General features: G+C 46.2%; 2 protein-coding genes across 2 annotated transcripts; both read right to left on the reverse strand.

The window, feature by feature from the left end:
* Positions 1-14,190: 14,190 nt before the first annotated feature.
* LOC136499370 (uncharacterized) lies at positions 14,191-15,092 on the reverse strand. Its single transcript, XM_066495054.1, has 2 exons — positions 14,922-15,092; positions 14,191-14,574 (listed from the first exon to the last, which is right to left on the reverse strand). The coding sequence occupies exons 1-2, from the start codon at positions 15,090-15,092 to the stop codon at positions 14,191-14,193; spliced, it is 555 nt and encodes a 184-aa protein (XP_066351151.1).
* Positions 15,093-21,356: 6,264 nt separating this feature from the next.
* Positions 21,357-23,507, reverse strand: LOC136499371 (uncharacterized). Its single transcript, XM_066495055.1, has 2 exons — positions 22,300-23,507; positions 21,357-21,652 (listed from the first exon to the last, which is right to left on the reverse strand). The coding sequence occupies exons 1-2, from the start codon at positions 23,498-23,500 to the stop codon at positions 21,357-21,359; spliced, it is 1,497 nt and encodes a 498-aa protein (XP_066351152.1). The 5' UTR covers positions 23,501-23,507.
* Positions 23,508-51,665: the final 28,158 nt, after the last annotated feature.

Raw genomic sequence — 51,665 nt, forward strand, 5'->3', positions numbered from 1 at the left:
CCTGGTCCAGGCCGGCCCAAGCCTAGCCGTAAGGGTATAGGGGTTAATACCCCCACAGCCTCCACCTGCTGTCCCGTCGTCTCATGAACCGAGCTCCCAGTCTGTGCCTCAGGACAGCGCGGCGCCGAATTCGCCTTCAATTGCCTCGCCTATCTTATGCTCGCATGTCTTGTAGGTCCTCCCTCATGACATCCCTGACCTCACAGCACCTCAGGGGGAGACACGGTAGCACTTCAGTTTGACCCCTAAGCGTCGTTTCCGCCAAGGCCATGTCTACCGCAGGCAGCCACATGATGGTCCTATTCCCCACCCTGAAGCACAGCCGCGAGGGGGAGGACAGATCATGCGCTTCCATCTAGGTCTCATCTACTCCAAACGCAGATCCTGGGGCCCAAGCACCTCCAGCTCGCGTCGGGACTGCGCCACTCCAAGCCATCCGTCGCCAGGCACAACACAGACCACCACTGAGGTAGATGTTACTACGTCTACTTCAAGGCTAGCGGCGACGGAATTCGTCACGGGGATCTCTCACCCTCAGCCCCAACCTCTTTTGCAGGTTACACAGCACCGTCCAAGACCACCACAGAGATGCAGAAAGGTAGCGACTACAGTGCATAGGAGCATGCACATCGCTGCCAGGACCTGGCCCAGGGGAGACACACAAGCTAAAGCCCGCTAGGTTCTCATGAAGAGGCTTGGCATCCTCGACGATGAGGGACTCAGCCCCGCCGTTCAGCTGCTGCACTACTTTAGCCTATAACAAGGACCGCTCACTGAAGACGTCGTCAAGGCCTTGACAGCCTTATCTGGCATCGACATGGTACCAGCAACAGCTGCTGCTCAAGCCTAGAGTCCCACTTCTGCCATGGGCCACAATATTGTATCAATGTTAGAAAGTCTCCAGTGTCGTAGGAGCTCTACAGCTCTCAGTTGTAGTACATTTTGGCTAGATGGGGCGACAGCCAGGGGCCTTCAGTTGCTTCCCCATCCGGTTCAGGTTCGCAAAGTGGTTCACCGTAGCAGCCCTATTGTACGAAGGCACCTTTTGTTTTGCAGCATGCAGCCGTCAGCCATTGGCCTTCAGTTTGGCGGGCACTATCAGTATGCTACTACTTCATGTAGTGACAAGACATGCCCTGCTTTGAATCAAAGTCTCTGTTGCTCACTACTTTGTGTCCATCCTTGTGTTTCAGCAAATTAGGGACCTCTTCTTTGTCCTTATGGCTCACTAGAACTGTCAAATTCTTAACTAGAATGTTAGGGGCCTCAACGACGGTGCACGACAAGATACTGTGTGTGAACTGGTCAAAAGCACAGGTGCCACTATTGTGTGTTTACAGGAAACTAAGATGCAACTCCTTGATCAAAATGTGGTGATCCGCACAATGGGAGCAAAATTTGTAAACTCCTTTGTTGTGCTTCCGGCTGAACAGACCCGGGGAGGCATACTTCTAGCTATAAATGAAGACTTTTTTGACCTCTCCAACATCGAGCTTACAACAAATATGATAACTGCGACGATCACCATGAGGGTGGATGGGATACAATGGAAAATCACAGTTGTCTACGGTCCGCAAAGGGATGCAGCCAAGCTTCAGTTCCTTCAGGACCTAAAAAGCATTCCACCCCCGATGCACAATAGATGGCTCATCCTAGGGGACTTCAATCTCATTTACCAGGAGCAAGATAAAAATAACTCAAATCTTAACCGGCGTCTTATGGGCGCTCTTAAGGCAGCGATTGATCATCTGCGTCTCAAAGAGATCAAGCTAAATGGATGCCGTTTCACATGGAGCAATCAGCAGGACAGTCCTACACTCACTAGAATTGATAGGCTCCTATGCACCCCTGAATGGGAATTGATCTTTCCTGCCTGTTTCTTGCATTCGTTGCCATCACTTATGTCCGATCACACCCCTTTGCTTCTGCAAGGAGAGCTTGATTACCATCACAACACGTCCTTCTGGTTTGAAAACTTCTGGACGGAGATGGAAGGCTTTCAGGACCTAGTCCAAACCATTTGGAATAGGCCAGTCACCTCGGTTCTCCCCATGAAGCGGTTGCACATCAAGTTGGCGTGGGTTGCAAAAGGAATCAAGCGTTGGAAAAAGAAAAAAATTGGTGACACAAAACTGCAACTAGCTATAGTAAAGGAAATCTTGCTACAATTAGAGGCAGCGCAAGAGCAAAGGATGCTCACTACTATGGAGCTTGATCTACACCACCGACTCAAAGCTCGCAGCATGGGGCTTGCGGTCGTTGAAAAAACTAGAATCCGACAAAGATCAAGGCTCACCTACATCCGATGCGGAGATGCCAACACAAAGTTTTTCCACATTAGAGCTAGTGCACGGCGGAGAAAGAATTACATACATGGTCTGCATACAGACGAGGTGATTGCGATTGGTCATGAAGAAAAAGAAAATGTTATAGGGGATTATTTCAAAAACCACATTGGCTCCGCAACTCCGAGATCGACGACCATCAATTGGCAATCCCTAGGCTATATCCCACATGACCTCTTGGACCTTCAAGCACCTTTCTCCCACGAAGAGGTTCATAATACAATAAATGCCATGCCCTTTGACAAAGCGCCAGGTCTGAACGGTTTCACAGGTGCCTTCTTTAAAGCATGCTGGGGAATTATTAAAGATGATGTTATGGCTGCCATAAACAGCCTATTCACAATGAATGCCTAAAGATTTGAGTGGCTCAACACGGCGTGCATCGTACTGCTGCCCAAAAAAGCGGACGCAATGTGGGTCACCGATTTTAGGGCAATTAGCCTCATCCACAGCATTGCGAAGATCTTCTCTAAATTGCTAGCTAACAGGCTGGCCCCTAGGCTGAACTCCCAGTCTCCAATTGCCAGAGCGCATTCATAAAAAAAGAAGCATCCATGACAATTTCCTTTATATTCAAGGAGCAGTGCGAAAGCTACACAGGCAGAAGATACCGGCATTATTCATGAAATTGGACATCCACAAAGCTTTCGACACAGTGAATTGGGGGTACTTGCTAGAGGTCCTGCAGGCGCTGGGCTTTGGGCCACACTGGCGTGAATGGGTTTCTATCCTATTTCGCACGTCCTCCTCGTCTGCGCTGCTCAATGGGCGACATGGTCCCAGCTTCAGCCTTCCAGAGGAGTCCGGCAGGGAGACCCACTTTCACCCATGCTCTTCATTCTGGCCATGGACCCGCTACAACGCTTACTTGATCAGGCAACCCGACACGGGATACTCACCCCCTTACCCCTTACGGCGGCAAAATGGAGGACCACCATGTATGTAGATGATGCGGCTATTTTCATCAACCCAAAATTAGAGGATGTAGAAGCTCTCAAAATTATCCTCCAAGCCTTCGGCAGCTTCTCAGGACTACACATCAATTTAGAAAAAAGCTCCGCGCATCCAATTCGGTGTGAAAATATAGTCCTTGACCATGTCCTGTCACCCTTTACCGGTACTAGGGGCGCCTTCCCCTGCAAGTATCTGGGGCTGTAACTCCACACCAGATCACTTAAGAAAGTCCATGTCCAACCTCTCATTGAGTGAATTCAGCAAAGGTTGCCCAAATGGAAAGGGCGATGGTTGAACAAAGCGGGACGCCTTACACTAGTCACTTCGGTCCTCTCCTCCATGCCAACCTACCACCTCATGGTGTTTCCCTTGGCAGCATGGGCTAGAAGGAAGATTGATAAAATTAGGAGATCGTTCCTTTGGAAGGGGGAAGACAACGCAAATGGTGGACACTGCTTGGTCAACTGGCCAACAGTTACCAGACCCAAAGACCTAGGAGGTCTGGGGGTGCCTGACCTGGACAGATTTGGAAGAGGTCTCCGGTTACGCTGGCTGTGGCAAGAATGGGTGGAGGATTCCAAGCCATGGCTAGGCTCTGAACTCCCATGTAGTGATGTGGATCGCCTCCTTTTCAACGCTTCGATCAAAATTACTTTGGGTGATGGCGCAAAGACTAGCTTCTGGCACCACAATTGGTTAGGGGGGAAGCTCCAAGGTACCTAGCTCCAAACCTATTTCGGCTTGTTTCAAGAAAGAACCGATCGGTGCAACATGAACTCTGGAAACCTCGGCTGTCCACATTGAAGAATTTGCGTCCCTTTGGATACGAATTCAGGACGCCCATATGCAGCATGGCGTTCGGGACTCCATCACCTGGCGATGGACCCCGGATGGGGTTTACTCCACCTGTTCAGCTTACCGAATCCAATTCCAAGGTTCATTCCAATTTTTCCGTGCTAACATAATCTGGAAAGCACAAGTAGAGAACAAATGCGAGATCTTTGCCTGGATTCTAGTGTAGGACAAAATTCTCACGGCACAAAACCTACCAAAGAGAGGGTGGCCACATCAAGATCACTGCGTGCTTTGCAACGGGCCCTTAGAAACCACCCTACACCTTTGTTTGTGCTGCCCATTTGCAAAGGAGGTCTGGGACCAAATCCTCTCTTGGGAGAACTTCAGTGTGCTGCAGTCACAAACTCAGGGGGACCCCGTCGAGATCAGAGCATGGTGGGAAGAAGCAGCAAAAAAAGAGCCAACCACCGAACGCAGACGGCTCAATGGGGTAGTGATCTACACATTTTGGAATATTTGGAAAGTGAGAAACAGGAGAATTTTTAACAATACCACAGAGACGGTGCCACAAGTGGCCACAAGAGGAGGACATAGAGCAAAGGAAGAGGGCTTTCGCTTACACTTAGCAATCTCCCTTCTCTAACCGCAAGGAATGTGTTTTCGTGGTGTTTTCATGCGCACCTGGGATCCTTAATACCCTTTTCGAAGTGTCTTCCTCCTTGTACATAAACCCTCTTTCCCTATCTCAATTAAAAGGCAGAGCTCCTGCCATTGCGTTCAAAAAAAAGAAACTATGAGCCCTGCTTCAACAATTGGAAGTAGCTGATTTAGCAATGGCTGGAGGGTTAGCTCACCACGTGAACTGCAACGGCGAACACTGCCACAAACTGATATGCTAGGGCTATTTGACGGCGGATGGACAGCACGCACAGAGGCACGTCAACGCACGGCTCTCCTGGGATGCATCGGCACAAGGACAAAGACACAACACTACACCACAAAGGAAACAGCAAAACGGCACAACAGGAAGGCACTGAGAAGAGAGAACAAACGACCAATCCACTGACTGAAACCATGTGGATTATAGCATGGATGCCGAAACTACGATAGATCAAACAATCACTACAATGTATACAGGATGCACATGATGTTATAGGATAGGATAATATCAGGCTATAAGATAGGATAATATGAGATGGAAAAAAGAACAAAGGCAGGTTAGCCAAAAGACCAGAACAAAGCAACCGAGTGAGGCTACAGGCAACAATGGAGTGACCGCAGGGGACCAAGTCAGTTGTACGAAGTAGGAACAGGAAACTGCAAAATAAAGACCTGCAGATTGGCCGTTATCTATTATTTATTAGAGTCTGGTATCACACTTGGTAATCCATCGAAGGCACGTTTGTGGTCATGAGGCAAAATGTAGCAATCGGCAGCAAACAGGTAGGCTAACAAAAAGGGAACATCGATCAAAACAGCAGAGCTAATCCAGGAGGTCGTAGCCAATCCATATTCATTCAGTAGGGTTCAGCAACAGTAGGTTATTGACAACAGTTGCACAGCATGAATGACATGGCACCAAACAATGGACCAAACAAAATTAACATCAAAAGGAGCCAAAGAGGGAAGATGCACTATACTAACCTGGCACGGGATCGGGAAAGGTCGCGAACCGCGGAGCCGCAGCCACAGGCTGGTGTGATACCTGGCACAACTCGATGAGGACACCTAAATTCCAGTATAAAGCAAACACGTTCAAATTTAATGGCGACGTAAGGAACTGTAATTCACTATGGATACATAAGCTATATGGCCTTAGCATCGCACCTGAGGTGATAGCAGAGTGGCTGGTGTTGTTGCTGTCGATGACGTATCCGCCTTCTGAGAAAACAATTCGGTAAGAGAGAGGGGTATATTTGTTTGTTTGAAGAATATGCCTTGTTGATAGAATTGTGTACTGACCACCTAAAAAAAACTTACATTGAGCTGAGGCTTAAACATGGGGATCCATTTCAACGGGATCTGATCTTCCATGGCAGTTCCCTGGGAAGGCGGTCAACAATCATGCACTTAGATACACATAGACATGATAATTTATGTTATAACTAAGAAGACAGGGATCGGCTCATCTAGCAACACCAAATCCATCCGCAACAGAAACCGTGGGGTTTTGTTGCTCAGATAGTCACAGGACCTGACTGTTCTCACTTTGACAGCTGCCTGGACAGATTCAGGAGCAACATCCTTCAGCAATATGTACTCCATTGTTTGTGCAGGATAAAAAAGAATTGAAGTATATATCACAGGGAAGCAAATTTGATCTGATGCACATAACAAAAAGAAATGTAAATGTAGGTACATTCCTTGAACACCGTGCATGATTGAATACTGGTAATTGCTCATGTCTGAAGTAACACTAATACACTATATATATATGGCTGAAGAGTAAGCGCAGGTGAGATAACTTAATTAAAATGACAAAAGGACTTCACTTCTATATTTATGCCCAGGAGAACACATTGGAAGAGAATATCGAGCAGAAGAAAGCATGCACTAAACAAACAAAAAGCAAGTGACATCCTTTTCTGAATCTGTGAAACCAACAAATGCGATATTCCTGGACATAGTATACTATATGAGTAAGAAATGATAGGTCATAGAATATCACCTATGCCCAAATAAGCAGGACATATGCCTCCCAATCTAAAAAGGCACATGCTACAAACAGCAAAAAAAATCATGTTCCTCTGGAACCCACCTGGAACCTGTGGCACACCAGGATGCAGGTACAGAAACCACGACCGAGCAGGCACCGGAGGAAACCAAGCTGAACCAGAAGCCCCAGTGAACCTGCAGCATAATTCCAAAACCACAGTAAGAAACAGGAAATTCTTCCAAGATCAGTTGGTATAAATGGTATAAAAAAGGTCAAAGTTAACATGGAATTGTGCCCAGGCGGCACAGCAATCCATTGCTCTGTAAATATTTCAGCAGGATTGAGTTGAAGCTGTCATACCTGAGTTAATCACAGTGGCAGCATAGAGAATAAACCATCGAACAATACACACTCCAGGTAACTCAATGTGGGACTGTACTATGGACAACAGCATCATCTGTAAATTATCCAAAGACCATGAAACTGTTAAAAGAGTGAAGAATAGCATCTGTGCTAATAAGCTAACCAAAGTGTATTGCTGATATAGAATAAATGTGCGTCAGGAAAAAAAAAGAGCTTCATGCAATATTGCCAATTGGCAGAAACATTGTGAAGTCAACATATAGAAATGGATGAGCAAAGTGACTGATTCTTTTCTATATCCGTAATGTCCAGAACCATAAAATAAATGTCAAAGTCGTAAATATATCTGGAAAAATATTCAGCCAATATGCTAAAAGAAAATGGCACAGGTCAAGCAAATATGTTATCTAGTAAATGGAAAGAGCACAAAGAGAACTGACATGAGCTATTTATAGGAAGTTGTTAGCTAGCGAAGGCATTAGGCATATAAAAAATCAGCCCATGACCTGAACAGGGCATAAGTATTTGAAAATGTTTTCCAAAAATAGCTCAAAAGCATGAAAAGTGGTCTGAAAAGGCAATGGGATCATTTGGGCAAGGGATAGTAAGTGGCAGGAAGACATTAAAATACAATTTCCTATATAATTTGGTGATTCCAAAGTGACACTGTGGGAGAGAAATATCTTTTTCATGATCAGTTTGCATAAAGTAGAATAGCATATAATCTAAGATTAATTGTGCTATGAAATGCCAGGAAGGCATGAGCCATGGGAATTAGGTAAAGCATATACCATTATAATGATCCACCTGATGTGTGACATTGTTCTCCAAAGTCATACATGGGAATTTAGAAGGGTATTCAGACTCAGGAAATAATTATCGCTGCTATTGTTGGCATAGGCTATCTTGATTTGATCCAATGTGGATCTACAATGCCTTGTTGATTTGTTCCAATGTGGATCTACAATGCCTTGTTGGAATAAAGCTGTAACAACAGGGGAGACCGACCTACTGATGCCTGATTGATGCTGAACATCGCGCGATAGCCCTATCCTGGTACATAGAAGAAACATTAATAGAGATAAAACCAAAAGAACCACTTAACTACATGTGCTGGATGTTAGCTAATCTACTGATACCTTGTGTGAACACAGCAAGGCAAGGCGGCGCCGAACTGGCCCCTGTTGTGATAATGTAGCCGCTGCAGGTGCAGGCGCCACACGGCTCACCTGCAGGACTATAGGAACATGCAGTGGCCGGCGCAGAGTCAGCCCTGTCAGGTTATCTAGTTGTTGTTGCAGCATGTGCGCTGTACTAGGACTAGATAGATAGAGTTGTATAAATAGACATACACGGCAACTCAGTAAAGAGAGTTCAGATTTGCCATCTCACAGACAGGGCTTCGTCTTGTATTGTGCGTGCTTGCTCTGTTCTCCCTTCTTCTTCTAGCTCCAGCCATAGTGTGTGGGTACGGACAACGCCTGCTCGTGGTCGGCACGGCTAGTGGGTGCTCGGCAACACTAGCGGGTGCTCGGCAAGATCGGCGGAGTGGTTCACTCGCCTGAGCCGGTGATCCTGTGGGCCAACAAGTGGTATCAGAGCCATACAAGCGCCGTCGCCAGACTAACCGCTGGCGATGATGGGCTGCCCAGCCACGAGCTAGAGGAGGTGGTTGTTCGCACGGTGCGGCAGGTCAGCGGCACCACTTGGCCGACGCTGACTCGCACTAACTATGGAGAGTGGTCGGTGACCATGAAGGTCAAGCTCAGAGCCCGACGGCTCTGGAATGCTGTTGACAAGGGCACCGACGTGGAAGAAGACGACATGTCAGCGCTGGAGGCTATCCTCGCTGCTGTACCGGCAGAGTACAGGGAGCCGTTGGGGGTGAAGAGCTCGGCTAAGGAGGCGTGGGAGGCTATTGTGGCGATGCGCGTCGGTTCTGATCGCGCAAAGAAGGCGACGGCCCAGCTTCTAAAGCAGGAGTACGCCAACCTCAAGTTCAAGGATGGTGAAACGGTGGAGGACTTCTCCCTCTGCCTGTAGACGCTCATCAGCAAGCTGAAGAGCCACGGCGTCACCATCGACGAAGAGGAGGCGGTCTCCAAGTACCTCCACTCCGTGCCGGCAAAGTACATCTTGATCGCTCTCTCCATAGAGACGATGCTGGACTTGTCCACCCTCACCATTGAGGATGTGATAGGCCATCTGTGGGCGGTGGACGATCGCCTGGAGCAGGCGGCAGCAACGAAGGACAGCGGGAAACTCCTACTGACGGAAGAGGAGTGGGCTACTCGGAGGAACTCCGGGAAGGCAGCCTCCTCTAGTCGCGGTGGCGAGGGCAAGCGCCGCAGTAAGGCTTCTTCGGAGAAGAAGCAGGTCGACCCCAACGCCTGCCGACGTTGCGGGAAGATGGGTCATTGGGCACGGGAGTGCCCAAATCGCAAGCAGGAAAAGAAGGCTCAGGCTCACCTGGCGCAAGCCGATGATGAAGATGAGGCCACTATCCTGATGGCGACATTCTGTGCACTACACGATGTCGAGGCCGAGGAGAGGGAAGAGGCGACGATAGTGGAAGGACCTAGGAAGGCCCTGAAGACCATCAACCTCGATGAACCATGCGCCCAAGTTCACCTCGGGCGTGTGGGGGCCGACCAGGAGCAGCGGTGGTACCTGGACTCTAGTGCAAGCAACCACATGATGGGCTCCAAGGCATCCTTCTCCGAGCGTGACGGTGATGTTACTGGTATGGTGAAGTTTGGTGATGGCTCAAGGGTGGCTATCCAAGGGCGCGGCACCATCATCTTCATATGCTAGAATGGGGAGCACCGCGCGCTAACGGATGTATATTACATCCCGTAGCTGTGTTCCAGCATCATCAGCATTGGTTAGCTGGATGAGCGCGGTAGCGAGGTTCTGATCAAGGATGGAGTCCTTAGGATCAGAGATCAGGAGCAGCGACTTCTTGCTAAGGTGAAGAGGTCCCTGAACCGGTTGTACCTGCTCGACCTAAAAGTAGAGCAGCCAGTGTGCCTGGCGATAAGGCACTCTGAGGAACCGTGGATGTGGCATGCCCGGTTTGGACATCTCAGCTTTGACGCGCTTGGTCGGCTAGAGCAGATGGTCCGAGGGCTACCCCCACATAAAGCACGGCGGTGAGCTGTGCGACATCTGTCTAGCCGGGAAGCAGAGGAGGCTACCTATCCCAAAGGCGGCCAAGTATCGCACGAAGGAAGCTCTCGAGCTAGTTCACGGCGACCTCTGTGGGCCGATCACGCCTGCTACATGCGGTGGTCGATGGTACTTCCTCCTGCTCGTGGACGATTGTAGTCGCTACATGTGGCTGCAACTCCTGACAAGCAAGGATGAAGCGGCGGCGGCGATCAAGAAGTTCAAGATGCGCGCGGAGGCTGAGAGTGGCAAGAAGCTCCGTGTGCTGAGGACTGATCGCGGCGGTGAATTCACTTCAGTGGAGTTCGCTGCGTACTGCGCGGATCAGGGTGTGGGGCAACACCACACCGCACCGTACTCGCCACAACAGAAAGGCGTGGTGGAGCGACAGAACCAGACGGTGGTCGGCATGGCCCGATCCATGATGAAGGCCAAAGGGATGCCGGCAAGGTTCTGGGGGGAGGCGGTGATCACGGCGGTGTTCATCCTCAACCGCGCTCCGACCAAGGCCCTAATGGGCAAGACGTCATTCGAAGCTTGGTATGGGAGCAAGCCGAACGTGTCCTTCCTCCGGACATTCGGTTGCATCGGCCACATCAAGAAGACAAAGCCAAACCTCACCAAGCTGGAGGACAGGAGCACACCCATGGTGTTCCTGGGCTACACGGAGGGTATACCGACTCTATGACCCACGCGGAGACAAAGTGCTTTTCTCGGGCGACATCATGTTCGACGAGAAGGCGGCTTGGGACTGGAGCAGTCCGAGCACAAGGGAAGCTGGCAGCTTCACCAACACCTTCGTCGTCGAGCACTTGGTCATCCACGGCGGTGGAGACGCTGCGGAACAGGTGCCAAGCACTCCGAGAGGAGCACCGAGCACTCCGGCGGTAGAGTCGAGCACTCCTGGGGCAGTGCCGAGCACTTCGGGAGGGATGCCGAGCACTCCGGGAGGAGTGTCGTGCACTCCTCGAGGCATGCCGAGCAAGCCAGGAGTGGAGCCGGGAGGTTCGTCAGTGGTGGCGACCACTTCAGGACAGGTGCCAAGCACTCCCGTGGCGGAGCCAAGACGTCTTGCTGTGGTGCCAACCACTCCAAGACTAAGGCTGGGCACTCCTACAGTGTGGCCGAACACTGCAGGAGTTATGACGAGCTGTCCAGAAGCAGTGCCAAGCACTTTAGGTGCTATGCCGGGCACTCCGGCGGAACAGGGAACTCCATCGACGGCGATCGAGTTCGCCTCACCTCCAAGTGACATCACTGAGTTCGTGGATGCCTACCACGAAGGTGAGGAGGTGCGGTTCCGCAGGCTGGACGACATCGGCGGCGGCACAGGTCCCTCAGGTCTGGCGGGTAGGCTGCTCAACAACGCAGAGCTACAACTCATCAGTGCGGAGGAACCACCCACATTCGCGCTAGTCGAGCGCGATGGAAACTGGCGACGGGCGATGCTGGAGGAGATGAAGGCGATCGAGGAAAACGAGAATTGGCAGCTCGTCGATCCACCTCCAGGATGCCGCCCGATCAGCCTAAAGTGGGTGTACAAGGTCAAAAGGGACAAGCTCGGCACCATTGTCAAGTACAAGGCATGCCTCGTCGCTCGAGGCTTTGTTTAGCATGAGGGCATTGACTTCGAGGAGGTCTTTGCGCCAGTAGCGCGCATGGAGTCGGTTTGTTTGCTACTAGCCTTGGTAGCAGCAAAGGACTGGCGCGTCCATCACTTGGACGTTAAATCGGCCTTCCTCAATGGCGAACTGGTAGAAATGGTCTTTGTCAGGCAACCTCCAGGGTTCGCCGTCAAAGGAGAGGAACACAGGGTGCTCCAACTGCGCAAGGCGCTCTACGGGCTGCGGCAAGCCCCTCGAGCATGGAACGCCAAGCTTGACGCCATGCTGGGCGAGCTTGGATTTCAAAGGTGCGCAACCGAGCACGCGCTCTACACGTGATGATGGGGGAAGGAGGAGCTCAAGGTCGGCGTGTATGTGGATGGCTTAATCGTCACCGGCGCGCGCACGGAGGACATCAACAGCTTCAAGCACGAGATGGCGGCTCATTTTCGAATGAGCGATCTCGGTGCACTCTCCTACTACCTCGGCATAGAGGTGAGACAGGGGAAGGAGGAACTCACGCTTGGGCAGAGCGCGTATGCCTCCAAGCTGTTGGAGAGGAGCGGCATGGTGGAGTGCAAGCCATGCGTGACTCCAATGGAGGAGCGGCTGAAGCTGACGAAGGCCAGCACCGCGGCGAAGGTGGATGCAACACTCTACTGGAGCATAGTCGGCGGTCTGCGCTACCTAGTCCACACGAGGCCGGACATTGCGTTCGCCGTGGGCTACGTCAGTCGCTTCATGGAGGATCCCAGAGAGGATCACTGGGCTGCAGTAAAGCGGCTACTGCGCTACGTCAAGGGGGCGGTGAATCATGGGATCATCTTCCCAAAGACCGATGGGAGTAGGCTGTAGCTCACTGTCTTCAGCGATGCAGACATGGCGGGGGACATCGACGGACGACGGAGCACCTCGGGCGTACTCGTCTTCCTCGGATCGGCCCCGATTTCATGGCTGTCGCTGAAACAGAAGGTGGTGGCCCTATGTACGTGCGAGGCAGAGTACGTAGCAACGGCCACAGCGGCATGCCAAGTTGTGTGGCTACACCGGCTGCTGGGCGAGTTGACCGGTGTGGAAGCTCACCCACCAGCACTGATGGTGGACATCCAGCCCGTCATCGCCCTCGCGAAGAATCTGGTTCTGCACGACAGGAGTAAACACATCGATGTGAAGTTCCACTTCCTCAGGGACTGTGTCGATGGAGGGCAGATTGTCATCGAGTTCGTCGAAACTGGTCGGCAACTCGTGGACGTCCTCACCAAGCCGCTCGGATGACATTGACTCATGGAGGTGAAGGAGATGATCGGCATGGAGGGGGTACAAGGGTTAGCAGTAGAATTAGGGGAAGATTGGTAGCTAATCTACTGCTACCTTGTGTGAACACAGCAAGGGAAGGCGGCGCCGAACTGGCCCCCTACTGTGATACTATAGCCGCTGCAGGTGCAGGAGCCGCATGGCTCACCTGCAGCACTGTAGGAACATGCAGTGGCCGGCGCAGAGTCAGCCCTATCAGGTTATCTAGTTGATGTTGCAGCATGTGCGCTGTACTAGGACTAGATAGATAGAGTTGTATAAATAGACATACACGACAACTCAGTAAAGAGAGTTCAGATTTGCCATCTCACAGACAAGGCTTCATCTTGTATTGTGCGTGCCTGCTCTGTTCTCCCTTCTTCTTCTAGCTCCAGCCATAGTGTGTGGGTACGGACAACGCCTGCTTGTGGTCGGCACGGCTAGTGGGTGCTCGGCAACACTAGCGGGTGCTCAGCAAGATCGGCGGAGTGGTTCACTCGCCTGAGCCGGTGATCCTGTGGGTCAACACTGGACCAGTATTTAGACTGACTCGAAGATAAAAACGATATTCCGTGGACAATTGAGGGCTAAAGGTGTGAAGAAATAGTAATATTTCTTTGTCGCCCACCGGATCGGCGTCGGACTGTCGGAGACGGATGATTCTGCGGCTGTCGAGGTAGCTGCAGCGGTGATGTTCACATGCTCGCGTGATCCATTGCTGCTGCCAGCGGGCAGCTTCGTTGCAAAAAAATTGGTTATTTGCCATTGCAAACAATAGGCTTCGCAAAATTACCATCCGAAAGATTGACTTCACAAAATTGCCACCATAAACATGTGTACCTTGATTTTATTGCCATAATCCCTATTTAGTTCATTTGTTAATATTTTTTGGGAATCCCTTTCACGCGAAAATACATTGTTGCCCTTCTGCTTAATTGATGTGAAGGGATGAGATCGAGACTATTCGCATCTACGAAACTGCTCGCAAACGAAGAACTGCCGCTCGCATGCCCTAGACGTACGCGATGCAGGGCGGCCGCGACGTGGCACCGCCGGCGGGCGCGCTCACTGCCACCACACAACCACCCGTGCTCAGCGTCGCCACGCCGTCACCCGCGCTTGCCGGGACCACGGTGGCCGTCGGCACGACCATGGAGGAACTCGTATCAACCTCGGCGGCCATCGGCACGACCACGGAGGAACTCGAAGTGAGCTCGCCACCCCTCGTCGCGGCCCCGACAGCAGACTCGCTCAGCTTGCTGCTGGCGGCCGACGCGCTCAGCAAGCTAGATGCAGCCCCAACATCTCGAGTCCCGCCGGGTCCGAGTCTGTCCCTGGTGGTGGACGCGCCCCTGCTGCCCAGCGTCGACGTGGCTACGCCGGCACCAGCGCCAACCTGGAAGCCACACCAGCAGCCAACCCGCGACTTACCGAGATCTAGATAGAAGAGCAGTAATGTCCTTTCGCTTGGAAGAGGTTCCCAATAAATATTAACAAAGGAACTAAATAGGTATTATGGCAACAAAATCAGGGTACACATGTTTAGGCTGGCAATTTTGCGAAGTTAATCTTTCGGATGACAATTTTACGAAGCCCATTGTTTGCAATGGCAAATAGCCAATTTCTCGCTTCGTCGCGGCCTCGTGGCCCAATCTGCCGGAAGATTTGTGTCATGGAGTTGGAGACAATCGATCTATCCAAAACGAAAGCAAAGATAGAGAAAGTGAGGAGACGATGGTGCACCATCCAGCCTCTCGTCATGGAGGAAGGCAAAGGGAGGAGGCCGAGGTCACCTTGCGTGAGGCCCGCCAGCACGCCGGTGAAGGAAGAGAGGACGGCGGCGGCGCATGTCACCACGCCCCCACCGTCCACGTCGTGGAAGAGGTGGCGGCCGGGCGCCAGCCGTGAGTGCATGGATCCGGCGTGCTAGCCACAGCATTTCGGACGGAAGGGGCAGAACCGATGCCGGCAGCCCACTGGTGCGGCCGAGTGGCAGGGTTTTGAGGACAGGACACATAACAAGGAGAGGAGAAGCAGAGGACGCTAGAGTGATTCGACAAAAGGCATAGCAGATACTGTGCCATGGGGCCTCTAGAGATTAGGCACATCCGCACATCAAGGTACCATCATGTCATAATTTACAAGCCAAATTCCTTCTCTCTCGATATCTGCTGGGAAATGTATATGTCATCCTAATAAAATGGAATTTTCAGATACTTGCACTTGAAATTCTTGTGATTATCATTAAAATGTACAAGGTTATTACATTAACAAATCATATGTTGTAATCTTGAGAAAGTTGTATAACATGCTCTATGCTGGTTCTACACCGATGATTGGTCACAGACTCATTTGGAAGACATGGGCACCGCTAAGAATCAAGATATTCCTTTTGCTTGCTTTCAAGCGTAGACACTGGACCAGGGATAGCAAGGCATGGTTTAGAAGCAAGGGAGCTTTGCTGTCTCTGTGATCAAGGGCAAGAGACAATCGACCATATCCTAGCGGCTTGCCCATTCTCTAGGTTCTATATCCTGCATGTTCTTGGGCGACAAATCCCCCAAACCGTGGCAATAACAGTGCGCTGGTGGCGGAGACTACGCTCCTTCTTTGACGGTGAGCGACGATCTGGCCTGGATTCCTTATTTGTGCTGGTCTCATGGCAAATTTGGAAAGAGCGCAATGCGAGGTGCTTCAGAGGATCAGCAGCGAAAGTCAATGACCTGCTGCAACTCATCAAGGGCGAAGCCGATCGATGGATCGAGGCAGGCGTGGGCGGCCTGGGAGCGCTGGCGCGGACATAGCATGGCAAGGATTCAGTAAGAATCTAGGATTAATGGCTTCCAAAATGTAGCGCAAAGAGAAAACTTTGTAATATAAACTCTTTTATCTTCTAATACAATGATATGCACACTCGTGCGTGTTTGAGGAAAAAAAATAAGTTGTAATCTTGCCATCTAAATCTAACAGGGCGGAGTCGACAAATTCTAGGCCCTGTGCCAAACTATAAAACAGAGTTTTTTTTTCCTTCAAAGATAGGACTATAATAATACGTGTGCACTCTCATGTTTGACTGTTCAGGCAGTAAAGAAATTGATACGAAGCCAATGCATGGCACAGGACATCTCAACTTACTTATTTGATGTGGTAAATTCTTCCCATATATTCACAACTGGAGATGCATCTACCATGGAACCCCGGTGAGTCATAACACTTACATTCACCATGAGTTCAGGACTCATGGTTATGTCCTAGCTCCATTATTTATTTTTATTTTATTTTGGTACGCCAGGCATGGCATGGCCCAAAGCGGCTGGTGGACGATACCAAAATCAGCTCGAACGAGGAGACCTCTACAACTTTCTCAAGGTGAGCACGGAGCAGTGGGCAGCCCCAGTCCTCGTCTCCAAACGCATTGCACAAGACTTGCTTGCCTGCAACCGCAAGGTGTCGTGGAATGGGGAGGTCCTCCGAACGGCACATTTTGGTGCTGCTATGACACTGGTATTCTCTTCTTTAAAAACTTACAACTTGTGATTGTGAAAGTTATTCTGTTTGTTGTCGCCCGAATCTTCCGGTTTGCGTTGACACTTGACAGGGATACAATCATTCTGAAAGCTAGGGGATTCCATATATTTCATGGAGGCTTGAGGAGGGCGAAACGCTAGGGCTCTATTACATCGTCCCCTCTCCAGTATGCCGAGCACCTTTGATTGGAAAGCCACAAGCGTCACTGAGAATCAGCAGGCCACACCTCTCTTATCAACGGAACCCTTTTTCACCATTTCTGCAAATAGCACCGTCAGCCGGCCATGATCTGCATGATGGATTCTTAGGATCATCTAGGTGTTGATTAGTGAGTGGATTCATCTCTATTTGATTCAAATCGAATTAGAAACATGACTCGAGGGAGGGAGACACAGACTTGGGAGAGGGCCATACCTTCTGTCTTGGCAGAGGAGGAAGAAATCGCCATGGCAGTGGCGATGTGGTGAGGGGCGACGGTGGCGCGGTGTCGTAGTCGAACGTCGTGTAGTGGAGGCACGGTCCAGTGGCGACGGCGAAGGCATTGGCGCTTCCCGTCGCTCACAGCGCTCCCTTGATCGGTTAGGGTTAGGTGGAGAGTGGCGGCTGTAAACCACGTCGCTAGCGCCCTGGCCCCCACCTCTCTCTTATAGCGTTGTGCGACAGGGGCCCGCCGACCAGTGGTCGGTTAAGCGTCCCTGATCAGGACGCGGTCAAGGGGTCCGATTGGCCGTTGGACCAATTGATAGAGATCAAACTAACATTCTTCCCCTTGATCTCACCTTATGACTTAAACTTAACTTACTTAGTTTATCTTGTTCCCATTCCATCACAGATAAGTGCATAGAGCGTGTCTCATCGTCACGGTCAGTTGCCATTAGATTTAACAACTGCAATGCACCTCTCTGTTTTGAAACAGATACTCAACTAGGCTCTTAGTATCCAAAAATCATAGGCTTTCCCGTAAACCCATGTTGACTATGTGTTCTCTGAACACACTGGGTAGTTAGCCTTTGGTAAGCGGATCCGCAAGTACTTACTCGGTACTTATGTGTTAAATGCTTTCAAAATGATTCTGGATTTTCTCCTTTACAACATATAACTTAGTGTCAATGTGTTTGGCAGCACACTTGAACTATTGTCTTAGGAGTTAACACTTTAAATGGTTATTGCTATTGTCTACCATTGTTAAATCCGGGTACAAATTCCTTTAACCTCCTTTTGCCTGTTCCTTAAGCCTCATGTCAAGCTATACTATGGTATGCATAACTGATGACACCGCAACTATTTCTTTGGAGCTTTTCTATAATAATACTCCAACTGCGAGTGTTAGCTTTTATGCCCTCAACTATTTGAGAGTACTTATTCTTTTTTACTCAGCATGAGGCCTATGATACTTTACAAAATTGCAAGACATTCTAAACTCCATTCCAGTGATCTATATCTGGACTGGACTTCTGCCAAAATATCCCGGATACATAAACTACGTCAGGGTCAGTTCTTACTTGTACTTGTACTTGTACACTCATCAAGCTTCCAACAGCTGAAGCATATGAAACCATGTTCATTTGATCGATCGCATATCGGTTCCTGGAACACTTAAAGTTCCCAAATCTATTACCCTTGACTATAGGAGCAGGTGTAGGTTTGCTCGCATGCATACTTTATTTCTCTAGAATCTTTTCTAAGTATGCCTTTGCAATAATCCAAATACCCCATTTTCTTCTATCTCGATGAATTTCGATTCCTAGAACCAATGACGCTTCACCAAGATCATTCATATTGAAACTTGAGGACAAAACTTTTTCTTCTCCAATGACAGATTAACATCACTACTAGTGAGTAGAATGTCATTTATTCACAGGATGTGGAAAATGAATTTTCCATTCTTGATCTTCGCATAACGCTATTGTCCTTCTCATTTTCTTTAAAATCCAAACTTTCTTATCGTTTCATCAACTTCAAATACTACTGTCTAGAGACTTACTTTTAATCCATAAATGTATTTTTATAGGCAGCATCCCATATGTTCTTTTCTTCCACGACAAAACATTTTGGGTTGTGCAATGTAAATGTTTTTATACAAATCCCCGTTGAGGAATGCCGTCTTTACATCCATCTGATATAATTCTAAATCGTAATGTGCCATGAACACCATTATGATTCTAAAAGAATCCTTGCATGAGACTAGAGAGAAAACTCTCATTGTAATCTATTCATTCTCTTTGCGTAAAGCCTTTTCTTACAAGTTGTGCTTTATATCTTTCTACATTCTCTTTGGAGTCACGTTTTGTGTTGTAGACCCTTTTACAGCCTACTATTTTGGCTCCATTATGAATTACTTCTAAGTCCCAAACATCGTTGGTATTTATTAAATTCATTTCAACTTTCATAGCTTCTTGCCATTTAAACGAGTAAACGCTTCTTATGGCTTCTTCAAATGAGGTGGGATCACCCTTCATTTGAATTTCTTTACTAACGTAGACTTCATAGTCATCTTCTAGGGCCTCAGCTACTGGCACTTTCATATGGGGTTGTTGCTGCTCTTCATTGTCAAGATACAATTGATTCTACAGGCTTCAGTATCACAAGATCCTTGTTTACATTATTCATCTTCTTCGAAGAGCCAACAACAATAGGTGTTGTATAAGTCATGCAATGTCAACAGGTATTGAGAAATTCGTTGTTTTAAATCACTAAAGTGGGCACACAGTCCCGCTTCTCTTCAAATCTTAGGTCTCTACATACCTCTACATACCATGCTCTCTATATCTTTCCATCTTTTCTAAAGATAGTGTATCTTCAAATATCTTATTTTGGGTTTAATCCGTTAAAACCTCATATGGCGCTTTAAGCACCGCCTTTATTTCTTTGAGGCTAACTACGCTACCTTCATGTCGGAACTTTAAAAGGTCCAAAAATTTAGCTATTTCTCTGCTTAGGGGTATCATTGTTGTGACCGTTGTATTGCTCCAATGGTTTCATCTTAATTAATCTTTATCTCACTCTTAATGAAGAGTATATTTCTTAATTGATCTTTATCTCACTCTTAATAGAGAGTATATTTCTTAATTGATAATTGATCTTAATATTCTCCCCCTCGAAATATGGCATGAACTTTACTGCCATAATTCTGAGAACTATTCAGAAAGCCTGGGAACGAGGAGACACTTATAACTTACTTCATTCACATGATTATGTCATATAAACAAAGTTATTTCTTGATCCGTTTAGGAGTACACTTTCCTTATTTCACTTTAAAAACTCAACGAGATCTTTCATTAGCAGTACTTTTGTAAGTCACGCTTGTATCTTTTCTCATCTTTTGGTTAGTATTGACCATGACGATGTATTTCTATTGTGCTACGGTCAATACTAGGACAGCATAGGTGCTACCCAAAACTTCTCTCACTATGCGGGATACAAAACATGTGAATCATCACAAAACTTCTCCCGCCATGCAGGATTGACTAACATAAGTACTATGTCAAAACTTCTCCCCATGCGGCATAAATCTATACAAAACTTAGTCATGACGACTAAAACATTCACTTATACTTCATTTTCTAATTAAATCTTCCCGTTGGTTATAATTTAATCAGAAAATTAGTAAACTAACAAAAAATGTCCTGAACTAGCTTGACTCAATCATTTTCATTCACATACCCCAGCATTGCAGCCCATTGGCATGCAGCCGAGTGATCTCATCAATTAAAAATAAAACATACAATATGCTTCTGCATCAATTCTACGTCACCGTTGGGCAAAAAACAGAATTAATGCATAAAACTCATAAATTAACTTGAAATCCATATAACTACTCTTCAAAATTAAATTTCCCCATTGGTTCAAATTTAATTGGAAGATAATCAACATCATTGCAACGAAAACTTGATAATAAAATACATTCTTTTTGTTTAGGATCATTTCTTTGTCCTTATCTACTCTCTGGAAAATTGACCACGTTGGTGTAAAATTTATCAGAGATTTAAACCTCAAACTTAAATTTATTATAATATTGTCATCATCAACGTTGGTCAGAAAATAACAATACCATAATCTTACTTAAACAAAATGGACTACTCCTCTAATTTAAAATTTTCCATTGGTTCTAATTTAATTAGAGGATAAACATAATCATAATTTACTAAATATAACTGCTCTTCAAATTAAATTCTCCCATTGGTTCGAATTTAATTAGAAGATAATCAATATTAATCTTTGCAGCGGGAACATGAAAAAATAATCTTCTTGAAAGATAATACTTATTCAGAAGCATCATTGTATACTTATCTACTCTTTAAACAAATTATCCCGTTGGTTCAAATGGAATAGAGATGAAAACTTAGTCAAATTCTTCAAAAATTGCTTCCGAAAAGAATAAAAGAAATTCATAAAGGCAACTGTGCATTTGGGCCAGCAGTAAGACGATCCGCAGCCTAGCAGCGAAAACGGCCCGCGACCTAGCCGCGCGCATCGCGCTCCCCCGCGCCCAGGCCGCAACCTGGGCCTGGGCCCGGAATCTTCTTCCCCGCCTGGGCCGAAAGCGGCCCGGCCATCTGTGGCCGTTGATCTAAATCGGATGGTCGTCCGCGCTCATCGGGTGAACAAAAACATGACGTGGCTTGTGCCCCCCGAACCCTAACTCCATTTTCACCTCTCCCTTCTCTCTCTCTCTCGTGCCGCACAGGCGTCAGCGGCGGAGGCCACGGTGGCCGTCGGCGCCAGTGAGGAAGACAGCCACCGGAGCAAGTCCGGCTCCCCTTCCTCCTCTTCCTTTATCTTCCCTTTCCCCTTCTCTTCCTTAGCGCTGCAGTCAGAGACGACCACGACGCGACGGCAGCCCGTGGCGGCCGGAGAAAAAGAAGGTGGCAGCTCCGCTGCGGGGCCCCTCGCTGGCGCGCGCGCTCGCCCAAGGCGGAGCGCGTCGCCGTCGAGCGGCCTTGTGGCTGCACCATGGATTCTGAGCCTGCACGTCGGCGTCTCGGCGGCAAGCGGTGGCTCGACTACCTGCGCGGCGTCGGGGCTTTCTTCCCGTGCAGTGGCGGTGCGACGGCGGTGGAGAAGCCATGGTAGGTGCTCCCCTTTCCGTCCTTGGTTTTCTAGGGTTAGGGTTCGGGTTTGGCCGGTTAGGGTTTGGTCGAAACCCACTGCTATTGCTTTTCTTGCCTGACTGGATCTTCGCAAGCTAGGCTTAGGGTTCGTTTTCGATCCCTCTTTCTTCTTTTCTTCACCCCGACTAGGGTTAGGGTTCCAATCCGAACCGGATCGAACCCTCTGCTTCCCTCTCTCTTCGATTTCTTTTCAATTTTCTACCCCACACTCGATCTACACACGAGATAGCCTGGCTCTGGTACCATTGATGGATTCTTAGGATCATCTAGGTGTTGATTAGTGGGTGGATTCATCTCTATTTGATTCAAATCGAACTAGAAACAAGACTTGGGAGAGGGAGACAGACTCGGGAGACGACCATACCTTCTGGCTTGGCAGAGGAGGAAGAAATCGCCATGGCAGTGGCGATGCAGTGAGGGGCGACGGTGGCGCGGTATCGTAGTCGAACGCCGTGCAGTGGAGGCGCGGTCCATTGGCTGACACGAAAAACAATTGACCGCGCCTGATTGTATTGTCTCCGCCACTTGTTGTATGCTACTAGCATTTCTATACTCTGTTGCATCTCCGATGATTTCGAGTGCATAACTATCTTGTGTCCCAGTCACAGCATGAGGCGTGAAGGCAGCTGTCAGCACCACAGGTGGCTTCCAACCTCTGTTTTTGCTTTTTCCGGACTCATGAAATGAGCTACGTGTTTTGGACTGTGGAGCTGATATATAGCACTGGAAACCCAAATCAATAATTTGCTCTGGGAATATATCTGCTAACTCTGATGAGACGTTGTTGTTAGCACAAAGTCCGTGCCTGCTTCCTTTGCAGCATGCTGGGTCTGGGCGAGAAATTTGTGTGTGCTTGATATGCCATTCTTGAATGCCCTCACACAGAGGCCCATGCAAATGGGCAATGTCTTGTAAATTAGATAGTAGGGTGAGTTCTCCCATTGCATATTCAACAGCAAGTTTGAATTGAGATGCTAGTAATTGCAAGCCTTTTATAGCAATCTCAACTAAGTCTGTGCTTTCTGTTAGTCGTAGGATCAACCCCAGACAGAAACATTTCTCAGCCACTGTGCTATCCTCATAACGGTATGCTAGCAATGCCTCCACGCCACGCTCATCAGAATACGTGGGCTTGATGTAGAGATGTCGCAGCAGGTTTCCTTGCTCCGAATAATAAGTGAGAGTTTTCCCTTCAAGGAGATGCCTAACAATAGGGTTGCAAAAGGTGTAGTGATGAAGTGAACAACCAGACTCCAAGTGCCTCACAAACCTTCCAGCACAATCTGCATACCATTCAAATCTTCCAACATCAACTGTGCTCAAGCCAGCACAATTAAACCATCGCTTGCGCTTATTTACCACTTGCGGGAGCTCTTCCTGGCTCGGAGGCATCGCTTGCTGCTTGTGCTTGTCCAGCAGCTCCATGGCCTCGACGTAGGCACGCTTGATATTCTTCCTGCGCTGGAGCAAGGAGAGGTGTCTGATGGGCAGCTCCATGGCCCTCTCAAGTGCAAACTCCAGCTCGCTGACTTCCATCTCGAGCCTCTCCGTCAAGTGCCCTTGGGACGCCTTCTCCTCGCGTCTGCCCAAAGCAAAGGAGACGCCTCTGCTCACGGTCTCCTGAACAAGTGCTGAACACACCATCTCCGCCATGAAGTCGCTACTCGCTAGCTGTAGGGACATGATTCGACCAACCTGCTGATCAGGACACAAAACAACAGCAGGGGTTATACTCCAATTTGACGCACACAAGTACCGAAGTACGTACTAGATAAATATATATACTAGCTGTAAATCTGTAATATGGAGGAGTGCATGTTTTTCATGCTTAATTGGGTTACCGGCCGATGCATATGCATGGAATATAATCCTTCAAAGAAGCCGCACACACTGAAGGGATGAAGGAGGAGGGATCACCAACTGAAGGGATGAAGGAGATGCATATGTTTTTTCATGTTTTTCAGATGCAGCACCAACTGAAGGGATGAAGGAGGAGGGATCACCAACAGATATCAAAGAAGCCGCACACACTGTTGTGTTCCTCATTATTACTGAGAGTCTATCTATATATATAGAGAAGCGAAAATGTATGGAGCCATGGAGGGGACTTTTTTGCGCTGTGTACAGTAGTGTGAACCTGTAGAAACAAGTGGAGCTGGAAAATTCATGGGACTTTCTTGCGCTGTGTATAGTAGTGTGAACCTGCGCAAACAAGTGGAGCTGGAAAATTCAAGGAAGCACTGAGGATGATTCTTCCTACTTGGCACTGATGATATATATGGCCTGTTCGGGACAGCTCCACCAGCTCCAGATCCACGAAATTCAAATCCAGATCCAATTTTTTTAGCCAAACACCTCTAGTTCCACCAGCTCCACTAGAAATCTGCTCCACCAATTTGGTGGATCTGCCCCAAGATTCACCTGTTAGATTGATCTCTAATCTCAAACTGGGCCCAACGGCCCAGTTGGGCCTTTAATCCGCGCCCTGATCGGGGGCGCCCAGCCCACTATGGCTGGAGGGCCCCTGTCACACTGCGCAATAAATAGAGGTGGGGGCAGGCGGCTCAAGTAACGAGGTTCGCCTGAGCCGAGCTCCCCACCGACGCCTAAACCCTAATCCAATCAGAGAGGGGCGCAGCCAGTGACGAGAAGCCACCAGCCGCGCCGCCCGCTCCATCGACGTCGACGTCTTCATCGCCCTTTTCACCGACCGTCGCTGCCCGTGCGCAGACTACACCGACAAACATGATAGCATCCTCTGAACCCTCCCCCTCTGCGGTGTCAGGTTCGTCAACCCTCATCTATCCTCTCTGTGTCTCTGTCTTGTAGCACCCGGTTTTAAAGACAAAACCAGATACACACTATATGTGAGCCCAGGAAGTCAAATCTCACATATAGCCACAAATAAGGGTAATATCAAAAGACAATACTTATTACATAACGTATTAGTAAAAAGAAAATAACCTCAGAGTATATACAGCGGAAAGTTGACTCCGATCTTCTGGCGAAGACTCCAAATCCACAGGGACGACTGACTGGTTGACCACAAGCCTAACTTCTCCAAACCAGCAATCTGGTACCCATCCGGGATTTTTATCCAATGTATAGAAAAGTAAAGCAAGCGTAAGTACATGTCGTACTTAACAATTATATCATGGGGTTCATGAGGCTCAAAAGGCTGACACTGGTTTACTGCGATTAGCTTTAATATGTCATCTTTTTAAGCAATTGAGTAGCAAAGGATTTATCATTCCCAGAAACACATGATCAGGTAAACATGAATAACGTATAGCATAAACAATTAATTATTAACATCATCATTATCCATTAGTGATCATCCCTATTCCATAAGGGTCCAAGGCCGCTCGTGTCCGTGAGCACGGCTGTTATAACAGTTTTATACTCTGCAGAGTTTGTACACGTTCACTGTGAGTCGTGATTTACCCTTTTGCCCGAGGTAGCTATTCTCTTGACCCACTTCCAAGGAAGGTCGGCAGGGTTCACTACGAAGCCTTTCAAAAGATTCGTCTAACAAGTTAGGGCCGCTAGGCGTATGTGGCCCATCTCTAGGAATGGCACGGTGGGCGTCGCAGCACGGTACACACTTCCCAGCAGCAAAGGAAACATACCCTGTGCCTCAAAGGTAACCACTAACAAGCTAGAAAAGATCCTCATACTGAGCTAAAGCCAGAGCCATATGGCCCTCATAGCTGTACTATAAGTCCCGGATGATCGCTTACAGATAAGTCCTTAGGGAGAGGAATCTGAAGCATATAAACACTCCAGCCCCCTGGTTCCATGTTACTAAAAAGTCATGTTTTAATGTTTATTGCATATACCATTAGTCAAGTTACAAGATTATGGTTTTGATTAAGCACTAGCAAAAACTATCCCATGCAATATCCCAAAGGTTTCAAGGTACAAGATATCAAATATCTAGGATATCCTTATTGGCAACAAGGTAGACACATGCAATATGAATTAAGTGTTTAAATGTGAATAGGTAACAAGGATGGTCCCATGCTATACTTGCCTTACACACCGATCCTTCGATAAGCTTTATCTTCAATGTCCTTCTTCTTCTTCTTGATCACCACGTGTATCTCACCGACTGGACAATCGTAGAACACCACACAAACATCCATTCACATACATGCATAGCATACAGTTGTATCTATGTCAGAACAGTACACCAATCATAGAAAAATAAGTAAAAGAGATTGATATACGATTCTACGTATCACTACGATCACACAGTCGCGAGAAGCACGCTAATCGAAACTACGGTTCAAAAGTTACAACTACCGAGAGATTTGCCTAATACATGGAAAATAAACTATAGGCTTCGTTTATGTTAACTATATGAATTCATATACAAAAGATATTTTATAAACAATATGGATTGAATTAAGTCAATCTTAGATTTAAATTATAAAACAAAAGTAAAACAAATCATATTTTATGTATAAAACCTAGTTGCATAGTCTTTAATCAAGATATAATTTAAACCATGTTATTTCAAAAATATCAATATAGTAAACACTATTACTAATGCATAGATTTTATCGTTATGATTCTAACGCAACTTGAACGGACTTTTTCGGAGTTAGAATGAACAAGTTATGGTTTAAACAAGTTTTACTTTGGTTAATTAATAGATTAAATCTACTCATGAATTTTCAAGTGTTGAAAACACGTCTAACAGTTGTTTAAACATGTAGAAAACGTAAATACGGTCCTAACGCAATTCGAACGGATCAAATCGGACTTGAAACGCAAAAGTTACGCATGAAATAAGATTCAGTGGCATTCCTGTAAATATTTGAACTCAAATTTGAATTAAAACAATTAAAAATCAGAATTTAAATGTATTTTGGACTGGGCATACTATTTCTGGAATTTACAGGGTCCTAAACGAATAAAATCAGGGCAGATTTGTAATTATTTTGAACTAAATCGAACTGCGGGTTGATTCTACAAAAATAGGAGGGCTATTACGCAAAACTGGCGCGGCTGACTGGGGGTTGACCGGGGCTGCTGACTCGGCTGACGTGTGGCGCGCTCTGGTTGGCTCGGTGCACCACGCGGGCAGTGGACACGCTGACGCATCACCGTGGACCGGGTCCGTGGGTCCACGGTGGACCGATTACATAACGAACAGGTACATCTAATCTTAGCCGTCCAAACGAAATCCGATGGTGAGAGACGCACGGGAGAACTTCCAGCGGCGGCACGGCATCTTCGATGAGGGCACCATGGCCGGCGGTGAGCCGAGCACGGCGGCGGGCGTCGGGGAGGCGATTCGGACTTCCCCGGAGCAAACCAATCATACGGGCGCGTAGCACGAAGGCTTGCGGATTCAATGGAGCACAAATCTTGGGCGGGGAACGCATCGGGGTACCGAGCCCATGGCGGCACCATGGCTGGCGGGTCGGCAACTCGCTGCTACGGCGTCCTAGCGCATGGAACAGCGACTGGGAGGCACAGGAAGCGTTGGGGGCTCACCGCGATGCGTATGGCGGGGAGCGCAGCGTCCGGGAAGGCCTCGAGGGGGCGGTTCGTCATCGGTGGCGGCTGGAGAGAGAAAGAGAGGGCGCGGTGAGGGGAAATCCGAGCAAAACGAATCCGAAATCGAGAAGGGGAGGCACCTACGGCTGCGTCGGGTCGTGGCGGATGTCACGGGCGCGTCGGCGTCGAGGATTGAGGCGCGGGTGAGGGAGATTGCCGGCGGCGGGGAGTTGCTGGACGCGAGCAGAGGAAAAGGGGAGATGGGAGGCGCTCGGTCCGGGGCTTTATAGGCTGGCGGCTGTGGCGTACAAGGAAGGGGGAGCGGGGCACGTCGATTACCTGCCGTACGGGCGCTTTCCAAGTGGCGCGGTGGACCGGCGACTTGCCATCGGAGTAGCGCCATTGATGGGGCAAGGAAAGGAAAACACGCGAAGGAGAAAGGAAGGGAAGGTGAGGCACTGACGTGCGGGCCTCGCAGCACAGTGAAGGAGAAGGGGACGGTGCGCGGCGGGCGCTGAAGGCCGAGCGGACCGGGGCTTGTGGTGCGGCTGACGCGGAGCGGGCCCTCCAGCGCGGAGCAGGCCGAAAACAGGGAAAGGGAGGGGCAGCTGGGCCACACGGTGGAGCTGGGCCGATTCCTGGTGCTGGGCTGACGCCGGGAGAAGAAACAAGCGGGCCAGGGAAAAACGTGGGCCTCCGGGCCAAAATGAGAGAGGAGTTTTTCCTTTTTAGTTTTCAAAGTCAAACCAATTTCCAAACAAATTCAAGTATAGATTCAAATATACTTTCCTACTCAATTAAAAATGGAAAATTTTGTTAGGCTTTCCAAGACAAACTTTACAACTTTAAAAATACTTTTATTTTCTAATTTTCTTTTCTTTCTTTTCTTTTATTTCCAAGCCATTTTCAAACTCTTTTCAAAACCATCTTAACCATTTTGACTTTTCAATTAAAACCACTCAACCAATAAAGTTAAATGCAATAGCATGTATGCATCAAACATGTTGCTTCCTTATAATGTATTTTAATTTAATGAAAAATTTTATTTTCCTATATTTCATGTGCACAAAAATTCATAAATAAATCATTTTAGCTCTATTTTAAAAGAGGCAATTTTTAGGGTGTTACATGTCTCTGTCTAGAACATGTACTAGGACATGCTACCCATTTACATGAAGTACCCGGCTAGATCTACGCTCCTAGTGATCCTATAAGTCCAACAATGGTATCAGAGCCGTTTTGCTAGGTGTAGATCACGGTAGGGTCTAGAATCAGACTATAAAAGAAAAGAACCGAATTAGATCCCTTCGGATCTAAGAAGAACAAAGGGTTCGGTGTAACCCTAACCCTATTTGGCTGAAAGAAAGAAAGAAGACAAGGAGGGCTCGGCACGTGATGCCGAACCCTAAAATCCGTAGAGTCCCTCTAGGGAAGAAGAACAGTGCCCATCCCAAAACCCTAACCCTAATTTTTGACCCCATCCCCAAATCAGGTTAATCCTAGAAGAAAGAAGGGGAAAGGGAGAAGAGGAAGAGCCGTTATGGCTTACCTCTCCGCTGCGCAGTGCTGCTGCCTCGTCGGTGCGTGAGGAGAAGAAAGGGCCGAGCCGAGGAGCTGCTCGCCAGGCTCGGCCAAGGGGCGCCGTGGCCAGGCCGCTCGACGGCGGCGTGTTCACCCGCTGGGGAGCGCGTACGCCGATGAGGGGGCCAGCGACGGTGCCATGGCTGCCCGCTCCATTGCTTCGCTCGCTTGGTGCGCTTGCTACGACTGAGAGAGTGAGAGAGAAGGAGAGGTGTGAATGAGGGCTAGGGTTTAGGAGGAGGCCGGCATCGACGGTTTTGTTCACCCGATCTCACCGCTCGACCATCCGATTGAATCCAACGGCGCCGGATGCACGGGCCGCATCGCGCCCTAGGCAGGCGAGCGCGCCACGGTGCTTTGCCGGCCTAGGCCCACGTTGCGGCCTGGGTGACAGCTCGCGCCGGTTTTGGGCCGAGAGAGGCAGAATGAGCCCGCATTTTCCTTTTTTCTTTTTCCTGGAAAATTGAAAATGCAAATTGCCTCAAAAGAAAAATAGAAAAAAAGCATTTTTCCTGTGGGGAAAATTCAAGAAAAATGAGTTCATTTTTTTCCGCTGCGTATTTAAAGTTGTTATTTTCATTATTAAATTTGAACCAACAGGAGAATTTAATTTTAAAAAATGGATATGTTTTTTTTAGCTTATTATAATATTGTTGTTATTCTGACCAACGTTGATTAATGGCATTATTATGATGAGTTTTTTTTGTAATGCATTAATTCTATTTCTGCCCAACGGTGATGTAGATTTAATGTATAAACAATTATATGTTTTAATTTTGACCAACGTTGGAATCAAGGCATACAATTGTTGTCATTATTTATGTTCTCACATTATATGAATTGTGTTTTCAGGCGGATACAACTTGATGGGTTGTATCAAAGAGATCCCCACTCTCAAAGGTGATAACTACACGGAGTGGAAGGAAAAGATTGACCTGGCCATCATCTTGGCTGAGGTGGACTGGGTAGTCACCTCACCATGTCCCACTGAGCCTGTGGCACCGGTGAGGGAGACAAACGAGGTTGATGCCGCTTGGGCAACAAGAGAGAGGGATTTTGCATCCCAAAGGATGTCCTATGACCTTGAGCATAGGAAGTGGGTCACTGCCAACAAGAAATGTTTGGCTGTGATAAAGAACACGATTGAGCCTGCAATTGTGGGCTCAATCCTAGAGTGCGACACCATCACCGAGTACCTCGATAGATAAAGAGTCAGTTCACTGGCTCTTCAAAGACATATGCTACCCAGCTGATAAAGCAGCTGGTGACAGAGAGGTACTCAGGTAATGGTGGCATAAGAGAGCACATACTAAGGATGAGCAATTTGGCATCCAAGCTAAAACCAATGGATCTGGCTCTCAAGGAAGAGTTCCTTATCCATCTAATTTTTGCTTCCTTGCCAAAAGAGTTTGACACTTTTGTTGTCAACTACAACATACAGTCTGAGAAGTGGGACATGGAGAGGCTCATGGCTATGTGTGTGCAAGAGGAGGAGAGAATGAAAGCTGCCAATGGTGGCACTATCAATTATCTGAAAGACAACAAGAAAAAGAATACTAATGCTAACTCCTCCTCAAAGTCAAAAGGAAAGGGTCACATGCTGCATTAGCCTCAGCAGAACAAGTTCACAGTAGAGAAAGACTAGTGTCTCTATTGCAAGAAGATGGGACATTATAAGAAAGATTGTCCCGACTACTTAAAGATGATCATGGCAAAGAAAGGTGAGAACATTATTACATTCATCAATGAATCCCTGTATGTACAGTATTCAAAATCTACTTGGTGGATTGACTTAGGTGCAACTGTTCATGTTGCTAATTCCTTACAGGGATTCCGTTCGACGAGGACTACTCAAAAAAGAGAAAGACACATTAAAGTTGCAAATAGAGTCCGAGCAGATGTCGAAGCCGTTGGCGATCTTTCTCTAGAGCTTGCTGATGGCTTCACACTTTTACTTAGAGATGTACTTTATGTTCCCTCTTTACAGAGAAACTTTATTAGTGTTTCATGCTTGGACAATGATGGATATGATTGTCATTTTGGAAATGGCAAATGTAAGATAACATTTAATAATGCATGTGTTGGTCTTGCTATCTTACAAAATGAGCTTTATTTGTTATCACTACGTGATGATGTGAATGTTGTATGCGATGATGGGAACGTTGCGTGCGATAATGAGAATGTATCCTCGTCTACAGATGTAAACAGAAAACGAAAGAGAACTCACGATGCGTTGTCGAAATTATGGCACTGTCGTTTAGGCCATATTTCGAGGGGGAGAATAGAAAGGCTAGTTAAGAATGATATTCTTCTTCCATTAGAGCTCTCAGATTTAGAACAATGCAGAGAATGCATAAAAGGAAAGTATGTAAAAAAAATTAAGAAAGATGCCAAACAAAGCGCAGGAATTTTACAGATTATTCACACAGACATCTATGGTCCATTTCCTGTAAAGAGTGTGGATGGTTATGATTCGTTCATAACATTCACAGATGATTACTCCCGTTATGGCTACATTTATCCAATCAAAGAAAGGACAAAAGCATTGGATAAATTTAAGATATTTAAGGTAGAAGTTGAAAACCAACACAATTTAAAGATTAAGATAGTCAGGTCCGACCATGGGGGGAGTACTATGGTCGGCATACCCCATATGGCCAAGTTCCTAGACCTTTTGCAAGGTTCTTACAGGAGAATGGCATAGTAGCCTAGTATTCTACACCGGGCGAACCTCAGCAGAATGGAGTAGCTGAAAGGCGGAATCGTACGCTGATGGATATGGTGCGCAGTATGATAAGTTACTCCACCTTACCGTTGAGCCTGTGGATGGAGGCATTAAAAACCGCCATTCATATTCTCAATATAGTACCAAGTAAGTCGGTGCCCAAAACACCGTATGAGTTGTGGATAGGAAGAGTACCCTCACTAAACCACTTGCGTGTGTGGGGGAGCCCTGCTGAGGCTAAAGTATTTAACCCAAACATTAGGAAGCTAGATCCCAAAACAGTGAGTTGCCATTTCATTGGCTACCCAGAAAAGTCAAAAGGCTTTCATTTCTACTGTCCAGACAGACATACAAAGTTTGTGGAAATGAGACACGCTGTCTTCCTAGAGGATGAAATGATGAGGGGGAGCATGGTAGTTCGAGAAATTGACCTTGAAGAGAAGCGGGTGTATGCGCCCACTCCAATGATCCATGAGCCATCTTTCTCACTACCTGCTGTCGCTGCACCGACAGTGCAAGATACTGTGGTGCAAGCACCTGTTGTTATTTCGCCTGTGGCAACAATGAATGACGATGAGGAACCTGTTCTTCAGGATCCTATAGAACCAATTGCCACACATGAGGGGAAGCAACAACAGTCTCAAACAGAAGATGTGCCAAATGTGGAGGCCCCTAGAAGGTCTCAAAGAGTTAGAAAATCAGCTATTCCTACTGACTATGAAGTATACAACACTGAGGAATTTCAAATGGAGGATGATCCCACCTCATTTGAAGAAGCCATGAGAAGTGACCATTCATCAAAGTGGCTTGAGGCCATGGAAGATGAAATGAAATCAATGAATGCCAATAAAGTTTGGGACTTGGAAATAATTTCTAAAGGAGCCAAAACAGTAGGCTGTAAATGGGTCTACAAAACAAAACTTGACTCTCAATAGAATATAGAGAGATATAAAGCGCGACTTGTGGCAAAAGGCTTTATGCAAAGAGAAGGGATTGATTACAATGAGACCTTTTCTCCAGTCTCATGTAAGGATTTCTTTAGAATCATTATGGCATTAGTGGCACATTATGATTTAGAATTACATCAGATGGATGTAAAGACGACATTTCTCAATGGAGACTTGGAGGAAAATGTTTACATGGCACAACCGAAAGGTTTTGTCATGGAAGGAAAAGAACGAATGGGATGTCGCCTAAAGAAATCCATTTATGGATTAAAACAAGCTTTAAGACAGTGGTACTTGAAGTTTGATCAGACAATAAGGAATTTTGGGTTTAAAGAGAATGTTGAGGACAATTGTGTTTATGCAAAGTTTAAGAATGAGAAGTTTATCTTCCTTGTCCTATATGTGGACGATATCTTACTTGCTAGTACTGATGTCAGTCTACTACTGGAGACAAAGAAGTTTTTGTCCTCAAAATTTGATATGAAAGATCTTGGTGAAGCTTCGTTCGTTCTAGGGATCGAGATTCACCGAGATAGAAGTAAAGGGGTATTAGGATTGTCACAAAAGGCATACATAGAAAAAATCTTAAAGAAATTCAGTATGCACAAATGTAGTCCCTCACCTGCTCCTATAGTCAAGGGCGATAGATATGGGGATTTTCAATGCCCCAGGAACCAATATGAGATCGATCAAATAAAAGTGGTTCCATATGCTTCAGCTGTCGGAAGCTTGCAATATGCTCAAGTATGTACGCGCCCTGACTTGGCATTTGTTACCAGGTTACTTGGTAGATTCTAGAGCAATCCTAGAACAGAACACTGGAAATTAGTAAAGAAAGTCTTGTGTTATTTGCAAGGAATGAAAGGCCTCATGATGACGTTTAGAAGATCTGATTCACTCCATATAGTGGGATATTCAGATTCTGATTATGCGGGAGATGATAGAAAATCCACGTCTGGATATGTATTCACTCTCGCAGGGGGAGCTATTTCATGGAAAAGCTCAAAGCAAACCGTCACTACATCGTCCACAATGTATGCCGAGTTTGTAGCGTGTTATGAGGCAACAGGGCAGGTGAACTGGCTAAAGAAGTTCATACCCGGTTTGAAGGTGGTTGACGACATCTATAGACCACTTAAGTTATACTGCGATAATAATCCGGCAGTATAGTATGCTCACAACAATAAGTCAAGTGGTGCTGCTAAACACATTGATATAAAGTATTATGTTATGAAAGATAAAGTCCGGGATCAAGTCATAAGTCTTGAGCATATAAGTACCAAAAAGATGCTCGTGGATGCGCTTACAAAAGGCTTACCACCCAACGTGTTCAGAGAACATGTAGCCGGCATGGATTTAAGGGAAAGCCTATAATTCCTGGACAAAAGAAGGCCCAAAAGTTAAGTATCTATTTCAGAACAGAGTGGTGTGTTGTAGCTGTTAAATCTATCGGCGATTGACCGTGACGATGAAACATGCTCTATGCGCTAATCTATAATGGAATGAACAAAAGTAAATGATACGAAATTGAAAGATGGTAGGAGATCAAGGGGGGATTGTTAGATTGATCTCTAATCCTAAACTGGGCCCAACGGCCTAGTTGGGCCTTTGATCTACGCCCTGATCGAGGGTGCCCAACCCACTATGGCTGGAGGGCCCCTGTCACACTGCGCAATAAATAGAGGTGGGGGCCGGCGGCTCAAGTCACGAGGTTCACCTGAGCCGAGCTCCCCACCGACACCTAAACCCTAATCCGATCAGAGAGGGGCACAGCCAGTGACAGGAAGCCACCAGCCGCACCACCCGCTCCATCGACGTCGACGTCTTCATCGCCCTCTTCACCGACCGTCGCTGCCCGTGCGTAGACTACACCGACGAACGTGATGGCATCCTCTGAACCCTCCCCCTCTACGGTGTTAGGTTCGTCAGCCCTTATCTATCCTCTCTGTGTCTCTGTCTCTCAGTCTAGAATATGTACTAGGACATGCTACCCATTTACATGAAGTACCCGGCTAGATCTACGCTCCTAGTGATCCTATAAGTCCAACATCACCAAATTGGTGGATCACCTGAAGGGTACTCCACCAGATCTCAGTTTGGTGGAGTTGGGAAAAAATAGCCACCATGCCACTCATTACACAAAGAAAATGGTTTGTTCTATTGTTTCCTCTGTTCTCCCATCGCAACTCGCACGAGTGCCGCCTCCGACGCCATGGCCGCGCCTCCCTCTCCCACTCCGGCCGGCCCAGCGCCCCTCTCCCCCTCCCCCGGCACGCGCCTCCCTCTCCCAGTCCGGCGGCGGCGCTTCTCTCCCTCCGCGGCCGGCCTAGCTCACGGCTGCGCTTGACCGCCAGGGGCCGCGCCCGCCCCAGCAAGGACAAGCCCGCCTAGCGAGGCCGCGCCCACGACTACGCCCGCCCCAACCGGCTGCGCCTCCATTCCCGTCGACAGTGCTTTTTTTCTCGTGCGTGGGTGCTAGTGGAAAGAAGAAGACCGTGACTTTTTTCTGACGCATGGGCCCAGGTTGGCAGTGAGATAGAGATAGAGGTGGAGCTGTCCCAAACACCTCTAGCTCCACCCGTGGAGCTGGTGGAGCTGCTCCACGGTGAATCTAGATGAATCCCAAGATCTAGATTCACTTTTGAGTTGGTGGAGCTGTCCCAAATAGGCCCATAGCGCATAGCAGACGGATCGGAGCTTCATGTACCTACTCTGCATTCTGAATGCCATTTCTCAATGCGACGATCGTAAACTTGCACGACAATGCGTTGTCATGTATGTACTGTACTCCCTCTGTGCCAAAAAAGTGTATTTTAGATTTGATCAGAGTTAAACTATTTAAAGTTTGACTAAATTTATATAAATAGTATCAGTAATTATGGTTTGATGCCATAAAGATATATTCAATGATAAATCTAATAATACTTATTTGATATCATCATTGTTATTTGATTTAGCGCTGTAGCTAAGAGTGTACACTTTTGGATAGAGGTTCTGCCTTTTTCCATCCAGTTTAATACTGTTGGGCTGACTGAGCTGTTGCTGGTTGAGCAACCAGAGCACCCAACACCGGCAATTTTGCCGGTTGAACAAGAAATTCTTGTTAGACTACACAACATGTCCGAACCAAGTGCTATCTCTTCCCAAAGTTACCAAACTAATTTTAGCACTTGAGATAGCTTTTCACAAAGAATTTTCCTGGGCTTTCTCATGCATCTCACCACGTCACTAAGCGCAAAGTATATGCAAATAAGACTCACACTTAGTGGCACTAGATAACCATTGCAATTAAAGATTTCCCCTCTTTGTAGTACAGTTATCTATCCTAAATCCGATCACACACTCTATTGTGTCTTGACCAGCAAAACAAATACCCTATTTTATACCTTTGCCTTGAGCCCATAGGGTTTTGTTTTTCTCTTTCTTCTTTTCCAAATGTGGAGCAATTTATCATCAATTTGGCCATCATCATCATATTTGAGTGCCATCTAGCTCCACCTTGGTGTGAACCAACCTATCTCATATATCACTTAGAGCAAGAGGTTAGTTCACTTAGGTTTCATCAATTATCAAAAACCAAACTAGGGCTTTCAGTGGTAGAGATAGCAACACATCTAGCAAACCCTTAGTTGTACATCTCTATATATCATTGCTTGCATATGTTTTGACTAGGTTGTGTTAGAGGCCATAGTTTACAAATAGTTTTTAAGTTGCCAAATTCACCCCTCTCTTGGGCGTCACGGTCTATTCAGTAGTGATGCAGCCGGGGCTCCAAGAAGAGATCCTCAAGGCCGAGCAACTCGACGTTGTAGCGATGCAGTCGGGGAGCCAGGAAGAATTGAGGCTGATCTAGATGCGAGTTTTCATTTTATAGGGAGGAGATTAGGTTACGGGTGAAGCGCAAGGGACGTGCAGAAGGCGAAGCGCAATCCTTCCTGGCTCGTTTTTAAATCCGTGGAGAAGGTGAAGTGCAAGGGACACACATAATGGCTTCATGCGATAGCTTTGTTCCATGGACGATGTCCACGGGACCCGCACAACAGGGCGCAAAGTAGACCGCACACTCGACGCGCCAGTTCCACGCAAATACACGCGGAGTAGCGTGGATGGCTAACCGTACATGAACAACATCCAGGGGTGCTCTGCGCGCATCAATCCATCATTCACCATGTTTGCTTGTTGGTTTCAGCCAGGCTTATTCAACTAGCCAACAGTGTTTTCCTCTCACAAAAAACCAGCACCAGCACCAACCTGCAAACGGGGTGATTATCATATAATAACAAGTAGAGGAGTATTTTACTTTCACTCAGACAAGCACCAGTACTGTATGGGATGGCAAGTTGTATAGCCAGCCATATAGTAATAAATAATAACGCGGGCAATTAACATCTACTAATTGGCAGCACAAAGTTGTTTCATATCTCAAACAATAGACATCTGCATGTTACAAGTAATGGAGCACCTCATTACATTACATTACAATAATGAGTCCAAAAACTGGACACCACACTAGGTAGCTTACATCACCGTACGAATCAGGAGAACAGTTGAGCCTTCACTAGTAGAGAACAGACCTTTGATCCAAGGGCCAAACTAGGCTTTAGTCCCGGGAAATATTGCGCCCGGGACTAGAGAGACCTTTAGTCCCGGTTGGTGGCTCCAACCGGGACTAAAGGTCCCTGCCCAACGGTTCCTGCGCCAGGCCGTTGTGGCAGGAGACCTTTAGTCCCGGTTGGTGGCTCCAACCGGGAGTAAAGCTCTTGTCCCGGCTAGTGGCGTGGCCCGGGACTGGAAAGTGACCTTTAGTCCCGGTTGGATCCACCAACCGGGACTAAAGGTCCCCCCTATTAATCCTACTGGCCGTCTTCTTCCTCCCCGAGCCCGCCCGAGAGCTTCAGTTCAAATTTAAGCAGTGTTCTTGCTCTTTCTCCATCCATTCTTCGATTCCTCCGTCGATTTCTTCGATTCCTCCGTCGATTCTTCGGTTCTAAAGGTTACCAACTTCATACTCTCATGTTTCACCATTGTCTTATCTCATTTTGTTCACTATATATATATGGTTCTTTATTGTGGTTTTTTTTCATTTGTAAGCAATTTGAGCTCAAAATCACTTCAAGCTTGCATATTTACATGAAGGAAGGTTAAAGTAGCTATTAAAAACTAGTATTCACCGTTCATTTGTAGCATGCATAGCACACTTCATTGTTTAGAGATATAGAGAATTTTAGAGTTTTTTTAATTTTATTTGTTTATAAAATGAGAAATTTATAGTGTATTAAAAAATGAGTATAGAGAGTAGATGGCAACTGCTTCGGGGTCCTTGGCCTCTCATGGGTTTCCAAAGCGACTTAGGCCGGGCCTCCCACTCATTGCATGCGGCAAGTGTTGTGATGAGACGAAGATTGTGATGGAGTACCGAGTGAAGAAGGAGGGTCCCAACAAGGGTCGCATTTTCTACAAGTGTTCGGATCGCAATGTGAGTTATTTTATCGTATTTAATGACTATGGTTAGTTTATACCTATTTTCATGATGGTTGTGATTAAAGTTCTAATTTTCTATTTTAATTTCAGTGGGATGGCACACTGGATGTTCAGGCTTCTATTGGGAGGAAGAGTATGTTGAACTCGTGCAAAAATATCTTGCACAACAGGCAGATATGGCGGCTAATGAGGCAGTGATCCAGCCGAAGAAGCCCAAAGATGTTGAACAAACGGAGTTGTAATGAAAGAAGGTGAAGAAGAACAATGGGTCGATGATGACATTTTTGCTGAATATGGTGCCTTCAATGATACTACAATGGGGGAAGCTGAAGAAGAGGTGGGGGCAAAGGAGAAGCCCGCTGAAGAAGAGGTGGGGGCAGAGGAGAAGCCCGCTGAAGAAGAGGTAGGGGTAGAGGAGGAGCCCGCTGACGATCTTGGTCAGGCCATTCGTGATGCACAAAGAGAATGCGAAAGTGAAAAGGAGAAGATCAAGTTCGACCGCATGCTAGAGGATCACAAGAAATTGCTATACCCAACTTGTGATGTGGGGCAGAAAAAGTTAGGTACCACATTGGAATTGCTGCAATGGAAGGCAAAGAATGGTGTATCTAACAAGGGATTCGCGGAGTTACTAAAAATCCAAAAGAAGATGCTTCCGAAGGATAACAAATTGCCCAGCACTACGTACGAAGCAAAATAGGTAGTCTGCCCTTTAGGATTAGAAATCCAGAAGATACATGCATGTCCTAATGACTGCATCCTCTACCGTGGCACGGAGTACGAGAAGTTGGATGCATGCCCTGTATGTCACGCGTTGTGGTATAAGATCAGGCGAGATGACCCTGGTGATGTTGAGGGTGAACGTCCCAAGAAGAAAATCCCTGCCAAGGTTATGTGGTATGCTCCTATAATACCACACTTGAAACGTCTTTTTAGAAACAGAGACCATGCAAAGTTGTTGCGATGGCACAAAGAAGACCGTAAGGTAGACAATATGTTGAGACACCCTGCTGTTGGGTCCCAGTGGAGAGCAATCGATAGAGAATTCCTCGAGTTTGCAAGTGACGCAAGAAACTTAAGGTTTGCTTTAAGTACGGATGGTATGAATCCTTTCGGGGAGCAGAGCAGTAGTCACAGCACTTGGCCTGTTACTCTATGTATCTACAACCTTCCTCCCTGGTTATGCATGAAGTGTAAGTTTATTATGATGCCAGTGCTCATCCAAGGCCCAAAGCAACCTGGCAACGACATCGATGTGTACCTGAGGCCACTAGTTGAAGAACTTGTACTTTTGTGGAACAAGCCAGGTGTACGCGTGTGGGATGAGCACAAGCAGGAGCACTTTGACATGCGAGCATTGTTGTTCATAACAATCAATGATTGGCCAGCTCTAAGTAATCTTTCAGGACAATCAAACAAGGGATATAATGCATGCACGCACTGTTTTGGTGACATGAAAGGTATATTCTTGAAAAAGTGTCACAAGGTCGTGTACCTTGGGCATCGACGATTTCTTCCTGCAAATCACCCCGTAAGAAAGAAAGGCAAACATTTTAAAGGTAAGGCAGACCACTAGACCAAGCCTCGCAACCAAACTAGTGAGGACATCCTCGATATGGTCAATGATGTGAAAGTAATATTTGGAAAGGGACCTAGCAGCCAACCTATTTCGAAGGACGCCAACGGTCACGCACCCATGTGGAAGAAGAAGTCCATATTTTGGGAGCTACCCTATTGGCATGTCCTAGAGGTCCGCAGCGCGATCGACGTGATGCGCCTGACGAAGAATCTTTGTGTGAACCTGCTAGGCTTCATGGGCGTGTATGGGAAGCCTAAGGACACAATTGAAGCACGACAAGACCTGCGGTGTTAGAAAGAACAAGACAACCTACATCCAGAGAAGACAGATGATGGACGCCAGTACTTAAGTCCTGCCAGCTACACTCTTAGCAAAGAAGAGAAGGACAGCTTGTTTGAATGCCTAGATAGCATTAAGGTACCATCTGGATTCTCCTCGAATATAAAGGGTATAATAAATATGCCAGAGAAGAAATTTGGACACTTAATGTCCCATGACTGACACGTGCTCATGACTCAATTGCTTCCAGTTGCATTAAGAGGAATTCTACCGCCAAATGTACGTCTAGCCACCGTGAAGCTATGTGCATTCCTCAATGCAATTTCTCAGAAGGCAATCGATCCAACGGATCTAGCGAAACTACAGAATGATGTGGTTCAATGTCTTGTCAGCTTTGAGTTGGTGTTCCCTCCTTCCTTCTTTGATAACATGACACACCTCCTAGTTCATCTGGTCAAGGAGATTACTATTCTCGGTCCTGTGTTCCTACACAACATGTTCCCCTTTGAGAGGTTTATGGGAATCCTGAAGAAATATGTTCACAACCGTGCTTGGCCAGAAGGAAGCATCGCTAAGGGCTACGGAACAGAGGAGGTCATTGAGTTCTGTGTTGACTTCATTCCCGATATTAACCCGATTGGTGTTCCTGAATCGCGACACGAGGGGAGACTAAGTGGAAAGGGGACACTAGGGAAGAAAACATATATTGGTAAGGGTGATGATTATTTCAATAAAGCACACTACATAGTTCTACAGAACTCCTCCTTGGTAGATCCGTATATCGAGACACACAAGAACCTCCTCTGATCTAAGTTCTCAGGGAAGTCTGAAGCATGGATTACGCGTCAGCACATGGAAACTTTCAGCGACTGGTTGTGAAAAGAATGTCAGGGTGATGAGAGTATTGATGAGGAGCTGTATTTGTTGGCTAGGCAGCCATCGTGGCATATCCTCACATACAAAGGGTACGAGATAAATGTGAATACATTTTAAAATAGTAGCACAAGATAAAAGGAGCACCAACCAGAACAGTAGTGTCCGCATAGATGCCACCGACCCTAGTGGGAACAAGCAAACATACTATGGCCGCATAGAGGAGATATGGGAACTAGACTATGCATCTCATTTTAAGGTACCTTTGTTCAAGTGCTAGTGGGTAAAGATGACGGGAGGCGACGTAGCAGTCGGCAACCAGTATGGAATGACAACAGTGGACCTCAACAATATTGGGTACAAAGGCGAACCGTTTGTCCTTGCGAAGGATGTGACTCAGGTGTTCTATGTCAAGGACATGTCTACAAAACCGAAGAGAGGGAAAAACAACAACCACCCAATCAATGATGAGCCAAAGCGCCACATAGTTCTTTCAGGAAAAAGAAATATCGTTGGAATCGAAGACAAGTAAGACATGTCAGAAGATTATGAAAAGGATGACCGAATTTCACCCTTCATAGTGAACAAAGACCCAAGCATCTAGCTAAATGATGAGGACACTCCATGGTTACGACGCGATCATAACCAAGGGATATACGTTAAGAAGAAGTTCACTACTGTGCCCGCTTGATATATATATAGTGATGTTTAATAGTGTGTATTAGAGGTATTATGTAATAATTGTGAATTCAGAGATGTTTATTAGGTGTTTCCTTTTTTTTATATTCAGATTAAATTTGTGTTTGATGGTGGGATTTCCATGTCGCGCAAAGCAAAAAGCAAAAGCAATGCATCTGATGTGAAAAAATTAGTGAAAAAATTGTTTTAGTCCCGGCTTGATATGGTGATGTATTAGACCTATTATGTAATAATTGCGACTTCAGACTTTTTTGTCGTGTTTTCATATTTTCTACGGTTTAAATGAATTTTTAACGTCAATAAGATGTGAAAACTAATTTCCTGTCGAAAGGCAATAGTTTTAATGATTTTAATTAAGTAGTACTATTTTGCATGGTGAAAATTATGATTATTATTTACACTATGTTAAATATTTATACGGTAAAACAAAAGAGTTTATGTTATAGATTTTTCTTATGTACAATAATGCAAAACCTGGTCCAGGAATTCTTTTTGTAATTTTTTTTCTAATATTTTATTTACTAGGCAATTAACAACTCTCTGCATATTTATATAAAACAAATATATAAAAAAGGAAAAACTTCTAGAAACCGGCGGGAAGCCAAACTGCAGCCCACCTTTACTCCCGGGTGGATCAACCACCCGGGACTAAAGGTGGGCTGCGTTTTCACGGACCGCCAAAATCACTTTTACTCCCGGGTCATGGCTACACCCGGGACTAAAGCTTACACCTTTAGTCCCGGTTCTAACCATGACCCGGGACTAAATAGCCTTTAGTCCCGGTTATAACTATCACCCGGGGCTACTAAAGAACCTTTAGTCCCGGTTCTAACCATCACCCGGGACTAAAGGTCTCCCTTTATAAACCACGCCCTTCTCCCTTCTCTTCCTCTCTGTCTCCGCCACGCCGTCGCCTCTCTTCTCCACAGCGCCGCCGCCCCCAGGCGACCACCGTAGCGCGCCTGAGCCTTCCCCGCGCTGCCGCACCTTCGAGGATGAGGAGCTTCGGTGCCTTCCCCGTGCTTCCTCACCGGAGCCCGCGTCATCTCGTCCGCCGCTCAGAGATCCGCTCCGCACCCCGCGTCTTCGTCCCCCGCGCTGAGGAGATTCACCGCCGCACCCCTGGTCCGCTGAGCTCCCGTCTGTGTGGGTCCTCTTCGTCTGTGCGGGCCCTCACCTCGTCGTCCTTCGCTCGAGCTGCTCCGCCGGTGGCTGCTGTCGAACCCTAGCTCCGTTCCGAGCGAGCCCTGTCCTCATTATCGAGCTCCCATCCGTGCGGGTCCAATCCTCTTCGTCTGTGCGGGCCCTTTGCTCCTCGCCCTCCACGTCGAGCTGCTCCGCCGGGGGCCGCTGCCGAACCCTAGCTCCGCTGCCACCGTCTTCATCCTCTCTACGCCCGCGCTAAGGTCTGCCAGGTCACTGCTGGTGATTATGACAAACCTGTTATGCCAATTTTTTTATTTTCATTGCTGCTTGTGATGCCAAACTCCGTTGCTGAGCAAATGTCACTGTCTGTGATGCCAATTTTATGATGATGCCAATTCTTTTTAATTTCTGCGTAGCTCTAGAAGCCATGAACTAATTCTCTAGACTAATGCAACTCCATATGTAATTAAGCATCCATATATGAGGTACTAATAGTATCCATTGACAAGGGAAGGCCGCCCCGTTGTTGTATATGCGGAGCAACGCCGCCCCGTTGTTGTATTCCCTAGCGAGAACGACGATTCGCCCTAGCGAGAACGACGAATCGCCCTAGCGAGAACGACGAATTCGCCCTAGCGAGAACGACGAATTCGCCCTAGCGAGAACTTGTTTACATATATGACTTGTTTATATATATGTGACTTAGATAAATTTGTATATGACTTATTATATATGTATGACTTGTTTATATATGTGACTTAAATTTTGTTAAATTTGTTAGATATGGCTGCCTCGGGAGACAACATGGAGGAAGAAATGATGAATATTATTGCCAATGCTGGTGAGCAGGATGTTGATGACGGAAGTCAATACCTAGCTCTTGAAAATGAGCAAGAAAATGTTTTGCAAGAAAATACAGGCGAGGTATATATACTAAATATATATTATATGTGAATATTGTATATATTTCTGTGTACAAAAGATATTTATTTATTATTTTTTTATATGTAGCCCTCTGGATCGGCGACCACAACGGCGAAGAGCAAAAATGTTCGAGGACCGAAGAAACCACTGGAGGGCCGGTACATAATATCGGAATTCAACATCGAGACAGGCGAACCACTTGGTCCACATAAAAGGAAATTCGTGGAACACTATGGGTACCTTATAAGGGACAGAATTCCGATCAGTATCCATGAATGGAAGAAAAAGATCAACGAGCCTGATGTTAGTTTTGTCTCTGATGTTGACAAGAATTTGCTCTGGAATGATATCCTTGCCCATTTCACGTTGCAAGCGGATGATTATGATGATATCAACGATGATGAATTGAAGGAGCTAGTTCGATCGTGGGCTATGAAGAAGATGGCCACACAATTCCAGACTTGGAAGAAACACCTATACAACACATACATCAAGAAGAACGAAACACCGAATTTCAATACTGCTACGGGCCCGATCTCGAAACAGAGGCCCTATTGGAATGATTTCGTAGAGTACAAGACATCAGCAGAGGGTGAGGCACGGATGAGAAGGAACCAAGAGAATGCCCAAAAAAAGGTATACCACCATGACATGGGATCAGGTGGCTACGATACTGCCATTCCGAAGTGGCAAAAAATGGAAGCGGACATTATTGCCAAGGGGATCGAACCAGAATCAGCCAAGTGGCCCCCACGCTCGAAGAATTGGTTTTTCGGTCATGGGGGAAGACTCGACCCACAGACCGGTCTGGCAGTATATGGGCAAAAACTCGAAACAGCAGCACTTCAATTGGCTTTTGCTATAGAAGCTAAAGAGATTGGTGTGTTCAAGCCCAATAGAGAGAAGGATGAGCTGACGTATGCCATCGGGACTGCTGAACACACTGGCCAAACCAGAGGCTTAGGACGCAACACTCCATGGGTTCATGGTTTCCCTAATGACAGGGAAACCTACCGAAGCCGCCAGAGAAGCAAGGAGGAGCAAGCAGCGCGGGTGACAATGTTGGAGGAAATGGTGCTTGAAGCAAAGGAGCGAGAAAAAGCAATGGAAGCAAGAATGCATGAAGAAATCAGAAAGCAAGTGCAGATAGCAATGAGTGCCCAGAGGCAGGCATCAGAGCCAAGAATGAATGTTAATATTAGCCCCCCTAGTTAGTTGAAAAGCAGCAGCGCTTCCACTGAGCTACCAAAGCAAGATGACGCAGCGCTGCGCTTCCCCGTGGATGATGTCACTACTCCAATGACATCAATTGAGTTACATGTTCCAAGGGGGAATGACACAATCAAGGTCGTTGTCATTGTTTTTACTCCTCCAGACCCTACCAAGACACCAAGAATCCATGGGGTACCAATACAACCTGGATATGCTAGGGTCGCAGTGGATAAAGTGAGCAAAGGTTATGAGGATCTAGCTCTTGACATTCCTGGAGGTGATGGAGAGAAGACTCTAGGAGAAGCAGAGAAGGCATATATACTATGGCGCAAGCGCTACATCATTATCCCTAGGGCGTCTGCTCCACCGCCAGCAGACATTAGGTGCGAACAAAAGTTAACAAAACAATTTTTTGATAATTTTCTATGGGCATGACTAATAATAAGCATTTACTTATATCTCATTATTTTTTGTACTCACAAAGCAGGGCCTCCGCCAACCAAAGTCCAGTTGTTGCTTCTCCCGACCATCATAGTGCTCAGGGCAATGATGACGCCTTCGAAGGCACTGCTGCATCCCCACCATCTCCAACTCCTCCGCCGCCTCCAAGGAAGTCCACAACTCCTCCGCCGAGGTCTCCAACGCCTCCAAAGTCTGCACTGCCTCCAAGGCGGTCTCCAATGCCTCCCCCGCCTCCAAGGAAGCCAGCCCCTAAGAGGTCCACCCCACAAACGAAGCCATTGCCCTGCCCGCCGGCAAAGAAGCAGAAAGCAAATACTCATCCAGTTATTCCCCAAAAACTATGTTATGAGAAAAGTGAACATGAATTAAAGGATGTAGTACAAAAAGAAGTGACATATTTCTTTGAAGGTGCAAAACAGGCACGACGAGCGAGGGAGAACCCGGAGCCATCATACTTCTTCCTACCTCCAGATCAGCTAAGAAAGAAGTTGGAACAAAAAAAATGGGATTCTCTTAAGAGCGCCGCGAAACAACCGATATCGGACTATGACCGCTCTCTCACCAAGTCATATGAGGCGGCGCAAAAAAAGAAGAGAGTAGGGAAAGGTGTTGCACAACTCGGACAACAATTGCAACAATCAATCCCCCCTTGTCGTTCCTAACGAATATGGTTCAAACTTAAACTTAGTGGAGGAGGTAGGCGGCTATGAGTCGTTTCTTCGGTTTTATGAGGACACTGGTTTGAACCTTGCCGAAGTGCTCGCTGAAGGACCATCTGCTCCGGAAGTGGATCCTTACAAGAAATTTATACCAGGCCAGAGTCTATACAACCCAGAGAAATTAGGTGAACTGGGTACGCAAATATACCTGCTAAACGGGTGGTACATGTCGGCGTCTGATGCGGGACAAATCTATCTTTCTGTCAGAATTAGAAACCACCATTACTTCCGTGGCAATGACATTATCTATGTCGAGCTTCCAGAATTACACCAACTATGCCACCTGGACTCTCTCGACAAAAGTCTCATTAGCTGCTATTGTCTGTAAGTGTGATTATTTTCTACTATATTCACAATTTCTTTATTATATATTCACAATATATATATTCACAATTTTCATGTATGCATATATGAGATGACAGAACTTAGAAAGAGAAAGGATAATGATGTTGGGTTCGTTGATCCGTATGTCTTATACAAACACCCTAACCCCCCGAAGGATTATAAGCCTCAACCTGAGAGAAATCTCATGAATTTCTTAGTGAACCAACGCGACAAGAAGGAGATACTCTTCCCCTACAACTTCAAGTGAGTGTATGTTATTATAAGTAATTAATGTCGATCATATATATGGGACATCAATATTTCCTTACTAGCTAGTTACCTCTCTCACACACACATATATATGTTTATGCAGCAATCACATGATATTGATGGTCATCGATATGGCCAATAGTAGATTGAAAATCTTAGACTCGTTGAGAAAACCGCAAACGGAGTATCAAGACATGATAGATATTATACAAGGGTAATTAATTTAGTTTTTCTATAACAACATATATATATAATGGCGCCGATCTCTCAACAATTATTAAAGGTTAAATTATTTTTTTATTTTATTGGGAGCAGGGTTTGGAAAAGGTTCATTGAGGAACAAAAAATGAAACATTGCAAAGCGCCACTGGGTGTAATCGCACACAAAGTAAGTACTATAACTACACATTTATATTCAATTAATACCATATGATGATTTCAATTCACCCTGATTGATTTTTTGTCATAAAAGTGGGTTCTAAGGCAGGAGTAGGGTAACAACTACTGCGGATACTATGTTTGCGAGTTCATCATGGCGTACTCAAAGAGAACTCCTGAAGAGCAACTCAAAGTACGTATATAAATACTTTTTCCTTTATATTATTTCGATCGTATATTTACAATTTCTTTGTTGCTCTCATTGGTATAAGTAACTACATGAGCAATACACATACATATATATATATATATATTAATACTTTTTCCTTTAACTTTTATTGAAGACTGAATGGTTGAGGAAAAGAGTCATACGACTTGACCAACTTAAAGCAATTCGAGAGACTATAGCAGGATTTCTAAATGACCAGGTCATCAACCCCAACGGCGAGTTCTACAATGACCCGAACGAAACGTGGATGCCAGAGGAGTGAATTGCTAAGGACACAAACAATGTATATATCAAACCTTTGTAATATATATATATATATATATATATATGCACATATTATATGTACATAAAATAACGTGTGTGTATATATGATCATCATATATATATATGCATGTACGCGTATATTCGTTTGTTATTTATGTACAAAGTTCGAACGAAAACTTACGCGTGCGAAGTACACATATATATTACTATTAGCAGCATATTCAAAAATGTATTTTAATATCAAAACTAATCATTAAATGAAAAAAGAAACCAAAAATAGAAACCAGAAAAAGAAAAAAAAAAGAGAGGGACATTTAGTCCCGGTTGGTAACACCAACCGGGACTAAAGGTCCTGCCCCGTGGCGGTCCCTGACCAGGCCTGGAGGTCCCCTTTACTCCCGGTTGGTGTTTCCAACCGGGACTAAAGGTCCTGGGCGTCAAGCCGGGACTAAAGGATGGTACCTTTAGTCCCGGATTGGTGCTCCCGGTTGAGAAACCAGGACTAAAGGGGTTTCCAAACCGGGAGAAAAAAAAAAAGCCTTGCTGCACCAGTGCTCGTAACACTCGGCTGCAGGGCAATTAACACACACACCTACCTCATTCTACTTCTCCTTGCACCTGCTCGGGTAGTGGCTCTGCTTGACTGCGCTTTGTAGCTATCGAGGACTTTGTTGCTGCTGCTGCAGCAGCAGTCACGGCACGGCAAACAGTGGGAAAAGTCAAGTGCTGTTTCAGAGCTTGACTTTTCCACCGCAAACCATGCAAAACCATGTTTACCGAACCAATCCATTCCATATTTCGCCAGCTCTGGCTGACACGAAAAACAATTGACCGCGCCGGATCGTATTGTCTCCACCACTTGTTGTATGCTACTAGCATTTCTATACTCTGTTGCATCTCCGATGATTTCGAGTGCATAACTATCTTGTGTCCCAGTCACAGCATGAGGCGTGAAGGCAGCTGTCAGCACCACAGGTGGCTTCCAACCTCTGTTTTTGCTTTTTCCGGACTCATGAAATGAGCTACGTGTTTTGGACTGTGGAGCTGATATATAGCACTGGAAACCCAAATCAATAATTTGCTCTGGGAATATATCTGCTAACTCTGATGAGACGTTGTTGTTAGCACAAAGTCCGTGCCTGCTTCCTTTGCAGCATGCTGGGTCTGGGCGAGAAATTTGTGTGTGCTTGATATGCCATTCTTGAATGCCCTCACACAGAGGCCCATGCAAATGGGCAATGTCTTGTAAATTAGATAGTAGGGTGAGTTCTCCCATTGCATATTCAACAGCAAGTTTGAATTGAGATGCTAGTAATTGCAAGCCTTTTATAGCAATCTCAACTAAGTCTGTGCTTTCTGTTAGTCGTAGGATCAACCCCCACTACTAGAGAACGGACTTTAGAACGATGTCCCAATTTGGCATTAGCCTCGGCATTTTTTGTCTCCGGGACTAAAGGATCCTGCCCAACGGTCGTCCGCGGGACAGGGAGCTTTAGTCCCGGCTGGTATTACCAACCGGGACTAAAGGAATACCAGCCGGGACTAAAGGTTTTAGTCCCGGTTTGGGTGATGCCCCGGGAATAAAGATTAATCTTTAGTCCCGGTTTGGCCCCCTAACCGGGACTAATTATCCCGGCCTATAGAACAGCTCATTTCTTCCTCTCCGAGCCCGAGCCATTCCATTCAAACTCACTGCCTCTGTTCTTCAGCTTGCTGTTGTTCTTGCCCTCTCCCCCTCCATTGTTGTTGCTCTTCGATTTTGGAGGTAACAAACTTAATCCTCTTATGTTTTATCAGTAGCTTATCTCATTTTGCGATGTAGATGCATGTGTAACTTTATATGTTGGACTCTATTATGATTTTATGTCATTTTTAGCTCAAAATCACATGATGATTTGCATATATGTTTGGATAAACAAAAGTTAAATTAGTTCATCAAAATCACTTGATAGTTTAGTATTGCTAGTATATGTAGTACATTTCATGGTTTAGTTAGATAAATAAATATTTTTTTTAATATATTACTTTAGAAATGAGAAATTTACAATAGTTTGCAAAAATAAGTATAGAAAGTAACTTGATATGGTGGATTTGATTATGATTTCTATGTCATTTTTAGCTCAAAATCACATGATGATTTACAATAGTAAAATCACTTGATAGTTAGGTATTTTACTATTATACATAGTACATATTTCATGGTTTAGTTAGATAAATAAATAATTTTAGTTTTGTTTAAATATATTATTTTAGAAAATGTGAAATTTACACTAGTTTGCAAAAAATAAGTATAGAAAGTAGATGACAACTGGTACCGGATCCTCGGCCTCTCGTTCGGTTGCGAAACGACTGAGGCCAGAACTCCCTCTCATTATCTGCGGCAAGTGTAAGCAGAAGATTGTGATGGAGTACCGAGTCAAGAGACAGGGACCCAACAAGGATCGTGTTTTCTACAAGTGCCCGGATCGCGATGTGAGTTTCTTACGCATTTGATTATTATGGCTAATTGACCTGCTTTTCTTGAATATTTTTGACTAAATATTTTTTGGCTTTAATTTCAGTGGGAGGGCAATGGATGCGATGGTTGGTACTGGGAGGAAGATTATGCTACATACGTGCAGAATTCAGGTGCGCTTGAGGTAGCGGCTTCTGATGATGAGGCAGTGAGCCAGCAGGAGAAGCTTATTGATATTCAACAGACGAATGATTTATCTGTTTTAGTTGTGTACGGTCACGAAATAATTATGTTACTGAAGTGCATTGTAGTTTTAGTTTGTTTAGTGATAGTTGGGATTGCTTACGTTGTAGCCAGGCTTAGTTAATTAATCAACCGTGTGTGTCATCTATGTTGTGTAATAAAATACTTAATTATGTTCAAGGTTTTCATAATTTGTCGTGTAATGCAGATTATGTCATGCCATTGGATGTACAATGCCGATCGCCGCTCCCAAGACTTTATTGAGGGCGTGCACTATTTCTTAGGTGTGACCGAGGCAAATAAGCGGGATGGTTTCATGTGTTGTCCATGTGCCCTATGTAAGAATTTAAAGGAATATTCAAGCTCAATGAGTCTTCATTCACATTTGCTTAAGTCAGGTTTCATGTCAAACTATATATGTTGGACTAAGCATGGAGAAAGCGGGGTCATGATGGAAGAAGGTGAAGGAGAAGATTTAGACATTGATGACATTATTGCTCAGTATGGTGCCTTTGATGATACTACAATGGGGGGAGATGAAGAAGAGGTAGCGGCAGAAGATGATCTCGGTGATGCTCTTGGCGATGCCATTCGTGATGCACAACAAGAATGCGAAAGTGAAAAAGAGAAAGTTAAGTTCGAGCGCATGCTTGAGGATCATAGGAAGTTGCTATACCCGACGGCCGAAGAGGGGCAAAAAAAGCTGGGTACAACACTGGAATTGCTACAGTGGAAGGCAAAGAATGGTGTATCCGACAAGGCATTTGGGAATTTATTGAACCTCATAAAGAAGATGCTTCCGAAGCCAAATAAATTGCCCACCACTACGTACGAAGCAAAAAAGGTTGTCTACCCTTTGGGATTAAAAATCAAGAAGATACAAGCATGTCCTAATGACTGCATCCTCTACCATGGCAATGAATACAAGAATTTGGATGAATGCCCGGTATATAAAGCATCGCGGTATAAGATCAGGCGCGATGATCCTGGTGACGTCGAGGGTGAACAACGTCCTAGAAACAAAATCTCTGCCAAGGTTATGTGGTATGCTCCTATAATACCACGCTTAAAACGTTTGTTCAGAAATAAAGACCATGCAAAGTTATTGTGGTGGCATAAAGAAGACCGTAAGGTAGACAATATGCTGAGACACCCAGCTGATGAGTCCCAGTGGAGAGCGATAGACAGGGAATTTTTAGAGTTTGCAAATAAGGCTAGAAACTTAAGGTTCGCCTTAAGTACAGATGGTATGAATCCTTTTGGGGAGCAGAGCACTAGTCATAGCACTTGGCCAGTTACTCTATGTATCTACAACCTTCCTCCATGGTTATGCATGAAGCGGAAGTTCATTATGATGCCGATCCTCATCCAAGGTCTGAGGCAACCTGGCAACGATATTGATGTCTATCTGAAGCCATTAGTTGAAGAACTTCTAGTTTTATGGAACAAACCAGGTGTACGTGTCTGGGATGAGTACAAACAAGAACACTTTGACCTACGAGCAATGTTGTTCGTAACAATTAATGATTGGCCTGCTTTAAGTAATCTTT

This window comes from Miscanthus floridulus, chromosome 13, assembly GCF_019320115.1.
Source record: "Miscanthus floridulus cultivar M001 chromosome 13, ASM1932011v1, whole genome shotgun sequence".
Taxonomy (NCBI): Eukaryota; Viridiplantae; Streptophyta; class Magnoliopsida; order Poales; family Poaceae; genus Miscanthus; species Miscanthus floridulus.

What these genes read in the sequence shown, in the direction of transcription:
- LOC136499371 (XM_066495055.1), bottom strand. Translation starts at nt 23,500, where the DNA reads ATGTCCCTACAGCTAGCGAGTAGCGACTTCATGGCGGAGATGGTGTGT. An exon ending in CGCGGTCAATTGTTTTTCGT is followed by an intron (nt 21,653 to 22,299) that starts GTCAGCCAATGG and finishes TCCATGGTGCAG; the next exon opens with CCACAAGGCCGCTCGACGGC.
- LOC136499370 (XM_066495054.1), bottom strand. Translation starts at nt 15,092, where the DNA reads ATGCACTCACGGCTGGCGCCCGGCCGCCACCTCTTCCACGACGTGGAC. An exon ending in CCATGACGAGAGGCTGGATG is followed by an intron (nt 14,575 to 14,921) that starts GTGCACCATCGT and finishes TGTGGCTTCCAG; the next exon opens with GTTGGCGCTGGTGCCGGCGT.